The sequence below is a fragment of the Lichenostomus cassidix genome, chromosome 2 (assembly GCF_008360975.1).
Source record: "Lichenostomus cassidix isolate B80296 chromosome 2, HeHo_3.0, whole genome shotgun sequence".
Taxonomy (NCBI): domain Eukaryota; kingdom Metazoa; phylum Chordata; class Aves; order Passeriformes; family Meliphagidae; genus Lichenostomus; species Lichenostomus cassidix.
The window spans coordinates 117155115-117226689 of record NC_139482.1 but is presented as its reverse complement, the minus strand read 5'-3'; the positions used below and the strand labels follow the sequence as shown (position 1 = coordinate 117226689).

Here is a 71575-nt window from a genome sequence, read left to right as displayed (position 1 = left end):
AACCCCCACACTGGGCTAAAAAGCTACAGTTCAATAAGCTAAATTTTATTTTTAGGTAGAAAAAGACACAAATCTAAAATTAAAGTCTTCAGCAGACATATATCTACTGGAAGAAGCCTAGGAATTTCAACAGACCTCTACTGAACTTGTGTGACTTTTTTTTTTTAATTAAAAAAGGAGATTATCACACTGAGATTTGTGACAAGGAGTGTTTTACTCACTCCTGATAAGGCATCACTTTAGTCTTGTGTCCAGTTTTGTGTCCACCATCCTGTGAGAGATGTAGAGTCTAGAGGAGAATAATGTGGGAGTTGCAGTCCTAGGAAACAAAGTGTCTGTGGGTAGATGGAAGCAACCTAGAGGGGTTAATACAAAGAAGACTGAGTGAAGCACAGTCACAGTCTGCAAGTAATGTTTTGATAGGATGAAAACTCATGGGCTATGTTGATATTGTGGTTAGGTCTTAGGAAACCTTGGCGATGGTAAGGAAAGATTAATGTGAGAGGCTGCGGAGTCTCTGTGATCCTACCTTGATGCAAGACAATGGTCTGGTGTTTCTCAGGCAGGACCATCAGACAGGTGAGGCTGTGTGGATGCACAGCTGCCAGCAGCATAGGTGTTCTACCCACCTTCTGCTCCACCAAAGTCAACAAGGAATAATTTGTGGTGTATTTCGTATATCCTACCCTCCATTCTCACTTGGGTTCAGCTTCCTGTATCCAAGGTGTTGAGCTTTCCATCTCACACTTCCACTGCTTGCCTCTATTTTAACTGCTAATAATCAGTTTTAGAACACTTTCGGTACAAATTATTTATGGTTTCATACCAAACAGGAGTTTTAAACTCAGTTTCTAAGGCTGAATTAACAGAAGCAGCAAGGAAAACAAAATTCTCTCTTTCACTGCGTGGTTTAGAAAGCACAGAAGGAGAAGGCCTCTACCATTCAGATGTCAGAGAGCATAGTAAGCATTACTGACAGAACTGAGGTTCACAGTGCCTGTAAAGCAGATCAGGCTCCTGAGTATGTAGGAATCAACAGTGGAGCCAAGTTGTACTACAGAGAAAGTGGCAGCTAAGAGTGGTCCCTTGAGGTAAGAACATTTATGGTGGTGTAAGCCATGTCTGGCTGAGGGAAAAAACAGGCCCAAAGAAACTTGACTCAGATTATCATAACATCAGCTTCAGCCCCAATGGTCTTCAGCTTCTCACACTGATATTGATTAAATTCTTGTCACATGAAATATTGATTTCAACTGAATTATTTCTGTTCAGACAACATGATGGAGGTGGTCTGTCCCTATGAGTGTAGAAGGTCAGTGTGTCCTCAGAAAATATATAGAAGTAGCCTGCCCTTCCAGCATGGATTATTGTTTCAATACATGCAGGAACAGGAAAGCATTATGCATGTGCATTTCCCAATGGCTAGTTTCAGCACTAAAGGGAGAAGTAACATTTGCATTCCTTAAAGAACTGATTGAGATTCTAAAAACAGATTGGAAACTTAATGGTAAGAAAGGCACAGCTTGAAAGTCTTTACTTTTTGGCATGAAAGTGTGGACCAGATTGACACAATCTGTGACGTAGTTTCTAATGAAGCATTTGTAATGAGACATTTAAAGCAACTCAAGAGGCCTCTCTATCCTGTTAGGGAAAGAACACAAGGAGCACATATTTGAAATTCATTCAGCAGTGAATACATAAGCTGATCTTGACATGAATTTAGAGTAGGATTCAATTGTAGATAGGTGCTTGGGGAAGAAGTTGCTTGTAGAAAAAAAAAGAGAGAAGAAAAGAGAGAGAGAGATATAAATTAAGAGCTAAAACAGTTGGAGGAAACTCTTGGGAAAATTACCAAGAAGAGAGAGAGAGGTTTCTGCTTATTGAACTGTTGAATCATGGAACTGATTTCAGTTGGAAAACTTTGTGCTGAAATTTCATACAGAGACAAATTTGGTTTTCTCAGTAGGTAGGTGGGAAGGGTGAGACCTTCTGATTTCTGTTTGTCATTCACATCTTGTTTACCCCAGGCAGGGAGGTGTCTTTGATGCTCACTAGCACACTGTAACAAGCCCTTTTTAAACTTCTGATGTAGCTGGTATGATCTACAGATTTCTTTTTCCTTGGTGTTTAAATATTTATTAATTAGGCAACTCAAAGCATCACCCTAGGTCTGACCTTGACCCACTAACATCTGTTAAAATAATAGTTTACCTTATTTCCCCGCTGAAAAACACTTGTTTCCCTACAGAACATCACAACAAATGAATGGCTGTGCTCTAGTGATCTGACCTTGATTCTGTAGCTCTGTTTTCTGATCCTAAAATATTGTTATTGCTTGCTTCCTTTGCTAATTAGTTAGGGATTAATTTTCTACCTAATCTGCTTCTCTAGCTTTTTGAATATAAAGTGTTTATAAGTGCCAAATATTGCTGTTACTGCTGATTAGGTTATTAGGTAATAATCAGTAGCTGAAATAGGACTTCCCAGAATGAGAAGCAAGCATGGCACTCTTCCATCTTCTTTCCCATCTGTGGAACTGCTGACTTGCTCTGAAGCAGCACTCTGTGAACACCTTGCTCAGGTGTTTATGGCTGAGTGAGACAGACGAATTCACAGGTGCATTTTAATACCCCACCACAAAATCAACTTTTGGATGCAGTGGCAGCTATGTCTTTCAGTGACATGAGTCGCATGTGCCATTCTACAGCTGTCCTTTAGGACCGTCACCCAGACATGTGAGAACCCAAAAAGACTAAATCTTTGATTCACATGGCCTGACTTTTGACCCAGTTTCTGTGCCTAGTATTTCCTCCTGGGTGGCTTGAGGCCTTCAGAGGTGCTAATTGAAAACTCCAGGCAGGGGGAATTAGGTGGAAGCTGAGCTGAGTGATCCTGAGCATGGACTGTCTCCTGTTGCGTGTGAACGTCAGAGAAATGTCTAATTACAAAAGCTGTCATCTTCCTCGGTAGTCATGGGCTGACAACTAGCATTGGCATCAGGGAAATTCTTGTTCTGGGTACACTTTTGGATTGATTTTGCTGTCAGGATCTAAGTCAGGATGGAATTCCCAGCTCTACCCTTCAAGATTCAGTCTGCAGCGTCTTTTATGTCTGTGCTGATGTTACTATACTGAGCTGTGTGAGGGAAGGAGTTGGCTTTATGTTAAGTGTAATAAACCCAAATGTTAGTATGAATTTGCTAACAAATGAAGGTAATTGGGCTCTTTAGGAGGGAATGAGATGACAGCTTTTACTGTACTTCAAATATCAGTCCCAATTACTGTAAATACGATCATGATGCAAAACATTAATTAGGAAAATCTGAACTGTTTGAAAAGTAGAGTCCCATATGAATGATTAACTGCATGCAAAATATTGTGCCTGATTAGAGGCATTCTACTGAGACACCCATCTGTGAGCTCATAAAAACCTGGTAGAAAGCAAGGAGAGATCATAGTGCTGAGGGACTGGCACGGGTGAGATGACCATGGGCCATGTGTATCTCACGTAGGGTTGTAGGGTTTCTGGGACAGGAAAACCTTTGTACCCTGTATTCTTCACTGTAAGCATCATCAGAAAGAATATTTCAGATGTAAATAAGTCAGGCACTGCAACAGTACATGGTTTATTCACAGTCACTTAGGACAACAGGACCAGAGAGGGAATGAGCATCTTTTCCAGCATAAGAAATTAGGGTCTTCTAAGCCTTAGTCTGAACCTCAGTCTTATTCCTTACACAAGAATGGAAGTGGTTGCCCACAAAAACGTGGGAAATAAAACTTCTCAAAAAACCCAGTGGTGAGCAGAAAGCCCAGGAACTACAAAATTTCTCCTAAATCACCTCAAGTGCTCTTTCTGGAGCTAGTGGTTCTTGTGATCCTGCATTAGCAAGCATGCGTCAATTGCTAATTTAAAGAACTCACCTGGAAATGATAGAATAAACACATCCACCAGTTGTCTCCACTCAGTCATGGGCAAACCTCAAATGGTGAAGGACATTCTGCTGTAATAATGCCTATATTATATGTATATGTATATATATTTTTTAAGGCCTTAAGGCCTTTCGAACATAGCTCAGTAACATAATTCATTTGGGGGAAAAAAGGAAAGGAATAATCTCCTAATCTTGTGACTTAGTTTTATTCATGTGTTATTTGGCAGATAGAGGGACCATAAGAGCTCAAAACACTTTATCTGTTGTTTTGTATCTTATTTGAAATGCATTGGTATTCTCAGTTAATTAAAAATACTAAATAACTAAGCTATTGCTGTTTTATTATGAAACTTGGGTATATGTTGCCAAATGGGCTATTTTAAGCAGAATATTCAGTTGTAGTCTAAATGTACTATTGTTCCCCGTTTGGACATGAGTCCATAGCCAATGAAAAATAAAAGCTGACAAAATGGTGTTTCTTTGTCAAAACCTTGGTGAAAGAATAAAACAACAAAGGATAATTGTTTGTACTTTGGACTCCTTTTTCAGGCAGTTCTAGGCCTGAAAGTCCCCTCTCTTTTTATGGTGGTGGTGCCACATTCATTGCTGGTAGAACTGCTCACCACCAGATCACCCACTGATCCAGCTGGAGCATGAATATTCGCTCCCATTTCTGTCAAATTACTCACATCACGTGCTGTGGTATTTATACTGCCTCCATCTTCTGTGCCAGCTTTTGGGGGAACAGATGATACCCAGAGCAGCACAAATCCCGCTGGTACAAAATTAACTTGCTTTTGAAGAATTTTGATCCAGCAGCACTTTGCACCAGGTGGCTGCAGCACTTTTGATCCAATACTGGCAGGCGCCAGGTCAGATTTGCAGTACTTGGAGCTGTGTGCCCAGAGCTTGCTCTGATCATGGCATGAGCTTTTCTGCTTTTCTTTCTGAGCAGCTTTAGTCTTGTCAGCCTCTTTCAGATGGATAGCCTTCCAAAACCAAGGTCCAATAAACTTCCCCTGCTTGTTATATCGATACATGGCATTATTGGTGAGCATTTTGGGGACAGAAAATAGTATTGCTTATTGTCTGATTCCCTAGGGTACCATAATTGACACTAACATTTATCCCAAAATGGAAGATGGCCATTTGTCCCAAAGAAAATGGGTCTAGTGCATAACAATGCAATATTATACAAATGATATAAGACTATAATAATGACAAACTATCTCATGTCCTAGAAGCTGAATTTGTTATCTCAGTGGGCTCTTTTTATGACACAATGAAGCCAGGCCTATTCATGAGCAGCTTATGAAAATTTCACTTCAAGTGTTCTATCAGCTAATTGTTTAGGAGCTCTTCAAGAAATTCCCTAACCATTGACCATGATGCTACATTTTATTAGCTCCCTCTTGTTGATTCAGAAGTAACAGTCTTTCACGGTCTATTTTCATAGATTAAAGTTGATGAAGGAGGTGTAATTGCCTAGATTTTAATGGTGTTAAATGCAGAAAACACACAGCAAGCTGTAAGAGGAGGGTTCTTTTGGGGGCCTTTTAAAATCAGTTGCTAAAGAATGGTGCAGGTAACATTTGATTCATGCATATTTGGTAATGTGTGGCTCTAGTACTCAGCTTAGGGACAATGAGATGAGATTAACTCATGAATAGTTGCATTTGAGGTAGTTGTTCTCATTACATTGACAATGAGTGCTTCTGGATGTACAGTTACAAGAACTTCAAGAAATGAGCAGGAAGAATTGAGGGTGATTGCTTTCCAGAATAGCTAGTCCCTAAAACTACAAAACAGGTTATAGTCCTCCTAAAAGCACAGACAGCTAAGAGAGACTAAAGGACAAGGAGTCCAGCCATCTTTTACCTGAAAACCAAATGGAATAAATGTTTGCTGGGTACAAGATAGCTGAGTTCTAGCACCACCTCTTGGCTCCCACCTGTAGGTATGGGATGATTCCAGCTAAATAAATGAAATGGGAAATCACGAAGCTTAGCCTTTTTTTGGATGAAAATCATTCCATTCTTCTCTTTTTGGAGAGATGTTATTTCCTCAGCTAGAGGCAAATAGCAGGTAACCTACCAGTCTTACAAAGCACTGCTGGAATTTCTGGCATTTCCACTGGAAATCTGAGCTGTGGATGATTGTCTGTATTGTTTTTGTTGTGGAAGAATCAGGGCTTCTACAATCAATTACAAAATCAATTCCTTCCTTTTTTAGAGTAAGGGCAGCAGTGTCAGATGCAAAGGTATCTTTCCTAGGAAAAGAAGGGTCTTGCAAGTTTTACAGATGGGTTGTAGAGCTGCAGTTCTCTTTTTCCTTTCACAGTCATGTACATGTTAGGATCTGTTATGGGGCTTGTTTATTTTTAATGCAGATGTCATTCACAGACACAGCATTTCTCAATCAATCTTTGTTCAGATAGGTTCACAAAATAAAATTCTATACCATCCTATTGAAATTCTATTGTATTAAGCACAAAACCTGTCTCTGGGTCGCCAAGTCCCTAAGCCACAGACTGCTTCCCATCAGAGCCCCTGAGCACAGAGCTGCATGATCAGGCCAGAGGACATGGAGTAGAAGGCAGAGAGAGATGTTTGACTGAAGGCTCTGGCAAGTGAATGACAGCCCGTGCTGTATTTGTGAAATATGGCAAGCACTGTAATAGTTGTTACTTCTGCTGCACTCACAAGCATGGTACAGTTGAAGACACAACTAGTTTATGGCTAGTAAGTGAAGCATCTGTTATTTCCTGAGGGAAAATGCAATTGGGACTTACAGCCTGAGACTGGCATCCTGGGTAGTGAGTGGCATGATACTGATGCTGTGCTTGGCAAATTGGAGAAGGCCAGGTTATTTAGAGTGTAAAATCTGTATGTGCCCCATCTGAAACTGTGCTATCAAAATATTTCTTTTTTTCTCCAAAACCACAAGGAATTATACATGTCATGATATCACAGCATTTACTGTCAGAAGAGAGAAGCCACTATGAGACTTACTTCAGTTTAGATTCTTGAACATCTTAGTCTGTCTGAAGCTACACCCTAGCCATAAGTGGAGGCTGAAGGATAAGTAGATAATTTGTTGTTGTTATTGAACAGAGACAGGTTATCAGTAGGTGTCAATGAACATGAAGAGATTCACCAGACTGTTGTCTGCAAATCCTCTGCAGTTGGCATCATTCATGTCCAAATCTTGGAAGACTGAAGTCAAACTGAACAGGACCTCTGGGATGCTGTGGTGGAAGTATATGCAGATGGAAGACTTATTTCTTGTGGCTTCAGTCACAATGACAGATAGTGTAAAGATATTTAAACTATGGCATTCGTTCTTTGGATCATGAGGCAGCTCTGCCTCAAGCTCCATGTGTTATCTCAGGCAAAGTCATGCAGAGAGATAGGCTTGCACTTCAGGATAATGTTGAAGATTTAAAATCTGGCCTTGATCCCAAACTGGGACTTCATTTTCATCATTTACAAAAGAAGAGTCAGGTAACGCCTTGTTTTCCATCAGCAGATTTGACCCTGCTTGGTTTTGACTTTCATAGATCTGTAATGGGATTATCAAGTAGCTCATTTGTTGAAATAAAGACCTGTTATGAGGGCACAAAACTGGGATATCTACCCCTTAGCTAGGTATGTAGCACATGTTTTTTGTTAGAAGTTTGTCCTCAAGTGTCGCTAAACCGCTGAAGGAGGAAGGATAGTCCCGTGTCTGCAGTAAGAGACATAGTAGCCAGCTACAACAGAAAACCCCACCATGTGGCACAATTCCTAATGTCTCAGAGAGGATAAATACCTCCTTTCTTGGCTCCCTGGAGGACCTGCTCAAGTATTTCCTGGGTCTAAACAGCTATACTGGAAATGTCGGTTGGCTGTGAATCTCACAATATTTCTTCTCGTTCATTTCTTTAATTTGAGATTTATTCATTAAGAGAAATAGCAAAAAGACCCAGAGAGAAATCCTGCCTTTTAGGCACAGGCACTGTAGTGGTGAAATTGGAGAGTACCTTGAGTCACAGATATGTGCCAACTGCATTATTCTTGCTGACATGGTAAAGACATGATGATGCAGTTCAATCACCTGTTGCCATTTAGAAGGCAGTTCATTTACTGCTGCCCTTATTTTCCAGTTCACCAGTTCCTTCTTATTGGCATCTCCTTCCCATTCCTATTCTGCAACAGTCAGCCAGCCTCCATCACACAGCTCTGCCAAAAGCTCTGCCAAGACAAATAGGAGGAGAGTGTGTGCTTTTCACTTTGAGGCCAAAAACGTTTAATTACAGTCAGTGTCAAACCCCTAGATTTCAGGATGCAAAATTTCATCCCATCTGAGTCAAAACCAGTACCTTTTCCCCTTCAGGATCATTAATACAGATAGGACAAACAAGGAACTGAGATGTACTCCCTACACTATACCCAGAGATCTTGTTCCTTCACTTACCAGCAAAGAAAGAGACCTTTCTCACTCTCAAGCCCAAGAGCAATCCTGACTAAGCTCTAAGTGCTTTTGTGTCAACACTTTTATTAGATGTGTTTCAAGGTTCCTCAGAATCCAAATCTAATGGCAGAGGCATTGCTGAGTCCCCATCCTAGGGTGGCATCCCTTGGAGGTTCAGATGAGCTGTCTGGTTGAGCCATAATTTTTTTAAATCTTCCCTGGGGACGAGATACTCAGAAAACTGAAAAGAGACAACGTTAGGGAGTTTATTATTATTCACGTTGTTGTCTTACAGCAACACCCAAAGGTCAGTGGCACTCACTGTTAACACCTTAAATTTGGCTCCTCTAAAATTATTTTTCACGCAGTTTTCACTAAGGGAACTGAAAAAGCCTTATAGGGACACTCCCAACCTTTGTATGCCCATATATGTGGCTGACTCAAAAGACACACTATCAACTCAAGTATTGCCTAAAATTAGACTTTATTTACTGATTACAGTTCTGATGTTATTTTTTAAGTTTAAAAAAATCTTTGGCCCCTCTGGTAGCAGCTATCTTCTCCTGTTTGAAAGCATCCTAGGGGGAGCCATGAACTTATACCTACTACTGTGTTTGAGGCCAACCTGTTAATCTCCGCTTCAGTACCTAACTCAAAGATTTCATCCTTTCTCTGTCCTTTAGGATGAGCTACGTTATGTCAGAGTTGGGTGTTGAAGAGCTCTTGGCATTTACCCAGATAGTTTTAGCCAAGTTTCTGTTTAAGCAGCCTCGGTGATCCCAGGGCATGTAGAGCAGCACATAGTGAGAGAGTGCTGAGTTTCTGCTCCTCCAAATGCAGGTACTTGCTCTTGCACAGGAAAGTGAGGAGCCTTCAGCAAGATTCTTAAATGAGGTGCTGCACTGCATTGCCAGAACACTGTGAAACAAACTAGGACAGTCCAAGTATCTCTGTGCTCATTACCTGGGATAGGCTTGCCTGTAACACCCCCATCCTGCAGCCTTGCTTGGAAGCAGCATTCATGTGTCCTGGTGCTAGTTTTAGCCCAGTCTGGGAGTCTTGATTCTGGGTAGTCTTGGACTATCTCAGTGCAGAAGGCATTTCAGTGCTAAACAAAATTAGCTGTATATGGCTATTCATTAACTTCAGTGGTAGTATTTGCAAAGCGGTTCGAGATCTGCTTCTTATCCTAAGAGTAAAGTGTAGTTTTGCATTAGCATTGTCTTCTCATAAAAATGAAGTGTTTTCAAATAAAACTCCGTTGGCCTCTGGCTTAGAGAAAAGTTTGGTGATCCTGTACACCAGAGATGCTGATGAAAACCAGCTTCATGTTCCCTGCTAATTTAATGCTACTATTTACTATAATGTACTGCTTGAATTGCAGTAGCACTTAGGATTCCTAGTCACAGACTAGGGCGCTGCTGTGCTAAACACCAGGCAGGCATGGAAGAAAAAAGAAAGTCCCTTCCCTAAAGAATTTGCAGTCTCTGGCATGAGTATGGTCATTATAAAGACAACAATCTTTTTTTCCAAGAAACGCCTCATCTTGTTCATTATCCCTTGCAATTAGTCTCATGGGGCTCCACTTCCAGCAACATGCACCTGTTAAGTGCAGCCTAGTCGGAGCTGAGAGAGATTTTGATTCTTCCATTTTTTAATGAACAACAAATGGTGCATTAGAGATGTTTGCTACTTCAAATATTCAGACATCTGAATTTCTAATTGTTTAGCATTAGTCATAACTTAAGTAGGACAGAGCAGGTTCTATATATAGCTCGTTGCCCAGCCATTCAAGATAGATAGTGTGTTTGTATTTCTTCCCATATTTCCTCACTTGAAAGGAGTGAGAAGGCAGTTGCAACAACTCAAGCAACTCCAAAATTGTTCTGCCCTCTTCTCCTCTCCCCCATGATATTGTGATTGTTTTCAGAATCATAAGATTTTTAAAGAAGATTAATTTTAGATCCTTCTGGTGGTTTTTTGGGGACTCTCAGCCCTGATGGTATAGCTGGATGTTGTCTTTAAGCTTGAAAACTAAAAAACTAAATTTTCCTTTTTTTTTTTTTTTTTTTTAAGCCACAACTGAAGTCGAACAAGATTCCAAGAGCAGGAGTTGCCCTTGGTATCACAAAAGTCCTTTAATTTCACTGGTCACTTTCCCCCTCTACTCAGTTTTCATTTTTCAGTCTCATTCCCATATTGTATGTACTCTTACAGGTGAATAAATCATGTGTCTCACATTACTGCATCCAGCTCTGGGGTCCTTAGCACAGGAAAGACATGGACCTGTTGGAGGGAGTCCAGAGGAGCGACAGAGAGATGATCAGGGAGCTGGAACACCCTTCCTGTGAGGAAAGGCTGAAAGAGTTGGGGTTGTTCAGCCTGGAGAAGAGAAGGCTCTGGGGGAACCTTGGTGCACCTTCCAGTACCTATGAGGGGCTGATGAGAAAGACAGGGAAAAACTTCCTAGCAGAGCCTGTTACAATAGGACAAGGGATAATGGTTCTGGACTAAAGGAGGGTTGATTTAGTTTAGATATAAGGAAGAATTTTTTACGATGAGGGTGGTAAAACTGGAACAGGTTTCCCAGAGAGGCAATAGATGCCCTCTCCCTAAAATCTTCAAGATCAGTTCGGATAGGGCTCTGATTGAGTTGAAGGAGTCCCTGCTTATTGCAAGGGGGTTGGACTATATGACCTTTAAAGGTCCCCTCCAAACAAAACTCTCCAGTGATTCTATGATTATGAAGGAAATCCTGGCTCACAACAAGCACATATGGTGGGTGTTTTGCAATTGAATGGGGGTTTTACTTCCTGCAAATTCAAACTTCAGCATTTATTCCATTACCCTCTCCAACAGGAGAACAGTGGGTTGGCCATTGAAAATAACACAATACAGAAATTTACTCAACTTTCTTCTGCCTGGATGCTGGAAAATGCCATACCAGCCCAGTTGTGCTCAAATGTTTCTCTTGAATTTTCTAGTAGTGCTCTGATCTATTACCCTGGCTGCCTGGTTCCCCCATGCTTGTGGCATGGCTACAATTTCTGAGCAAAATGCACTGAATCTTGCTGCTGACACTGATGGCTGATGGCAGGCCTGCTGCTGCAAATGATGAGAGCAAGGCAGGGTCCCTGGTGTCAGCAGCATATTGAAGGCTGAAGACGTCACTGGCCCAGTGGTCTTTCCCATAGGGACATCCTAGCTGGGCAGACAGGGTCTCATCTGCTCCTGGCCTTTTGTGGACTTTTCCTCACAGACTCCCTGGAACAAGCCTGACCACAGCCATCCATAACACAATTACAGCCCTGTAAGCTCCCCTCTGTGCCCCTCTCCCAGCCCCAAGTTAAGGGTCAATTCTGGGACAGAGATGTTCCTGGGGAGAGACACTGTGGAATTCCCCACCCCCCCACCCTTCCCTGAAGGTCCACCCTGGTCTCCTCTACTTCCCCTTGGCCAGTGGTTTGGCCTGTGAGCCTGGTGCCTGCCCTCTCCTGGCTCAACATTCCCTGTTTTGCTCACTGGAGCCATACCCTCCTGTCCATATTGTCTGCCTGTGTCCACATCTCTGCCACTCTGAACTAGGGTGAACCTGGCTATTTCAGGGGCTTGCTCCAGATGCATGCCAGATGCAAATGCAAATCCTTGTCCTTGCCTCAGTCTGTGCCAAGGACAGACAGACAAATTGGATACTCAGCTAACCAGCAAAATTTCTTTCATGGCTAAATGTGCCCAGACACCAAGACAAGCAGGAATACCAATTGCTCGGCACTCCTGTTTGATGGATTTCCTTGTTGCTACCAATAACTGTGAGATTAGTTCCTGCAGCATTATCATTACCAGCACAGAAGGCTCATGCACATGCCTGAGCAGCCTTCTCCAGCCCTTATTCGAGAGCAAGAATAGCAGCTGACAAGTCTTGTGAGGTAAATATAAAGGTCAGCTGTTGCCTCCCTGGATGAGGGCTGTCAGGAGGAGAGAGGCGCGGCACTCTGCTGCCTGCACGCTTCTCCCAGCTTCTGCAAGTCCCTTCTCTGCTCAGAAGAAGAGAGCAATGCTGTGAGGCCTCCAGAAGTGCTGTTTGGTGCTGTCCAAGTGGGTATGGGAGCAGCTCCTCCCCGTGTTGCACTGGCTGGTGGGAATATCCCCCTGAACAGGCGGGGCTTTTGGCAAAGGGAAGGCTCTGGCTGGGGCAGTAGGTCCATGCTTGGGATTCCTGAGCAGTGCACGCTGGCCCCTGCTCAACTGGGGGTCAGGCTTTGGGATGAAAACTGTCCCTGCAAATCCACCCGTGTGTGAGCTGCTGGGAACGGCTGTGTTCTTCCCAGACACGGCGGAACCGAGAGGATATTCCAGAAGAATTTTTCCTTCTGCTGGGACCCCCAAAACCATAAAATTATGTCTTGTGGGCAGATGTCTGGGATTGAGAGCATGAACATAAAATTGTAAATGAAAATAGTCCTCTGGTTGAGCTAATGAACTTGGTCTCAGTTAATGCATATTCACTTGTTCTTCTTACACAATTCCTGGAGGGATACCTGATAAATTTTTTCACCGTCTCGTGAGTTTTCCCCACTGGAAAATTTGGGAAATTAAGATGCTTTCCTGTCTCTCTCACAGGACTGTAGGAAAATCTGTTACAAATTACAGGTGGAGCTCTGCTATAAGATTGAGGTGTACCACAGAAAATCTCTGTGACAGGAGCACATGACTTTCATCCTGGAGGAAGGTGATTGAAAAATGAAAGAGAAATTAAAAGTGAATGAGAGAATTTTGAAGACTTCTGGGGTCAGAAGAAAAGGGCAGATAGCTGAACCCCTTATCAGTTTCATTCTTCATCCTGACCTACAAAATACTTTTTTTGTATTTAATTGATTTATTTTGATTGATTTTTATAATTCACTTTAATTGAAGTTCTCTATGATTATTCTAGCAAATTCAGTCTGCTCTGCTGAGGAATAATAGGCAAATGCATTTTGGTTTTAAAATTACTTATCACCTTCAGGCATAGTAAGATACCCTGAATTTGTCTTTTCTTTTTCCCTTAGTTGCCCTAGAATCCATAATATTTATGACTATCAAATATATATTTCTTTGTATCAGGACTACCAAAAGGTGAAATGGAAGTGTGATGTATACATGTGTCAGTGCATGATTGCTGGCATCTCAGACTGGGTGAGATGAGCTGAATTCACCTGAAATAGTCACAGACTGTAGGATCACGTTAGAGAGCTGATATCACAGGGATCAAGAATGATGGGGATCACATGGAGGGGTATTGTGAGATGATGTGGAAATGTTTGCTGAGTACAACAGTGCAAAAAATCCTTACTGCCTACTGAAAAAGGCTGGAGTGGGAATGAAATACTGCACTGTGGTAGAAAGTTGATCTACATCTAGTGTGTGTCCTTCCATGTTTGTAGTTGGACATCTTCAAAAATACCTGGGGTAAGAGCCATGCCCTCAGTTTAACACCATCCTCTCTGTATTACTATACTTAGAACTGTGTGATCTCTCTGCTATGGTCAGTTGGTGAGGAGGGGATTCTTCTCGCCTCACATTGCTGTCTAAGAATTCAGCGACCAAGCAAAGGTGGTTGTCTGCACTCCCTTTATAGACAAGGGAACAAGGTGAACTTCTCCAGAAACCTGAAGATGCTCTCTTGCTGTGGGATGCATCATGCTCTGGGCATGCTTTTGCTTTCCCTTAGCTACCTCAGAGTAGCTGTAATTGCTTTTCAGTAGGTGCCTGAGTTTGAGGTCACCAAGGCTAAAGGGCAGGAGCACTCAACCCAAGTCAGAGGAGAGGAAATGGGCCTTGATAGTGCTTTAATTTTCTAGACAATCTTATTTTGTGATTCACTGTAAAAATTCTGTTTGCTTCCAATGTTTGCAGAGTGAGTCAAATATGAACATTTTCCTTTTGAGGGTTATGCTAATCTCAAACTATATCACTAAACAAAAATCTCTAATCCAGATGTACCTGATGTCCTCCTTGTCTTTCTTTTTCACCCCTCTGGTGAGAAGTCAAGATTTCATCTGTTGTAATCTCCTTCAGGACTGACAGCTGAGATTTCACTCAAAAACTAGTGACTCTGGAGAAAGGACTTTTATATTCCTAGGCAGTCAGTTCTGCATTTGAAGTGCTGAGGGAAGTACCTTTTGGTTTATGTATCTGTGATACTTTATATTTCTCATTATCAAGACATCCAACAGTCTCACAGTCTTCCCTGCATTGCTGCAAGTCCTCTCACACATCACTCAGGAGCTATGAGGAAAGTGGGGTAATAAGACCATTGTTGGCTTAGAAACAAGCTTGTGTGAGATGCTGCAGACCTTGCTCAGAGCCAAGGGTGAGGAAAAAGGGGAGAAGAAACTGGCAGGTTGTACAGCTCTTGTGAAAACTTGAGGATCCTAGCCTGCTTCTTTGTTGTGCTTGCTATACTTGAATTTCTTCAAGGGAAAAAACTGTCTGCTGAAAGAGACCAAAATAATATCGTAAATGATTAAAAATATAACATAACCTGAGCCAGTTCTCACTGGGATCAATCTCTTGGAGAAATGCAGCTCTGTCTTATCCAGACATCAAAACATCAAAAAAATATATTACTTGGATCAAAATTCTTCCTTCTTTACATTTATGGTTATACTATTTTAAAATATTTTTATGTCTTTAAAGGATATGTTAAACCTAAAAATGGAGACACTGTGATAAAACCCAGCCCAGAGCACATCTGAAGGGTTTGAGTTTAATAAGTGCCTCTTACATTTTCCATCAACTGATTGAACTTAGCTCCTGTTTCTTTGAACCTCTTGTTCTCCCTGAAAGCCGTGCTGACATGCTTTAAAAGCATACAAATAGCTGCTGCTGTGAGTAGCTACACAAAATATTCTGTTCTGTAATACGCATTTCAGTTCATGAATGCCTGAGCAAAAAGTGGTAATGAACAGCTAAATCTCTGGTATTGCTACTTGTTTTTCCATTTGTTTCTTCATGATGCACAAGATCTGATTCTTTGGCACTTTGCCAAAAGCATCTGAGGCTGGAGCTAGGTATAGCTAAAATTGAAATGTAAAGCATCCCTAAGAAGATGCTCAGAATTGGGTTGCGGCCAACCTCATACATTAAGTTGTTCTAACTTTGTAATTTTATTAAGGAAATGGGTTTCAGATTTATCACTTACTTTCTATCAATAGCATATGGCCACCTGTTCTGTCCCAACTCCTCACTCTGATAGAAGTCATGCAAATCCATGATCCCAGGAGTTTGCTGTCTAAGCAAGAAAAAACCAGGAGATTTTCTGTAAAGTTCTCCAATTTAAAGGGAAGGATATGACTGATCTTGCAACTGAGGCAGTGGAGAAGCAGGACTGAGAGGCATTGGCAGAGATGATGGGATGCAAAAATGGAAGAACACACATTACACATGGAACGGGTGTTGGGCAGAAGTTATTTCTGTAGGAAGCACTACCTCTTGAAGAGATCAGAGGGCAAGAAACCCAGGTGGAGACTTTGGTGTAGTATGGTCTGGAGCCTGAAGACATAATGGTCGCAGGAGAGCACTTCGAAGAAAGCTCCACGTGGGATTAGGAGAGGCTGGAAGGGAAGGCCTTAGCTGAGGAGGGCAAACAGGGGAAGCACACGGCCATGGCTTTGAAGAGGTGGGGAAGATCAGCTAGTGAAGTCGAGATGGGGATAAAAGAGCAGTTGTTTCCTCCGCGCAAACAGTGGGAAGACAATGGAGAGGGGCACGGGCCAGAGCGGGGAGCGGATGCCGGCAGCGCGGAGCCAGGGCCGGGACGGGCAGGCGGCGCTGCCAGCGCTGCCGGGGGAGAAGGAGCGGGCTGAACGCTGCCGGGGCGATGTCCCTGCCCCGGCAGATGCTCCCGGGCAGAGGTCCCGTCCTTGCCCGCCATTCCCGGGGCTTTCCGCCCCCTCTCCCCCTGGCTGGACCCGGGGCAGCCGCGGTGCCGGCACTGCCGCGGGTCTCTCCCGGCAATGGCAGCTGCTCTGCCTCTTCCCCCGGGCTGCCGCCCTGCCCGCCTTGCAGGGCGAGCGCTGCCCCGGCCCGGCCGGGGAGCAAAGACGGGACCCACGCAAAACGAGTGCCCCGCGGAGCCTCCTGCGCCGAGCCACCAGGGTCGCTCCGTGCCGGCGGGCTCGGAGGCGGCGGAGGGCGGGGGGCCGGGGAGGACCGGGGATGGAGAAGGAGACAGCCCGAGAGAGCAGCCCCGGCCCCGCTCGGGTCGGGTTCCTCCCCGCGGGCCGGCCCGTGAGTGGAAAGTTTCCCCGGAGTGACCTCTCATAGTACGCGCCCGCTAGGAAATCTCATTCAAGTATTTTTGTCAATGGGGTGGGGGGGGCATCCTGCTCCCCGGCCCCCGGCCCGGCTGACGTCACTGCAGAGGCGATAAATATCTGTTGATATAATTGGACGTGAGATTTGGGGTTGCGATAGCGAAACTCGGCCCATCGCCGCTCCGACGGGCCCCCATGATTTATTCAGCAGTAGATCGGGGCACGCAATCGGGCTGTCAGGAGAGCGTCAGCTTATTAGGCAAGTTCTGCGTGATTCCAGGAGAGGGTCTAAGCTATAAAAATCCCGCGCCCCGGCTCTGATTAGTACCAAATCTGATCCCAAGTTCGCCGGGAGCCGGCTCCGAGGGAGAGCGAGAGGAAGGGACGCCGGGCACCGCCGAGTCCCGCCGCCGCCCGCCCTGCCCTACCGCCGCCACCGCCGCCCCAGGTAGGTGCGGAGCCGCGCCCGGGCGCGCAGCGGGTGCGCTGCCCTGCGCTGAGCGGGGCTGAGCGCCGCGTCCCGCGGGATGCGGGGAACTGTCCTGGCCGGGCAGAGAGCGGGGCGGCGGGGAACGGGCGCTCTAACGCCGCAGCTCGTGGGGAAAGCCTCCCCACCGCAGGCACCCCACGCTCCCCCTGGCCCCGGGTGGGTGAAGAGGCGCGGGTCGCGGACACGCGTGGACTCTCCGCAGGGGCTCAGCCTTGCCTGGCCCTCGGGAGCCGCCGCCGGCGCAGCCCGGAGCCGCCCCGCGGAGCTGTTCCGCGGGGTTTCCGCGGGGTTGTTCCGCGGGGTTGTTCTGCGGGGAGCGGCCGCCTCGACGGCGCGGGTGGACTGGCCGCGGTGAGAGCGGTCGAGGGTGGTGTGCGGAGCGCGGAGAGGTGCGGAACGGCGCGGAGGAGTGCGGAGGGGCGCGGAGCGGCGTTTCAGCACCGGGACAGCGGCGGAGGGGACGACCCCTCCCCTGCCCCGCGCTGCCCTCCCCGCCGCCGCGGCTCGGCTGTGTAACCCAACCCCGTCCCCCGTCTGCCACCGCAGGTTTGGGCCCCGATCATGAAGATCCCGCTGCTGGTCTCCACGGGAATCCTGCTGGTCGCCCTCCTGCCCTGCCAGGAGTGCAGAGCTCTCAGCAAGAGCCCGGCATCCGTCCCCGGCGCTCTGCACCAGCCAGATTTCTTCCAGCAGCAGCAGCAACAGCACCAGCAGCACCAGCAAACTCTGCCCGTCCTGCTCCGCATGGGAGAAGAGTATTTCCTGCGCCTGGGCAACCTTCACAAGAGACCCGTTGGCTCTTTCTCCGCCTCCTCCAGCAGCACTAGCCACCTACAGCCCGAAGCCTCCGCCAGCAACTTTTTCCGGGCGGCAGTTCAACAGCTGCAGCAGCTGCCCGAGCGCTCGCCGGGGAGCCGAGAGGACGGCGAAGCCGAGGGTGAGGCCGTGGAGAGGGAGAAGCGATCCGAGGAGCCCCCTATTTCTCTGGATCTGACTTTCCACCTCCTGCGAGAAGTCTTGGAGATGGCCCGAGCCGAGCAGTTAGCGCAGCAAGCTCACAGCAACAGGAAACTGATGGAGATAATCGGGAAGTGAAACGGCCCCTCCCCGCCTTGCCAAAGAGATTCCGCAGTTAGCACAAGAATAATTACACCGTCCGATGTACCATAGTGCTGCTCTGATGTCATCTCTTTATTTTTATATAGCTTTAAACCTAGAAGGGTGTACTCCGAACAGCCTCTGTCCCTTGACTAGCATGCACAACCGTGTACCAAGTGCAGAAACACGAGTGTCGTTCGTAACCTCCCCTACCTTTATTTATTTCTCCATTTCCCAGTTATTCTAGTGCCATCGCTACGTAGGGATGTGTGAGCATTGGAAGAAATGGTGCCAAGAAGACAGAAAACTTTTCTGCTAGGGGCAGGGAGGTGGGAGGGGGAATCTCTGTAAGCTACTTTCAATCCACTTTTTTTCTTGTAAACATTTTCACAATAAAACATCTTTTCAGCGCTCGGTCGATTTGGTTGTGTAAGAGAATGTTTAATATTTATATTTTTAATAAAAGCCGCAAAGTAAAGATGACTTGATAGACTTTCTTGCCTGGACACCTGAGGGCTGCTCCGCCTCCCCCAACGTTTACCGGGGCGGGGGGAGTTGCCCGCCGCCGTGGACACCCAGAGCCGCGGGGAGCCCTGTATCTCCCCCGGGGATGTTTTCCCCTCCCCGCCCCGGGGAGCCCCATCTCCGCGGGCTCTCCCACAGATGCGCCCCGACGCCGCCGGCCCTGCACGGGGGCTGCCGCACGCCGCCGCCCTTGGCGCAGGCTGCTCCCGGGAACGGGGTGTCGAGGGCAAATCGCTGCCCCTCGGCGCTGCCGAATCCCACCTCAGCAGCCCCCCGAGGGCGCTCCCTGGCTCCTGCCGCTGTGGCCGGGACCGGGCAGCCTCCTCCCGCCGGGGAATAGCGATGGGAAAGCGGTGAGGCGCTCCGGCATCTGTTTTGCGTTTTCTTTCTGGCTCTGTGCATCCTCCCCGCGCCCCAAAGGGCAGGTTCCTCCCTGCTTCGGCTTCCCCCGTCCCGACGGCGGTGCCCAGATGGGGTGCCTCCCAGGGGCTCTAGGGAAGCAGCAGCGCATGTGGAGAAACTTCCCGGGAGGAGCTGGGGGAAATCTCCAGGACGACCGGGAGAAAATAGTAAATCTCTCACCCCGAACCAAATCCCAGGGAAAAGCTGCTCCAGCAGCCGGAGGCGATGCGGTGGCGGTGCTGGGCGGCGCTCATTCTGGGCTGTGCGAGTTCCAAAGCTTCGCGCGGAGCTCGCCTGTGCAAAACTCTCGCAGGAGAGCTCTCCAGGGAAAACAGATACCAGTGAGGGTTGGTGTCACTCGGGCCGGCAGGTGTCCAGGGCGACGGGTGTCCAGGACGGGGTCTGACCCGACACAGCCTGCTAACCAGTCTGCACTGCCAGCTCACCAGTCCTGCTGGGGCACAGCCCAGCCTCATGGCCCCTCACAGTCCCCTGCCAAAACAGTGCATCGAGGGCCTGGCTCGGGGATTTGGGAAAGATCCACATGTAACCCTAGTGCAGAGCTTGACACCTGGTCCCCGATGGCACCAAGCACTCCCGGCAGCCTGCCAATCTCTCTTAAACACTACTGAGTGTTGACACCCTGCTCCCAGTGACAAAAATCACAGAGTGTCGACTTCAGTACAACTTGTAGAGCCTCTTTTAAGACACAAATTTGATTTCATTAGAGAGCTCAACATCTGCAATGCACATGGAACAGGACAGTCAGCATCTGCCTTTTCTACAGCACAGCACAGAGACTTCAAATTAAGCCTTGAGTGAGTACCTGTGACCACCTCATTGCACTCAGGTTTAATGGAAGAACATGCCCCCTTTTGCAGATACACTGATAGCTGAGAAGACACAGACACAGGTTGCGGTTGGACAGACTGGGCAGCACTTCAGCAACTGCCCCACCTACTCAGAGCTGTGGGGGCGTCTTGGCCAGTGCTTTTGGCGTGTGCATCGTCCTCATTTCTGCCACTGGAAATCTTCCTCACAAATAACATGTTTCTGTGAGCGTCATCTGTTGTGGTTTCATAGAAAGAGTAAGTGCAAAGGAAGAAATGGCAGCTTCCTTCTTCCCTCCCGTGTTCAGCCTCCGCAGCCTGGGAGGCACCAGTACTGTTAGACACAACCCTGACTTGGGGCTGCCAAGGACATGATAGTGTCACTGAAGTCACCAGCACTGAGAAGCGGGTACGCAGGAGGATACTGAGGAGAAACACTGTTTTGGCAAAGGATGCTACTAGTGAATATCATACCAGCATTTTAGCTAAGAACATCGATGAAGTGTTTACACCTACATGGGGATGTGCCATCAAGTGAGTTACAAAACACTAGCAGTGCTCAGCCTAAAGCTGTAGTGATGCTTCTTTCCCCTTGGAAACAAGGAATTATTGGAAAACACTCTGACTACAATACATATAGCAATCTGTCCCCATGCTCCCCTCCCTCTCTGGTCTGTCATCTCAAGGGTACGATGTGGAGGTTAGCTGAGTTCCTAGGAATGAAACCTGCTCAGATGTCCCTTTCCAGGCCAGTTTCTTTGCTGACTGCAGCCAGGCTGCCTGTGCTCACAGTCCTTCCGAGGAGAGCACACCAGAAGCCAGCCAGAGTGAGTCATCATTCATTCAGTGAGTTCAACCAGGAGAAGGAGAAGACATGACGAGCCGGCTCGTCACCCCTCTCACTGCTCACGGGAGCTTCCTCCACTCGTCCTTGAGGGTATGGTTCAGAACCAGTCTGCAAAGGAAGGAAAGGTTGACAAATGGAAGAGGAAAAGATGAATTGCATTAAAATCTGTAAGATTTCACAACATGCAGGGAAAGAATGAAGTGGGAAAGAAGGGGAAAGGCAGGCAGCATGGAAATTTGGGAAGCTAAGACAGACTTCTAACACCAGAGAAGTCAGAAGGACTTTTGCCCTGACCAGTGGCTGAGGAAGGGTTATGCTGCATGAGTGTGTCACATCTGTGCGAAGGGCTTAGTCCTGATTTGGACCTCTGGAATATTCTTGCACTGAAGGTGATAAATGCCTGCTCAGAAGTGATCCTGAGCCAGTTTGGCTTGTGTAGCTGGGCCTCCAGATTGATGTGAACCAGAGCCAAATGTTATTGCCAGTGCATTGCCACTCAAAATGATACTTGTTCTGCTGTTATGAAATCTGCCTTGGATGTGTTTTCTTTTTTTTTTTCCTTTAATGTCTTCTAATATTTATTTCAATTCAATTTTTCAATTTAACTCAGACGAGGAACAGGAAATAAGTAATACAGAGTTATAAACTCCAGTTCATATCTGTCATTTGTTTGCATAGGTATCCTACACTTACAGTAGAAAAAGGAATCTGGACATGACACACTGTATTTGCTAATAAAAGGAATTTCTAAAATTAGTTGAATATTTAAAAGACCAGTGTAATAGGCAGAAATATTTTACTAGTTCCAGATCCCTTTGGCAGAGAATGAAGATTTCTTTGTGATAGTATCAGAAATTCTATTAAAGATAAAATATATAAAAATGTGTGTTTGCTAAGGAGAGCCTTATGTCTACATCATTAAAGCCATAATTTGGCTTGCAATATAGAGGGTTTTTTTGCCCTCTGTATTCCTAGATGCACACATACATTATTGTACATTCTTAAAATTAAACCAGCCATGCCGTCAGTCTTCTTTGTGCAGGGTTTCAGCTTACTTTGGAAGCTTCAGCATGAACTCAGGTGACCCATTTGATGTCAACATACTACTCAATAGAGGGAAAATGACAAAGCAGTATCTTCTGAATTTTAGCATCTCAATTATTTATGGAATTGTGCTGAAACAAAAAGTTATCCAAGCAGTGTTGCTAACAGACACATCCAGCAACAAACATTGATGCAGAGATGCCTGTGAGGAGCTGAAGCATGGGATGGATCCTTTTCCTGAGCATTTTTATAAGTACTTTGTGTTAAAGTGTATTACAAGAAAAAGTAAGAACTAGTGGTGTGTTAAGTATAAATTGGCTATTGGGCTTCATTCCAGTTACTACCTATGTGAGTGTCACCAACGAACAAGACAGCATGAAGGTATGAAAAGAAATAGGTACCTATTTCTTTATTTATATCTAGAACTCTATTAGAGTTCACAGAGCCATTTTTATCAAGATCCTTGATTGCTCTAAAGTGAAACAGCCCTATTTATTTCAATGAAATATTATCTGAGAAACTGCTTTACTGTTTGAAATGTGGACTTATCTTTGACTTCGATCCATACTTTCAAAGCAAGGCACTCATTGCTACTCACTGCAACATAAAGAACCCAAAGAGGATTTTTATGGACAGGGATCTTTCAGACAAAAATAGCTTTTGCTTGCTAACTTTATAATGTACTTCATTGAGAGCACAAGCATGAGGAAAACCATGGGAGAAACAGCTGCCTACTTGAATGCAAACTTCCATTTCCAGCAATGCTTATGAGAAGGGCTGTCTCCAAGGCTTATGCAAAAGTATGGTAAAGAATTGGGCCCAGGGGCCCAGATCTTCAGCTGAAAAGCAGGTAACTAATTGAGTCCTGATAATAGAAGATCTGCCTCTCAGCCCTGGAAAGTGCTGATTGCAAATCTTTCAACCTGATTACAAAAGTCAGGTATCAGCAGTAAACACACAGCTAGATTTTCTGTGATATAAGGCATTTGGCACTCTCTTGATCTTGGTAGATGCAGGAGCGTAGGAGGTTTGTTAGTCTTCCGTGATACTGAAAATTTTGCCTTCATTTTTGGAAGGGCAGTCAGAGTGCCTGGACTAGCTAGGAGTAATTTTGAAACTGATTGTGCAATTTTGTGCACCAAGCCTTCAGCGGTGTGTGTAAGCAGGCATGGGACAGTCCTCCTTTCTTCTCACCCTGTAAAGGAATAGGACTGGCAGGAGGTTTAAAACAGAATTCCTTTTTTTTTCCTCTTCCAAGAAAGACTGCAAGGCAGGCTTCTTTTAGCACTTCCACTTGCTAGTCCAACCAGCCACTATCCAAAAATTTACATTAAATCAAGATTAACTTTGAAGCAAATATTTATCTAAGAGTTTAAAGTTATGCTGAGTATTTCATAGGATTTGGACCCAATATATTAGAAGACAAAAAGCACAATGTAATATGTAAGCTGACTGCATTAGCTCGTTAACCAGTGCTGCTGCTACTGCATTTCAAGCAAAACAATCTTTGTCTGCATCACTGCCAAAACTATATTTCATAATGTGTTAACTCCTTCATATTTTGCTGTGATGACATCTTCCTGTGTCAGCAAAACCATGTTGGAACTCCAACACATTCCCACTGGGTTTGGCTGGATGAAGCATTTGCTACTGCACCTTGCTGGACTCAGCAGGCTGCCACTCTGCAATACCTCGATGTGCCTTTCCAAGACCAATCATTTTCCATCACACCCAGCAAGGAGTGAAGCAAGCACAAAACTGACAGTACGGCCATTACCTGGCTTTTAGGCTTGTGTTTTCACACCTGTGACACTTTAGTGCTTGCCTCTGAATCATACAGTGACTGAAGTAGGGTCTCTTCATGTACGACAAGAAACCATTGAAGGTTCCAGCAGCAAATTTATTCATGTTATTAAGTCCATCCTTACCTTCCAGCAGCAGCCGACACAACTCAGGGTTATACAGCGTGCTGGAATTGTCTAAGACAGATTTCAGCTATAGATTTTACAGAAAAAACCTGTTTTGAACCTGTGATTGGGAAAGACAGAATGCAGGAGCAGGTCTACTCAGTGTCACTGGGATTCAGGCATCTGACTGCTCTGAATCTCATCCTGGATTATCTTGCTCTCCCTGTTACTACAACCCTATTCTGCTGCCAGAGGAAAGCTCCGAGCTGAGCATGGCACAGCCCTTGCCACATGCCTTTAAGACAGTCCAGATTCAACACTTCATTGTGTCTGTCCATTTCTATTAGGTAACTGTTGTCAAGCTTCTACCTGAGCTTTATCCTAGCCTTGGAGATCTCATGGGTAGGGCTTGTTTTTCACATTACCTAGAATAACAAGTCCCAACCCTTTGGGTCCCTAAAAGTAATAAGGAATAACTAAAGTGTTTACCTCAGATTACATTAATCACATTAGGCCAATGCTGAGAGAGTGCTGAATACTTACACTTTGATTTATATTTTCCCTTGTGGTGTTGAGTGACATCAGATGGTGCTTTCAAAAAGAACCAGGAATTTTCACCAGGCCAGCTCATGAAGTGGGGAGGGAAGTACACTGTGCATGACTGATGGTTGGTTTTATTTTTCCCATAAGCAAAGTCCAGGCTGGAGTTTACATGCCAATTCTTTGGAGGTGCTGAACAACCACAACTCCCACTGAGCAGCCATTCAGCACTCCTCAGCATCTGGCACGCTAGAATTTGTATGAATAAAGTGTAAGGATCTCAGAGTTGAGCCTGATGAGTCGTTTTAAAGTTGAAGGTATTCAGCATCTTTCAGTATTTGCTTCCTTAAGCAGGGCTCTACTTAAATCTATATAAGGTTCTTGTAAAAGGGTGTGGAGGCAAGGAAAGAGATGAGTGGGATGGTTTGTCATAACATTTTCATTTATCAGGACCCAGCAGTTATCCTATTTATGCTGGGGAAAAATATGCAGTCTAGGCCTTTTAGATATTTGAAATACAACAAAGTCTGCACATTGTTTTCTGCTTTGCTAGCACAAATCTCTGTAGCCTTTAGGTACAAAGGCTGGGATCTATATTACCAATATGTTAGTCTATATTAGTCTTCCAGAAACAAGATACCCACTCAAGCAAACTCTACTCATGCACTCTAATGGGAGTGATGAGAAAAAGGCACAACCAGAGGGTCATTTGTCCCATCCTCAAAGAAGTGGATTGCCTTCTGGAGGTACCTGTTTCTTTCTACTGGCTCTAGAGACACTCTGGGTGATTGGATTGGACTAGATCCGGCTTTTAAGCAATTATATGAGAAATATTCCAGCCGCGTATTTCAGGATAACAGAAAAGTCCTTGATAGGAATTGAGCAGTTTGACTGCACTATTACTTTTACAAGATCACAAACTCTTAAACTTAGGAAGTGGGGAGGAAAGGTGAAGAGATGAATGGTTTCATAATCTACTTTAATGCAGATGGATGAGATGGTTGATTTCAACCTACTTGGATGTTTTCTGGAGCAACAAAGCTAACCAAAGCAGGTTCTGCCCCTTGGGTCCCCATTCACCTCTTCCTGCTTTGGTTCCATGGTTCACTGCTCATTTGCATTGCTGCAGCTCTTCGAAGGGCTGTGCTAAGAATGGGAATGTCACTGGAATGACATCAATTTTTTGGTTGGTTTTTTTGAGGTGAAGGAAGATATTTTTAAACCTGGATCATTTGAATGATTTTATTTCAGCACATCTCAACAAACAGCTGCCTCAGGACAAATGCCCTGTGAGTGGTGGCATCTGGTCAGCAAGAAGAAGCAGGGCCATTTGGCAAGAAACTCCTGAATCACCTTTGCTGCTAGAGGAAAAAATAGATCCACACTAAGGGCACATGAACTACCCAGTGTCTTTGCTGCCTCCTCTTGATCCAGCAGCAGAGCAAGGGTGTGAATTTGTTAGAAAGTGTGGGTCTTGGAGAGAGAAGCAGTGAAAATACAGGTTGCTTGCTTTTGGGGTTTCTGTGTCTTCAGAAAATGAGCAAGAAATTCAATTTAATTCCCATTTTTAGCTGGCTTGTTTAGAAACAACCCCCAGTGTTGACAAGAACAGGCATGATTAAAAAATGCTAGCTGGTTGCAAAGCAATCACAGAATCTGTAGGCTATGTTTGTCTGCCTCAAATGTCAAGTGTTACACTTCTGGCACTCAACACTTCCAGGCAGCGGAAACAAAGGAAACACAACAGGTTATTTTTAAATGGGTTAAACTTTAGTTCAAGCATTTTGTTTTCATATTTTTATGCAGTCTAGCTCCTTCAGCATAACACCTGGCAGCTGTCACCTATATCACAACAATATTGTTTCAAAGCTAAGGGGCTGCTTATTTTGTATGGATCTTTTTTATCAGCAGGAATCAACAGAGTATTCTTCAAAATAATTGCTACAATTACTGCCACAGAAACACATAAGGTAGCAGACAAAATTATATGCACAGACAAGCTCCATCACCCACAGAATTATATGTAACATTCTCTTAATAGTGGTCAGTAATGAATTTAAAAGTCCATGGGGAGGAAATGCCTTTCTTCAATAGATTATCACTATATTACAATGATGTGGATAATGTCTAATGCAGAGTCTCTTACATAATGAACTCAAAGAGATCAAATATATTTCAGAGGAAAACAGCCTGAGTAGCTTATTTTAGTGTAGATTCCTTTTATCTCCCATGGGACATGAAGGTCCAGACACTTGAACCTGTGGTGGAAACAGCATTAGACTATGGTATGGGAGGGCAGCTTTCTTCTCAGCATTACTTGGGACAAATGAAATACAGTTCTCTTATATAAGTCACCTATTTTTTTCATGACTCAAAGAAGAAAAGGCAGAAATAACATACTTGTGTAATATTTGACCCATTGCTGCACCTCATTAGTCCAACTATTTATTGAGAGTAATTGACTACAGATTTGCATAAAACCTAGTCTTGCCACTGTCCAGGAAAATGAAGGAAACACAAGAGGATAGTCTTAAAAACATGTGAATGTTAAAACTGCATGATCAGAACAGTCTGTCCTGCACCTATCCATATAACTTTTGGTTCCTCTTGGAGTGAAGGTTTTTCAGGACCCCAGCTTTCTACCATTTCTGCTTGCTTCCAGCCCTGCTGGAGAACTGTCTAGCAAATGAAGGATCATATTGAGAGGCTGCAGGAGTAAGTGCTGGTCACGTGCTACATGCTGGTCACCAGTGCCAGGAAGCTACTCATGACTACCAGTTGTTGCCTCTTCCTCCTACTGCTGCTTTGTCAGACAAATAGATATGACTTCAGATTAACAAGTTAAATGTGAAGTAAAGACCTTCCAAGAACTTCTCCATGGCAATGGAGAAGTTCTAATCCACGCTGTAGAAACTGTGCTATTAGCTTTCAGGGAGAAGCAGAAAACATAGTAATGGTTAATGTCCTGTCTGTCTCTGTCAGGTAGTCTTTCCTTTGACTAATACACACTTCTGTGCATCAAAGCCTTTTCTTCCTCTGCAAATGGCACTTTTGTAAATAAAATGAATGATACAGAGTGATGGTTCAGACTGTGATCTACCCTGGAGCTCCATTCATGGGATCAGATAACACAGCCAGCATAGCTTCGAGGTGTGAAGACATACACATCCCATGCTTGGAGGCTCATCCCATGCTGCTCACATTGTGAGTGACAGACTGACTTGGGCTCTTTTAAGTGTGCAGGGGGTGACAGTGGTGTATGTGAGCTGTGGACACAGCACAGCTTCTCTGAGAGACAAAACCAGTGGAGATGCAGGACAAAAACCTGGATTGTCAGCTAAAGCAACCTGTTGCCATTCCTAAAAGCCACCATGTAAAGGAAGAAGAAAATCTTGGCCACAGTTACAACAACATTTTTCCATGTCTCCAGTTGCCTGAACCTTCTCCTTACTGCAACCACAGCAACTGAAGCTGTTATCCAAACTATGACTATGCTCCAAAACTCCAAAATTGCTCAGTGAGTAGTGCCATGACTTCCCAGATCTATGTCTGTCACGTCAAATCTCACATGCTAATCTCTGCTTGCCCATTAGCAATGTTGGCCTGCTTGCACAGCACTCAGCCAAGCCAAGAGCAAGGTATTAAAACAAGCTTCCTTCTGTCCATCTCACACTATTCCCAGGTGAAGTCCAAGGAAGCTGTGATAAATACTGCTCTTAGAGCTTTGGATTCAATTACAGTTATTTACCACTTATTGCCAGGGTATACAGCACAGATTGCAGTCATTGTCACCAGAGGCAAGCTTGGAACTGACCTGCATCTAGGCAGGCACCAGCTCGATTTTTAAAAAAAGGAATTTATTTCTTTCATAAAATTAAGTTTTGAAATTGGGCATAAATATAAAAATGAATGTATTCTAAAAACAAATCTGGTGCCAGATGTTGAAGAGGCTCATCAGCACTGATGGGGGAAATGACAGCTATATTTTCTCGGCAAGGCATTTTGTAATATTTTGTAATAGAAAAAGTCTTACAGCAAGTGTTTCATCATGAACAAAAACCACTTCTGTGTACAGAAGTGCTGAGCCAGGAGTGCTCTGAGTGACTGATCTGTATTTCGATCACCACCTTCAGTGGTTGAGATAGACTCAGGCAGATTTTATAGGGTGCTCTCTAAATTGAAAAGAGCAATGAGAAATTCAGATCACTGATCCTCCAGGATTGTGAGATCCTCATTCTCTGCTCAGTCAAAGGCATGATGTCTGTGTTGGACATCTGTAGGATGGTTTGAACATCACAGCACCTATTGGCTGCCAGCCAGTGATAACAGGTTTTTTTAATTAGTCACCGGTCTCTTACTTAATGACCTGAAGATTATTGCAAAGATGCCAGGAATATATATCACCTGAAAAGAGACATAAGACTGAATCATCACTGTTTGGTATGTCAGTCTCCATTTTTTCCATTTAATTTTGGCTGCACATGCAGCCCCCCTGGTTTTTATCTCCATTTTATATGTGTGGTAGGTGGGCACTGCAAGGTGCTGCAGTCCAGCCCCTCACCTGCTCACAAGCCTGGAAAGCCTGCAAGTGGAATGATATACAAACATAGGGACTCAGGCTCTGTTAACTAATTACCACCACTGGGACTTTCAATCAGATAGGCTGTCATTTAAATATTGATCCATCTCTAATGGTTACAGGACTATGAGTGCTGCTTTCCAGAGGTGAGTGAATGGCTACACTGAAAGCCTGGGCTGTCTCAAGGCTGTAGGATAACTAACCAAATATTCCACAAACAGATGGCTTGTGTAGTTGGGACATACATCTATTGTAACGTGATGTAAACCAGCAACATCTGTGATTAAGAAATATTTTTTGTTTACACTCTACTTTCCTTTCCAAACACCGTAACTATGAGCAGAACAAGTGATGCTTGGAGAAGGAGGTTGAATGGAGGTAGAATTCAGTATTTAAATGAGCTAGTCACAGAAAGACAATGTCTAGGTGAGCTTGGTCTCATATTAATTGCAACAGGAGAAATAATTTTGTCCAAACTCATTGTAGAGATCCTTTCACTAGGAATAGATTGAAAAAAATGAACTATACATAAATCAGATGGTATCTATGACTCACCAGACAAACAGCAGAGCAGACTATTTGAGGTAAAACTTCAGGTGAAGTATTTGCCACTCATATTAATTATGAGAAACTGTTGTCTGAAAGCTGGTCTTAATGCATTGCCCTCACGACTCATCACTGCTGCCTCTGAATCACTCAGATAATTCTCAAAATTAAGAGAGAGGGAGGTGTTAAAAGAGGAACAATCAAGACTTTCCTGATTTTCTCTGCAAGTATTGCCAAACTGAGGGGGAAAAATTTCACCTGAAGCACAAAGTCAAGATACAAAATGGAAATTTACAGGCAAAATTTGCCACCAACTGAACATCGGCCAGAGTGGCCTCAGACATAGCTGCTGTCACTGAGTCCCAGCTCACTGAGTGAAACTACAGAGAAGAAAAGGCAGAACTTCTTGACTGTTGAGTTTCTTGTATCTAGTGTTTGCCCTATACTTCAGCTACAGGCTGAATGCTTCCCCCCCTCCCCCCTTCCCCCAGCTAAATTTAAGAGATGTTTAGGAAGAAGATTAAAACAGAGTTTTATTTGGGCTTCTATACCAGCTGATTCAAGGATCTCCTACAAAAGGCTCAACTTCATGGAGGATAGACGACCTATTTTCATTCAGTCAAGCCTTGCAGATTTTTTAATGGTACAGAAATAAACCCATCCAGTTTTCTACCTAAGAAAAGGTAAAATACAGGGATATCAAGACCTAGATTGCAAATATCAAGTTGATTTTTGCTGTCTGCATTCCCGGATCCTTCATTAGCACTAAACACACTTGTTGCAGAGCCAGAGAGCTTTTGGAGCAGCAGCTGGTGTCTTGGAAGAGAGCTACCTGTGCTATGCCTGTGGCTGATGATAACAAACCTCTTGTTCTGTTCTGGGGGAAACTGTGGGAAGGCTGTGTCGGATAGGCCAGAGGGAACTGAGACCCTTTCTTAGCACCATTCCTGCAAGATCCAGCTTTGCAAGACTGCCTTCTCTTGAGCAATAAATCTCTCTTGGAACAGCTGGCTTGAAGTGAGTACTTATCTTCCTTACCTGAGCAGATTGGCAAGAGTGAATTTCCAATTTGGTGAAGAGAAAATTAATTATTTGTGTTCTGCTGCCATGCTTGTGCAAACACTCCAGAGCAGTGCTGTGCTACAATGTGGGACTATGCCTTTTATACCCTGATGGAAAAGTGGAGCTATGTAGGCAAAGAGCACAGCGCAATCTCTTGGCCTTATTTTGGTTTTCAATGATCTTATTTTGTCCATGTTGTCTGCATATTGACATGACAACCAATCAGCTAAAACTTAGCTAAATACTGACCTCTCTGACATGATTTAAAGCTGTCTTGTGGAAAAAGAAATTGAAGGATCACCAGCTGAAATTGAAGTATTCAGCAGCAGGGCAAAGAGAACTACAGTACATGAATACAGAGAGGACTGTCCTTATGGTAATTCTGGCAGATGGCATAAGGTTGCGAGCAAGTAATAGAAAATTTTAAAAGTAATGATACAAGATTAGCATAGGCCATTCTATTAGTATTTCTCCTCCCAAACAGTTCTGCCCTGATTATATTTTATATCCTCATGGAATTAAAGCACTGTACTTACCGGCTGCTAAGGGAAATTAGATCAGGTTACTGTTTGTGGATTATTAACTTGCATTTCCTTTGGACTACATGTATGCACTGGAGTCCTTTGGAGCCACGGATAGACCCTTTTCTTATAGGGAACTTGAACAATGGAATACAGGCTCCAGTACTTCATCTTAGGTGAAATAAATCAGGTAACCACGGACACAGACAAACCAAGACTTTCATGAACTCTCACAAATTTTTAGGGTTTCACTGCATGAGAGATGTTGCTGACAAAATATGATTAGGCAAAGTTGTGGGACTTCAAGATCTGTTTCTCCCACGCACTGAAAAGGGCTGCTGCTTTGTCTATGTCACCCTCCACTAATACACCCCTCCCCATGGTGGCTGAGGTAATTCATTGATGCTATTCCTGCTCCCCATGTTTTAATCATTTGCTGCTGGTTGCCATCTCCAGAGGCTCAGATCCCCCCAGCTCTAGACACGGAACAGAGGCAGCTGGGTTGGGAGCAATGTCACCTCACGCTCAGCAGGCAGGTGGAAGAGGTGCCAAGTGAGAAGCAGCAGCAGCTGCTGAACTCTCTCTTACAGGAGATGCCTCTCATTCTCCGTCAGAGGCAGAAGCAGCCCGTGGTGACCACACTTCTGACTTAGGCACTCCCTGAAGAAATATGAGGCTCTCTAATGCAGAGTTATATATTTTGTTCATGCTGAATCATTTTCTGTCCCTTCTTACACCAAGCAATCTGTACACCTGTGGGCTGCATCTCCTGTTGCCTTATCCCTGCTGCTACACCCTCCTGCATTCTGGAGGAAATTTATAGATGTAATAATATAATTTCTTAGAGTGAAATGACCCTTAAATAAAAGAAATGTTGGGAATTAATAGGGGAACTGATCTCTTTTCGCTGCTGAAAAACAAGGAAATCCCTATTGGGGCATTCTATTAAAATAGCTTGAAAATAAATTATATGCTGCTCTTATGATGACAGTCATGCAGATTTATATTATTATAAATTATTATACAGCTATTCAAAGTAATTTTGTTATTTGACTTTCAGTGGCTTACCATACAAAGGAACAAGGGCAGTGACCTGATCTCTCACATGAAAGATAAAGACACATAAACTGTCTAACCAGCCACTTCACTATGCATGGAGAATAAAATCATTTTAATGCAAATAGAATCTGAGACCAAAATGCCTTTTTCCTTCACCTCCTTTCTACTTCATTATTAAATAAATCATAAAGATGTCACTGGAGACCACACAGAGTGAGGTCTCAAAGGGTAGAAATAAGAGCTTTCTGCATTTGTCTATTTTTAATTTCAAAAGGTATTCTGAATTAAAAAAATATAGAGGGGGAAAAAAAAACATAGTGTTCTTCACATGTCTGATTTCCCAGGAGTACAAACAACCTCTATGTCCTCTTGTAACAATACGGCAAATTTTCAAAACCAAACACAAATAAATGAAAATTAAACTATGATCCATGTACCTAATTGGGATTCACAGTGTCCCAAGCTTTTCAAATTCAAATTACTCCCAGGCAGTAAATCTTTTTGCCTAATTTAAGCAACTAAAGTGTAGATGATAACTTCTGTTAAACTTCCCTTTTTATTTTATTAATGGAGATATCTTCTCTGTCATAGTACTGGAAGTTCTGCACATAAAAGCTGAATAATAATATGGCATTTTTCATAGATGCTTCATATCCTGTACCGTGCTGACAGCATAGTGCAGAAAGTGAGCAAGGAAAACCAAGCATTTTTGTGTTGAAGAATAGATCAAAATTGAATTTGTCTGTCATTTGAGCAAATCCCTAAAGGTGACCACAGCTCTTTTGTGTCAGAGGCTTTTGCTCTTCAGTAAATAACATTAAATATCCCAGTCATGATACAGAATTGTCTGCATATCAATCATATCACACTGCAAATTGAGCACACATGTATGTCTTACCTAAGAGGGGTGTGAATTTGGAGCTGGAAGAAATAAATAATGGATATTGTCTACCAAAAAAGGGATTACCCCAGAAGAGATGTTATGGAGCAGTTATCATTTAAATTACAGAGTTTGTGTTTGGGACAACTTCACTTGGTAGTGAAGTTCTTAGTCCTTGATCTTGTGGATATTTCAGCTCTTAATGTGACCCACGGGAAAAAAGCCCTTGTCTAAATTGGTTGAGCTTCCTGCAGATGCTGCATTTCAAGGCCATTACTGGTGCTCCATTCTCACTGGGAATGTGGGAGAGATAGCTTTGAATGCCTGTGGTGGGACCTGAAGGGGATGTGGGATGTGAAGGGACACTTTCTGTCTTCATGGGGACCTCTGGAGAGTGGGGCTCAAGTCTCAAGCCATCCACCCAAAGGAGCACTGGTGATTTGCTTGCACTAGTAATCCTGGCAGCAGGATTATTCAGTGGATTTGTTTTCCTGACCTTTACCCTTTTGATGGCAAGCATTGCCCTCCAGCTCTTCCTCCCCTACTTTTTGGACTGAACAAGTTTGGTGTTCTTCACATCTGTCAACCAATAGGTTCTCCATCCTGCTGGTCATCTGAACAGCAACTGAAATATAAGCCCATGTATCTGAAAGAGTAAATGTCTCTTTTCATTTTGAACAAGGGAGATGCAATGTTTAACCATGCAGGAGTAAGCTGAAGGGTGGCATTTGTGAGGAGGAAGAAATGTTTTAGGCAGCTTGTATTGTGAACTAGCATGATGTTTTTGGATGGGAAGAAAGGGAAAAAATCCTTTAAAGCTATGTAGGAACATCACCAGATACACAATTTGAACTGTTAGTTAATGGTAAAATGAAATATTTCCTACCCATGAAAGTACAAATCATGTATTGAATCAGTTTCCAAAGATGATGTAGTATGATAAGAAATGCCAAAAGTGTTATGCAGAATGCTAACTCCTGTGAGAAAATAAGAAGAGTGCTTCACCAGTGTTGTCATTACATGAACTAGTCATTATCACTATGGTCCATGAAAAAGCTCTGCTTCCACAGCACTTTTCCATCATATAGTTTAATTAGAGAAAAGGAGTAAATACAGTGGTGTGAAGAACATCAGCTGGAGGTTTAAAAAAAATAAAGGAATATAGCACTTCAGAGTGGGTTGTGTAAAACCACATGCATGAAAAATACAGTTGAAGTTCACATACTTGAAAATGATCACTGCCACACAACAGCAGCCATTTTCTTTTTGACATAGACACATCTCAGCTCAGATCCATAAATCTGACCACAGCATCATCTCACAGCATCACTGTCTCTTGGTAATTCTGCTTTTTCTATTCTTCTGCACTTTTCTGCTTCTTGAGCTTTCCTATCCCTTGCTCTGTCTCCAGCCCAGTGGCAATCCCATCCTCAGCTGTTTCCCTGCTCCTTCCTCCCATATCACCAGAACCATGCGCTATTCTTCTCGACATCCTCCTCATCCCAAAATATCAGTGTCACCTGTAACCTGGGAAAATATCAGGACACAGCACCCCCACACTCACACACCAAAAGGAACTGACATCTTTCCTATGTGCCTGTTTTTACTCCTGGTACTCAATGAAGAAAGCTGGGTACCAGACTGCTGTTGTTTTTCAGCCAGCTGCCCACATCAAATGCAAGTTTTGTTCCTTTGCTTGTTGTTGGTAAATTAGGGCTGAGGAAAGCAGACTTCACTTAGGTAAGCTCTGAGGAAATTAACCAAGTACAGAATTTACCTGCCTATGCTGAATTTAGGCTGCCTGATCATTGCTGTAACTGATAAGAAAGAACAGCAGCAATAAATTTCACTGTGATGTTACTTTTTGCCAGCTCATTTGGAATACACTTAAGAAGAAAATATCATAGCAGATTTGATAATTTTAAAGCACTTTTGTTTTTCATTCCACTCAAATATTCTCAAATAATACCCTGACTTGAAAAATACTTATTGAAATGTGGTGGTCAAATGTTGCTTTTAACAAAGTCAGTGAAGTCAGCCACCACATCCAAGTGTCACTGACTGAAACCTCTAGCAGAAGATAAGTGCCCCTTTTATCATATCTCTTAACTTTTTGCTTGGCACAAGGTTGGCTATCACCCCTACAGCTGCTCATCTATGCTATATAGTCATCTAAATGACCCAAAGAAAATAGCATTAAATACTTACTACCCATTTGTGCTTTCTCTCTCTCTCACATACACACACATAACCTCCTCTCATCACACACATATAGGTAATTGCTTTGTTAAAACATGCAGCTGGAACCTGTAAATTGTGATGGTTCAATTTAGAGAGTGCTGCTCATGGGCTGGTCACCAGACACTGGAGCAGGAGCTGGTGTAGTGTGCAAATCCTTGCACAGCTCCCTCAACTCTGTTCCTTGTATCTTTAGCCCATGTGGAGTTAGTATTCATATGCAGAAGGAGGATTACTCAAATTCAGGTTATGCCAACTCTAATATTGTACTTTCAAGGAAAACATCCTCCTGTACTCAACACATCAGTATCTGTTATCCCATCATTCTACTGAGTGTCTAACACTGAACTGGAATGTATTATCTTCATGCTCTCTTTTAATCAAGTCTCAAGAATCCTTGTAACAAGCCATCTGCCACAGGTCTGAACCCAGGAAATCACACTGCTTACTGAGAGGCAATCAAACACAAACGAAGGCTTTAGGTGTGTGCAGAATTTCATGTTCACATGGAGAAGCACTCCAAGTGCAGCCACAGAGCTGCTGAATGCAAAGCCAAGCCATAGCTGCTCAACCAGCCATGGTAGGACAGCACATACACAAGACTTTCAGCAGGTGATGAGAGTAATCTCATGCACAGGATTTTTCTGCCACTAACACATGCAAATATCTGATGTGCAGAGACACTGCCAGCCCCTCCAACAGCTCCTGTGTATGAGTAACTCGGGTAACAGCTGGCACAAGCAAGGTGCATTGGCAGGTAAGCACAAGCAACCATCAGCATGCTGCTCTGAAGCTATAGAGCCAGCCTGTCACATATTGAAACCATCTAGAAATCCAGTGGATATGCTTAAATGACAGTTTGTTCTGCTCTTGTATTTTTGAAATTATTCTTATTCTTTAGCATGCAGAGGAAAATGCAGTCACATTTTCCTTAGAACTGCTGTTCCCGCCTTGCTGCATGTCACAGCCTTCTGGGGTGACTTCAGAAGCACTGACCTTGGATGTCGCTGCAGTGGCATTACTTTCCTTACCACTCCCTGGTGCACTCTCCTCGATTGTTGCTGCTGTTGGGGCTTCTGCCTTCTTTGCACTTGTTTCCAGAGAAACAGGAGTCCCTACTTTCCCCGGCCCACTCACTGGGGTTGAGCTTGGACTGCTTGGTTGCCGTGACTGGGACTTATACCAACTAGGGTAAAGCAAAGGATCGACGGTTTCTGCTGTGGCCGGCACTTGAGTGGCAGACTCGGGGGTCTGTTGAGAACCACTTGGTGTAACAACCACATCCTTAATCAGGACAGATAAAGAGAAGAACAAGTAGAGTGCACCACGTTACCTTCCTGCTGTAGTCACATCGTTCTGCATGTTGTGTTTGTTATATATCACTGCAAGGCATAGATTTGTCCTACTACATGATCTGAAAGAGTTGCAATCAAAATGCGAAGCAAAAGAAACTATAGTTTGAATAACACCGACAGGAGAAAGAAAATAAATTATAGCAAAAATTGAACAGTAGAGGGTAGAACAAGCTGGGAAGGGGGTGCTGACTGAGAAAGGAGTGAGCAAGGGGTTCCTTAATTCAGTTAAACCCTCAATTAAATTCTAAAAATGTACGAAATTCTGCATAAGAGCCTCATGAACCCATACCAGCCATGAATGATAGGTTTAGGTACCTTCAAATGGCTTGTTGGGTATTATGTTAAGAACAACATGTTTGCTAATGAGTCTGTTGATATGAGCAGTCAGAATAAGGGGAATACTGGAGAGAAGCATTTGCCCACCAGCTTTGCCATCAATGCTATAAACCAAGCACTGTTGCTCTGCCAGGAAGAGGAGCAGCCAGATGAACTGCACCTCTCTACGTGCATCCAACTCTCAGGGTTCCTACACACACAGCCTGCTGTCACCACAGCGTTTCTGCTTTGCCTTTTTACACCAGAAGGCAAAAACCAAAATACAGGTATCCCTTGAACCACAACACCCACATGCCGTGTCTGACTCCATGCCTGATTATTTCCTAATGGCATTTTGTAATTGCTAGAGCAGCATGCTGTACTTTTCTCACTTTAGTCTTAGAAAATAGAGAATTCATGTTAGTGGGCAGAATTGCTTGTGTCTAGCTCTTGTTTGCACAAAACCCTACATCAGTTAAGGAATACAAGTTTAGTTAAGTCAGTGCAAATCTTCAAAATATAAATTTTGATTAAATCAATAAAGCCTGATTTAAGAGCATCTTCACATGACTGGTGAAAACTCACACATGTTTTTAGATCAAAGCAAGAATGAATCCGTAGTATTTATTTTCACTTGTTTTATGTGGGGAGCTTGTTACAATCAAAGATGCTTTCTTGTTTTCACATAAGTCTCCTCAAATATATTCACAGCAGCCTTTACCCTCTCAGCAACTTCACTGAGTAAATTGTGGAAGGGGAAAATTTGCTAAGTTAATGATATGCAAGGCAAACTAAAGTAGCACATGAAGCATATTTTTTAATGTATGTCTTTTAAAATACGCAGCAATTATGGAGTCATTCTAATCACATTCCCTAAGAAAAGTGTTGGCCTAAAATATTCACAAGATTCACACCATGAACCTGTTTGCTGTTAGGCTGTAAGAGGCAATATCCTCTCCTGTTTGGTGTATGATATTCCTGCATCTACCCTAGACATATCCCAAAGACGATCAGAGCAGAAGGCAGCAGGCACCATTCGCAGAAAACAGATTAGAAGTATAATCTAAAAATTGGTGGTGGAAAACTCACTAAAACCAGAGAGAATGCCAAATTCTCTTAGTATAAATATTTTAACAATCATCTCTTTTATAACAGTTAGTCTTAGTTAAATCACAGCAGGCAGAACATTTACTGTAATGCGCTTAACTCCCAAACAGAGTCTCTTTTATTTATAACTTATGCATCCCATATATATCTTAATTTATCTAGCAGCTAATTTTTTGCTTATCAAGTGATACATGCACAGGTTGAGAAGCCAGGGTGAAGTTCCATATATGTGTACAAGGGCAATAAATAATTCTGCTCTCCAGTGCATCGACTCCTTTAGCCCTGCTCCTTATTTATGGCACCCACAGGACACAGGGGAGCATTCTGTGGCTCTGCCAGGTGCACTCAGCATAGCTGGCAGGGCAGTGGGACAGCAGAGACATTTACCTGAGCAGCTGGGGCAGCCAGCACTGGCACTGGAGTGGGTTCAGCCAGGGGCTCTCTCCCTGCACTCTGCGGTTCAGGGTCCTGCTGAGGTGGCTGTGCTGCTCTCTCTGGCCCTTCCTCTTCCACCTCTTCTTCCTCTTCCTCCTCTGCTGATGACTCTGTGTGGACTTCACCCAAAGCTTCACCATCATCTGTCTCCTCATCTCCTTCTTCTCCCTCCTCCTCTGGAAGGACACGTGTAAAAGGACAAGGTTGAGCACCACGTGCAGATGGCTTCAGTCTTTATGCAATTAAAAAGCCATTTGCAATTGCATGGCAAAGTCACTGATAATCTGCTGGCTGGTGGAGAGGGTATTGGTGAGGAGCCTGCTCCCACCAGCCTGGACTGGGCACTGCCATGGAGCTGCCAGCAGGAGCTTTCGGGCAGGGAAGACACACATGGTGGTTAAAGTCTTAAAGCTGGCCCTTTCCATGGGAAGGAGGACAGAAAGTCCTGTCAATGCAGTTATCCTCGTGAGGGATGTGCAGCACAGCCCTGCACGTTTTGGGGAGAGGATACCTGGGATCTGGTACAATCTGTCATGGAAAAAAGTCTTTCTTCCAATTCTAGGTATATGCTTGCTTTAATGCTATTGAAGCCGTCATCATAATTATTTACCAGATCAGGGCTTTGCAATGCATGACTGGAAGTTTGAGATACCACCACCCCTAAATCAGACTGTCAGACTTGTTCAAACCATTGCTTTTGTGCCATCTGACACATCCTGTGGTCTGCAGTTGTGGCTCAGGTTTTTCTCCAGAGGGAAGCTTTTAGCACAGGACTTTCTTTTGTATAATCATACTAGTTCCCTTAAAAAATGTTAGATGTTATTCAGAGCCATCCTAGCGCTTCAGAGAAATAAACTTAGATTTGCTTATAATTGATACATAATGCTCTGGTTACATTTTAGGATAGAGAGAAATATCTGATTCAAGGTTTCCTACTCAGTGTCATGTAAATCACACATAGCTGCTATATGAGAAAGAAATTTTGTGAAATAAAATACATACCTCTGTCAAAATCAATTTCTCGTATTATTTTTTCTTCTCTACTGAGGTTCACTGTGAATTGGTTCATCATTTCATACCCATCCTCTATTTTTTCCATTTGAAATCCTTTAGACGCTTCAGTAATTCTAAAATATTGATTGGTTATTGGCATTTGGATTTGAAGAAAAATTTATAAATTGTAAGTGATTATAAAGAACAAGAGTCTCAAGTTTAAATACTTACTTTTGTAGCAATGTTTTGGCATTCTGTGGAAATAAAAAAGGAATAAGTGACTTCTTAATGATTCAATTGTTTTAGGGATTTTATGCATAGAGAAACAATTTTTACACTGGCAGCTTCTAAAAGCATTAATAAGGATTTCATAAGTGACAGCCATGACATCTATTAATGAGATGAAATTTGGATGGTAATTAGTATAGAGATGAGCAAACCTTTCAGTTCATTGAAAATGTTTTAATTAGAATGCAAACATGATGGGAAATACGCACAGTTGATAAAAAAACCCAAATGGAAATATTTTTCCTCTTTTTTTTGGTTGTATTTGTGGTGAAAAGCATTTGGTCTGTTACCCTCTTTAGTCACAGTGTAATTACATCTTTGACTATCCTTAAGGGCATTCTTTTGGAGAGACAGAATTCTATTTGTCTCAGAAGAATATTGTACTCTTCAAAGGCAATTCTTTGATGAAAGTAAGTGGGAGTTGTTTTATTTTGTTTTTATTTGTTAGTGTTTTGTTTTGCTTTTGTTTTGTTGGGGTTTTTCTGTAGAAAATGCCCTTCCAGCCTTTATTATAGAGGAATTGTAAACTCGCAAGACAGAAATTCTACACCAATGAATTCATTGGACAGGCTGTTAATGGTTCCCCACTCATCTCTCTTAAGTTTATAGAAGAAAAAAATTAAGTAAAGGCATAAATGTGTAACTCAGCACAAAAATTAATGGAAAGTTAATAGTTTGGTCAACATGTAAAATGAAACCTATAAATCTCAGAAGTTCACGTGCACATGAACATATAGTCCCACCATGATATTGGTAGGAAAAGATTAGCTGGAAAATGTTTAAATTCCTGTTTCTTCTATGGGGACCAGAAGTTCATACACATGATAGTATAGATTTTGGGCAAATACTCATGTTCTGGTTTTGGATACTATTCACAAGAAGAGTGGTGTTTTAAAAATGAGTTTAAATAAATGTTCACTTGAATATAACCAAACTCTGTATAAGCTTGCAATTGAGAAATGCTTACATAATATCAATAAACCCATCTTTTTTTTCTATCTCTATTTATAGACTTTATACCTGCAAAAACACAGCCATTTCTGGTTCTTCCATGAACTGGATTCCTGATTCAACCAGTTTTGACACAGCTTCCAAGTGATCCGCATACTTCTTTATCAGGGAGCGGACGTGTTCCAGTTTCTCCTCTTGGGTTCTAGTGATTATTTGTGTCATCTCATTTTTTCTTTCTTCCAGTACAGAATAGAGATAATCAAATTTTTCACACAACTGTTCTTTCTGTCGTTTGCAGCATTCCTGTGAATCATTTGGTTTATGTTAAACATGTTATGTTCTTAAAAGGGTTTCTATTTTTACAGTTACTTGGAAGCATTTTCATCAAAGAAATTCCTCTTTCTGAACAGCGCAAAGGATTCTGAATGACCCCAGAGACTTTTATAATTTTCAAAGTCCAAGCTGTTGGAACAAAAGTTTAAACACTCTTCTCAAACTCTGAGTTTCAAGGCACTGAAAGCCCCCAAACAGGTTATTGTATAACTTGTGAGTCTGCTAAAAAAAGTAAAAAGGTATTTATGATGTCTGTAGTGATACATCAAAGTCTGCAGAAAAAGTAAAAGCCCCCACCGTATTAGCAGCTGGGTTCATTTGCGTGAACAGAATGGTTTTAAAAGAAGTGAGCATCTCAAACAGCTCTGGAGAATTTTCTTTTTCTACCAGAGTACCTGGAACAATCCTGGCTGGGCTTGATTTTCACATACGCCCTCTTAGACTCTATTTGGACAAGAGGCGTCCATTATGTTCCATTTACTGCACACTGAATGAGGTACAGGTTCTGCAAAGAAAATGGTGTGTGACAGAAGAACAAAGATAAGAAGGAGGAATCAGATTCCAACCATATGTTCAGGCACTGATTTTCACATCATTTTTTGAGACACTTCTATTGTCCTTCCACCCAGAGAACAGCATCTTGCCCTGAGTAAGGAGGATGGGTTTGATGACTGCTGCATTGAGCGCTCTCTAAAAAGAACAAACTGCACTTGTAAAGGAGAGTTTATGGGGAGGAAATGGGAGACAGATTATATATAATGTCTGAGGTCTACCAAATAGAAGTACTTGAGTCATCTGTGTGCCCCAGGGCATAACCTTATTGTGGTTAGACCTGGTTGTGGATGGTGGTGATTATTTAAATCTCTTTCCAAGGAGCTGAGGCTGGATCGATTTCTCATCTTTGTCCCTTGAGGCATAATGATGAGATCCTGGCAGCACAGGATTATTAACAGTCCCACAGTACTTTTGGAAGGGATAGGACTGATTATTCACAGCACTTGGCCAGAGGGCACCCCACTTTTCACTTGCCTTTCAGCCAGAGCTCATTCCTATGAGTGGTGATAGTCTGCTCTGTGTCGTTCAAAGGAGAAAGCATTTTAAGGATGTACACATTTGGCTAAGAATCACTGTCCACATGGGTTTGGAGAGGGGATTAAATGCACATCTTCATGCATTGACCCCAGTATCCACCTCTGCTTCCCAATGAGGAAGGCTAGGATAAACTGGCACTCCTAATTTAAATCCCCTTGCAAGGGGTGCAGGCTTGTCCTGCCTTCTGGGAGTCCTTGTAACTTTGCAGAAATTCCTGATCAGTGCAATTACACAGGGTGGGGTTAAGGAAGTTTTCAAACCAAGTGAGTCATGGTTTCTGGGTAACCTTCTATATTCTGACCTCAAATAATCTTCTCTTCTTCCACTCTTCTCCTAGCTTTCTCCCCATTAAGTGCCATTCAGATCACTTATAAAACACCCTTAATTTCTAGACAGGTGCATGCTATCTTTGTCATTTGACACAGGACAAGTGTTAGGGAAAGAAGAGCAAGCAAGTGATAGCAGGGTGCCCTGAGAGATCCTTCTCTATCTTTAAGCACTAATATATATTTCCTGCCAGCAGATATTGCAGAGTTGTAAATCTCAAGAGTGAGAGTACAAAACAGGTTTCTAACTGCAAATGCTGAAATATTTCTGAAATGCTCTCTTTCTGCATAAAATGTTCCCATATGAAGTCTCTGCCTGATGGAATTACCCTAATCAGATTCTGTGTAATGAGAAAGGTTAACAAATACATGACTCCATTCTAAAAAGTTCTCAGTCTTTTTGTTTTTTAAAGCACAACTACATCAAAAAGAAAGGAGTCCTTGCTACTGAGCATGAGTCTCACTGCTTGTTTCAAAGGACCAGTATTGACTGGCCTATGATATTAGCATTTGAAAGAAACACCGCAATTTTTCCTTTGTTATTAGACTTGTTTACAGGGCTAAATAGAACTTAATTATTTATTATAGTTTTCTGGTATTTAGCATTTTATATTTTCTCAATTTTTAGTATTCTATGTGAATTAGGTCTACCTTTCAATCAGTTAAAAGCTATACAAGTACTGATTTTTTTTTCTTTTCTGGTTTTTAGGGTTGGAGAGGATCAGTAGCTACACGTAGAACTGTAGGCTATTTCTTTTTCCAGCTAAAAGGAAAATGATAACGTATTTTCTGCTAAAGCAGATATTTATTGCTCTCTGCTAAGTGTTAAGCAGAAAGAAGACACAATCCTGGATTGTAAAGGTTATTTCCATGTGTGAACATTACTGAGTTCCAGCTGTAGCTTCGCATCTTCAAGGACAAACTGATGTCAGTTCAGACAAAGCTCTTGCATAGTAGGAAATGTGATTTGCTTGAAATGTAACATGGAAGTGCCAAGGTAAACTCTAAGATCTATTTTCTGCAATCTTTGACTTTAAAGGTGAAAAGCCTGATAAAACATCTGAAGGTAAAATGGCTGCACTTGCTTTGGGCTTTGACTTTTAAGGTTAGATTTTAAACTGAGTGGATGACTCTGAGGAAGCTAGTTTCAGAAACTTGTATTTTAAAGATATTTTTAGCACAGTGTTTTCATACTTCAGACTAGGTGTTTGAAGATTTGTTTCTGGTTCAGGTAGTTCAGCTTAAATGAGTGTAAGCTTTTGCTTTTGTATAATTCAAATTTCTGCAGTTAACCCACTTGAAAGGCTTCTGTCTGCAAAGTCCTGATAGCAGCCAACTTCATCCTTGTGGTGTGAAGTCTTCCTGACTACAAAGTTCTGACTGCCATTAATGTGCTCTGTCATTTACTTGGGCCAATGGTTTCCTGTTCTTTGAAACAAACACAGACATTTTCTGCTCCTTCTTGCTCAGAATTGGGTACATAGATTGTGTAACTGTTTTTTCTTACTAATTAGAATCTATAAATCTTGGATTAACTTCTTTTTCTTCCATACACCTTGGATTAACTTCTTTATCTCTACCATTTCTCTGTTCTGCTCCAGCTCTGAAGGGTCAATATAATTCTAATTGGGCTGAGAGGGATGCAACTCCTTCACTAGATGCTTCATCAAACTCTGATCACAAAATCAATTCCTATGAGCTCCTTTCAGTCTATTGCTCTGTGATACTCAGATTGGTCAAAGCTGATGTTTATATTTGCTTTGCTGATGCAAAGTTCTCAGAGGAAATGAAAACCACTTCTGCTATTGAATAACACAAAATTAATTCCAACTCTTTCAGAGTGAGGCCTTTACCAGGAAGTCCAGTAAGAACCCAAACTCTTTCCTCCCATTAACAACAAAACAAGACTCCTTAAAGGACAATGTAAGTATATTAAAATACTGCTGTGCAGAAGACAAAACAATCAAATACAGAGAAAATACTGCCGTACCTGTGAACCATACTGTGCCTACCCTGTGGCTGAGACTAGGGCTCTGTTCACCAGACCTGTCAGACCTCAGACAAATACTAGTCTTTTACAGCTCTAAAATCTGATCTTAGGTGTTAAATGAGCTGAGAGTTGATGGCATTTTGGTGGATCTGCATTTAACTTCAGTGAGATCCTATTCCACTAAGAATATTGAGCAAGACTTGCTGATATGGATTATCCTTATTCGTTATCCTCCACCATATAGCAAATGTCAGAGGTGCTGAGCAGGATGTACCCTTTGGTTGAGGCAGTACATCTTGATAATGTACAAAGCCATGAGGAATAGTTTAGTGAAACAATGTGGGAATGCATTTGGCTAAAGTGAGGTCTGTTAAAGAATGAGCATTACTAGATATTTAAAAGATGCAATGTCACACTGAAATAACTGCATTTAAAAAGGTGATACCTACCTCAACCGTCTTGCAGGTCTCCTCCAGCTGCGTGACAATCCCTTGCATTCTGTCATTGCTACCCACCAGGACTGCAATGCCATCACTCAGCTCAGACTAGGCAGTAAGGGGAGAGCAAGTAGAATGGTGTTAGGTGCTGTTACACTTCAGGGTGACATACTAAACAGTGGGCAACAGAAGACAAATAAGCCATACTCAGGATATTACTTCGTCCTTCCACCAGAACTGGGGAAAAATTGGAGTTTTCTGTGCCCACGAGATACCTGATTGTACTTTTGACATTTGTTTCCTCTTGCAACACACTATGAAAACACTGATATTTTGGAACTTTTAATGGAGAAGAAGCTGTGGTTTGGAAAGAAGGAAGCACTTTGCTCTAGGAGATTCTTCTACATGCTTTTGTCTGAAGTGCTGTTTCAACAGGTCTAAAATATTTCCTTTGGGTTTGTTGAGAGAAAAGACTTTGTCTCTTGAGGGGTTGTTTTTTCAGTGTCTGTGTCTAGCCACACCACTCTGGTATTTCCCTGAGGACTGTAGATCTTGGCTTCAGAATGGAGAAGAGGTGGCCCATGGACCTGGGGGGACCAAGGTGTTACAGAGTCCCTGGCATGTAGGCAGTGGGGTTGGGGTTGTGGTGAGAGGGGACAGGAGAAAAGGAGAAGAAGGTGGAGCCTGAGCCACTCTTCAGGCATGAGGGAAATGAGTGGAGGAAGAAAATAACCTGAGTGTGGGGATGGACATGATTGTGAGGTATCCCTAGGAGAAACAAAGCAGTCATTCCTAGGGAACTTGGGAAGGGTCCTGGGGAGTGCAAGGGGCCCTTGGCAAACTGCTGTAGTAACAGAGACAACTGTGTTCATGGACTCCACAGCTCTGTAAAGGATCCTTTGAAGCCTTCACAGCTCTGTAAAGGATCCTTTGAAGCATGCATTCTGCAGCCTCCAGGTTACACCTCCCATCTAGGGCATGACAGCCCCTTTCCACGGGCACTCTGGGAAGGAAAACACAGCTTGCAAATCTCCCTGCAAAGTGAGTGACTGGGGGCATGGATTCAGTCCAAGAAACTTCTCCTCCTTCTCCCACCTTTTTTTGATTGAAGAGGGTGTTTGTAACTACTTTCCTAAAGCGACTCCTCATTTGTAGTTTACGCACACAAGCATCTGTGTGACAAAGTTGGAGGCTGGGATTACAAACTTGGCCTGTCTGATTGCTTGCCCCATTGGGGCCCTCCAGAAAAATGAGCTGTTTATCTCAGGAGGATAACCCAGTGAGTCAGGTTTTAAATTAATACTGTATTAAAAATAAACAAGTCTTCTACTGGTGACAGCAAGGGCAGAAGATGTTAGGTACATCCTGTGCTGCCAACTATTGAATATTCCTTCGTTCACTTGCAGGAGGAGGTTTTTCACTTAACTTTTCTTAAAAAAGGGATGCTTAAATGTAAAATGCCTGAAAGATAACTATTTGATTTGAAATGGTCTGTTCTCTTTCCAGGTCCTAGTGTTGGAAGTCTCATTTGTTTGTCTGATCTAAAAGCACTGAAAAAAAGGGATTAGGAACTCAAAAGAGAGATCCTCAGATCCACATCAAAATTGGGACAGTGTAATATCTTTCTGTGTGATCGCTCATAAATTTATTTTCCTGTGCTTCTAAACAGTTCCTACAGATTTATAAGAGCCTTTCAGTCACACACAGGAGTGGCAAAGGCACCCCCAGAGCCTTTTGAAAACTTGCAGGAGACCCATGGGAATACTTTCTTGTAGATGGTCATGTCAGTCTCTTCTGGGACTATGAGAAACAAGAAGATATTTACCTTCTGTTGCTGGTAAACATTTGTGAGAGGAGCAACCTGACAGTCTTTGTGGGCTCCAAAGATTTTGCACAAGGAGCAGGTGGGCATTTCACAGTTCAAACAATAGATATTAATTTTCTCGTCTTCGTGCTCTTCGCACATTGGCTGGTCACACTTCCTTTCAGGTCTGCAAAAGAAAACAAGTTTAAAACAAACACAGTGCTTGTGAGTTTTGATAACACTGAGGGTATTAGCATGAAACATGGTACATTTGTATAGCAGCATACAAGGTTGACTGAATACACAGCAGAGATGTAAACCTGCCACATGGGATGACTAAAGAGACAGCGGTACAGCTTAAAGCACTGGCACAATATGATGTGATGACAATATAGCAACATGACTTCATATGGGGATTCCCATACCAATGAGGAATGTGACTGAGAGTGTGACAGAACCCTTGCTCATATGAAAAAATTTAAATAACCTCACTAAGCCTGGACTCAGACTACTCATGTATTTTAATTAGCATGTTATCTAACATCTGTCAGAAATATGAAACATATGTAATTTCTTTCTGGCTCTTCATGCAAATTGTTTTCCACTCAGCTTAATGCAGCAAACCTCTTATGGAGGGGACTGATTTTAAGCAAGAGTTGTAGATACTGATGAACCCTTAGGCCCGTAACTCGAGATCTCTGCTGACGAGCTTTTTGAGGTCCTGGTCAGGATTGTCAATATCCAACAGCACTGAGTCCTTACGGCCTTCGCATTAGGCCAGTGTCTTGGTTTGAAAACAAACCAGTGGGAGATCACAAGTCAAGTTTGAAATTAAAAATAAGTGAAATAATACAAGGAAAAACACTGACAAAGTCAGATACAACCTAACACCCTGTTAGGGTGGTAGTAGCAGTCCGACTGAAGTAGTCCAGTTGAAGCAGTGATCCTGTGAAGGTCTAGTCTCCAGCTGAAGATCCAGTAGTAGCTCTGGTCCTCTGGGAACCCAGTAAACAGGGCTAGCTCAGGCAGTTCCAAGGCCAGGTTATATCTAGGTGGGAACACCTTGCTCCTCCCTCCTCGGCAGAGCATCTCACAATGGGATGAGATAAGTCCATGAGTCACACGGTGGGTCCCTGATGGCCCATTGCCTGTCATGCGGGGTGGGTCATTAGCAATGATAAAGCTAACGATGGCCCATTGCCTGTCATCCGAGTGGGTGATAGCAGCTAAGGCCCACAGCTGGTGGTAATAGAATACTTAACTACATCAATATTGCAACCTAGGAAACCACCCCACAACCACACAACCACAAAAACCCACACAACACCCCACCCCACACCCACCAAAAACCACCCAAAAACCACCCACACCCCACAACCAAACACCCAAAAAACCCACACCACAACACCCACCACCAAAACCCACCCCAAAAACCCCAACCACCACCCAACACCCAAAACCCCCCCAACCCAAACAAACCCACCCAACCCCACACCAAAAACCACAACCCCACCCACAACCACAAACCACAACCACCCAACCACCCACAACCCCAACCCAAACCCAACAACACAACCAACCACCCCCCACCACAACACACCCCCAAAACAACCCAACCCCCAACAACCACCCACACACAAAAACCCCCCAACACCACCCCACACCACCAAAAACCCACACCCACCACCCCAACCCAAACCCAAACCAACCCCAACACCCAAACACACCCCCCCACACCCCCAAACCCAACAACCACCCCCCAAAAACACACACCCCCCCCCCCACACCCAACACCACAACCCCACCCCAAAACCCCAAAAAACTCACGATCTGGCTGTACTCAGGGATGTGCATTCTCCAAAAGCCTATGGCGCCTAGGAAAGCTTGCGTCTCTTCTTGTTGGTTGGTGGAGACATCGCGATGATCTTATGATGACCTCAGAAGGAATCTGACGCCGTCCTCTTGCCACACCCCAAACACCCCCACCCCACAAACCCCCAAAAAACCCCCCCAAAACCCCCCCCACACAAACACAAAACCAACACCCACCCCACACCCCACCCCCCAAACAAACCCCCCAACAAACACCACACCCACCACAACCCCACAACCACCCCCCCCCCACCCCCCAAAACAAAAACACCACAAACACCCAAAAAAACAAACACAAAAACCACCACACAAACCAAACAAACCCCACCAAAAAAACCCCCCCCACCCAAACAACCCAACACCCAACCACAAAAAAAAAACACCCACAACCACAACAAAAAACCAAAACAACACCACCCCCAACAACAAAACACAAACCCAAAAAAAAAAACAAACAACCAAAAAACACACAAACCCCCACCCCCACCCCAAAAAAAAACAAACCAAAACAACAAAAAAAAAAAAAAAAAACAAAAAACACACAAACAAACAACCAACACCCAAACACCACAAACAAAAACCACAAACCAACCCCAACCCAAACAACCACACCAACAAACAAACACCCCCCCCCCAACACCACAAAAAAACCAACACACCCCACCCACCCACCAAACACAACCCACACAAAAAACAACACACAAACAACCAACAGCCAGCAACCAAAACAAGGTGTCACACAAATTAATTTCAGCCAGGTGACACATGCTTAACTTTTACAGAGTCAAACATTTTAGCAGTAGTTTACTCAGCTGTACCCAGCAGAAAGGGCCTGGGCTACACAGGTGTTCCTCTCCTGTGCTAAGCCAGGAACTGTAGCCACGTTATAGCTCAGTCTGATCTTCTCTTCACCAAAACAATTTAGCTGTATACACACAAGTCTACACAACCTCCTATTTTAGGAACTAATTTAGTTGTAGCTTCCTTCAAATGAGCCACTTAACTGACATTGTCAGTGCAAGTGACAGCTCCGGTCTGGTGTGTGTGGGCAGGGTGGCACTTTCCTGAGCCCACACTTCAGGCTTAACACCCTGAGCACATCTGTGGCAGACACGTGAGTGTGTGAGGATGTGGTCCAGAAGACAAGGGCCAGTAGACTGACGGAAATAGTGTGTCTGGGGTTCAAGCCTTCAAAGGCCACCACTTCTACTGTGGCAATGTTAAATATTTTCAGCATAAACCACTATCCCCTTCTGCTAGTGTTTGGAAAGAGAACTATGACTTATTTGTAGCAAGTGAACAATGGCATCATATAAATACATTTTTTCATTATTAGAAACAATAGAATTTAATGGAATAACATGGGAACATTCTTAAAGCCATTCTACAGAGCTCTGTAGCAAAGGGGCAACCAGTCATTCTATTAAAGCTTAAAATGTATGGAAAAAAAAAATTATATTATATTACAGTATCGTTTCTCCATACAATTTGGTAGAGTGAATACGGCATTTATTTTTCAATGACAAAGCACAGAATTTCTCTTCTGAAGGAAATGGAATATGATCAGTTAGATGCATTTAAAAATCTATGAAGAAACAAAATGTCTCACACATTCATGTCTTTTTTAATCTAAGAGTGCCCTGGGATTTAAAGGGTTCATAAGGAAAATCTGTAATCTGCCACATAACATGATACACCAGAATAAAACAAGACTAACACTTCTGTAGAAAGTCTGTGTTATTTGGGTCAGATTTCCAGCATTCATTAACATAAGGCACTTCATCAAATCCAGTATTGTTTCAATGCTAGTCAAAAGAGGTGTGTCTCCTCCATAAAAAATATTTTACATTGTTTGCAGATTACTGCAAACACCCCTAATATATTCATGTTATAGTGTACCAGTGGGAGGGCCCGTGTGTGAGGGCAATACAATGAATTTCAAAGTGATTAATTAAGCTTGAGATAGCAGCTCTTCATGCAAATATTTACAAGACCAGAGCCAGAAACTACTAGAATTTTATTGGACGCTGGATCTGTGCCACTTACATGAAAGACACATTGCATAGAGCAAAAAGGTGACGGTGTCAAGCAAGTTCAGCCAGAAGCAGCCAACCTTCAAAGGTGCCGCAAAGAGCTGGAAGAAACCTGGCAGAACTCCCTGAACTAGTGGGGCCCTGAAGATAGTGTCAGAAGCCTAGAAATAAACAGATTTACAGTCTCCTCCCCAGGCTGTGCAAAAGGAGAGATTTTTAGCACAGCATTCCCTGACTTCAGAAGGGATCCTCTAGATCTGTGTTGGGGTAGCAAAGGCCAAAACACAATCTCTAAGGTTAAAATGGAGACTGCTTCTGAAACAGATTAAAGAGTAGCTGATAGGAAAATGACTGCATGCCTTTAGTAACAGAAAAGATTCACCACAGCTGTGCTTGTGGCTAGAGAAATGTCAGGTTGCTGAAATGTCCTGATAACTTCATGGTCTCCTTCTTGGACTCCTCTCTTTGAGATGCTAAGCCTGTGTTTGACTGCTAGAGGCTTATTCTTTCCCATTGAAATTGTGTTTGGACCACACCTGAAGTACTGACTGGGTCCCGTTCTGGGTCCCCAGTTTGTGAGAGACATTGACAAACTGGAGAGCGTCCAGCAAAGGGGGCTGAAAATGATTAAGGGTCTTCAGCAGCTCTTCTGTGAGGAAAGGGTGAGAGCTGGAACTTTCAGCCTGGATCAGAGAAGGTTAAAGGGAATCTTAACAATGACCTTGATCTTATCAATACCTTCGGGTATCTAAATACCTGAATGGAGGGTGTAATGAGGATGGCGTCAGGCACTTTTCAATGCCAGGACCAGAGGCAATGGGCACAAACTGAAACATGGGAGGTACCCTCTGAACATCAGGAAACACTTTTTTACTGTGAGAGTGACTGAGCACTTGGCACAGGTTTCCCAGGATGGTTGTGGAGTTTCCATCCTTGAAGACACTCATAAGCCATCTGGACATGGTACTGGGCAACTGGCTCCAGGTGATCCTGCTTGAGCAGTGGGTGGTTGGACCCCATGACTCCCAGGGATTCCTTTCAATCTCAACCATTCTGTGACTGTGATATGGTGAGGAAATGCAAAGCTGCTGGGCACATAAAGAAGCATACCTTAACTAAGAACATAGTAAGACCTTAGGAAAACAGCTGTTAGAAAGCATGTTTTCTGTAGGATTTTTTCAAATCCAAAAAGGTCTCTTCTTGAAATCCTGAATCCAATTTTGATTGGGTTTTTACTGAGGATCCTAAGACAGCTGTAGCCCCTCCTGTGCCATCACATCACCTCATGTCTGCACCTGGTCAGGGGATGGAGAGGATCTGCATGACTATGAGGCACAGTCAGGTCATTAGTGAAGATATGAAACTGCATTTGCCACAGTATCAATGTTGGGCATACAGCACTAATGACTGGCCTCCACTTGACTTCATACTGCTCACCATGACTCTTTGAGTCTGGTTGTACAGCTAGTTTTTGGTCCAGTTCACTTTCCACTGTCCACTCTAGACCTTATTTCGACAGCTTATCAATAAAGATGTCACAGGAGAGAGTGTCTAAAGTCTAGACAAACAGTATCTGCTGCTTTCCTCTCATGCATTGAGTTAGTCATCTCACTGTAAAAAGCTATCAGGTTGATCACGCTGATTTCCTCTCCATAAATCCATGATGACTATTTCTAATCACCTTCTTGTCATTTATATATTTGGAAATTGTTTCCAGGGGAGTTTGAATTAAATACTTTTTAGGGACCAGTGTGCATGACCTGTCTGTGGTTCCCTAGATTCTCTTCCTTACATTCCTTGAAGATCGGAGGAACATTTGCTTTCTTTCAGTCCAGTCCACAGGAAACTGTTCCCATTACCACAGCCTTCCAAAGATTATTGAGAGTGACCTTGCAATAATATCCGTCAGTTCCCTCACCATTTATGGGTGCCTCCCATCAGGATGTCCAATTTTTTTTTTAATATTCTCTAACCTGATCCCCCTCCATCAAAGGTGAGTCTTCGTTGCTCTAGACTTTCCCACTGGTCTCAGGGTACTTCCTTAAAACTGAGCTTACTAGTAAAGTCTGAGGTGAAGGTGGCATTGAGTACATTGGCCTTTTCTACATCCTGTGTTACATGAGGCCCTGCTCTCTTTATCTGTGAACTCACACTTTCCCTAATCTTCCTTCTGCTGCTGATGCAGCTGTAGAAGCTCTCATTAGCCTTCATGTCTCCCATCAGGTTCAGTTAACGGTTGACTTTGGCTTTTCTAACTTCATTGGTATGTGCTTGGAGTGTCTCAAAATCTTCTGAATAACCAGACCGTCTTCTTTTTGCTTCTTTTTAAAGGTTTTTTTTTTACCAGGAGCCCCCTCCTAATCAACAAAGGTATTCTGTCACCATTGCTTGAGTTCCTGTGTATGGGGATAGACCATTTTTGACCTTGGAGGAGGTGGTCTTTGAAAACCTGCCAGAATGATGGACTCCCTCAAAAACAGTGAAAAGCCCACCAATACCCAGGGTAGAAATGTTCCTTGAAAAATGAGAAGGCTATAGAAGTTCATATGGACATAAGGATTCCTGTCATGAATGCCCAGCCCAAAAATCCATTGGCACAGGTGAGCTTGGGGCTTTATCTCGTGGGGAGCTGGAGAAAATCCAGGTGATCTCGCTCCTCAAAACTGCTCAGCCTGTGGGGCTCCTCCTCGCTTGGTGATCTGTGGTCAGGGAGCACATTTCCCAGGCCTAGCATATCTGAGATGCCCAGACACCCCTGCAGCCTGGCCTAGAGAGATATGTCCTGCCTCGAGAGTTTGGGCTAAGACCTCGAACATGTCAGGGACAGAGGCTTCTGGCAGTGCTGGCTACGGGGACCTGCAGCATGTCAGCACCATCACAGAGCCCATTCAGGCTGCTCTCAGCACAGCCTGGTCCCTGCTGCACACTCTGCTCCATGCGTGCTCGGGACTGCAGGGACAGCCTGTTCCTCAGGCTCTCCCTGGTAGGTGCAAGGTAGAAAGAATGCTTGACCCTCCCTGATCAGGATTCAGCTGCTAACAAAGCGCAAAGCACCTTTTGATCTGGAATAGCCAGCCGAGCTCATTAGAACTTGCCAGATCTTACAAAAAGCCTCAGCCTCCTGTTGCTATCCTTTCCTGGTGACAGCAGGCATCCTGATGCTCCTCAAATAGTTTAGGTGATCAGCGGCCTACAGATTTTTGAAGACTGATTTAATTTTTAGCCAGCTCAATTTCCACTGTTTTCATTCCTTTGCTGTCTTTTAAAGCTTTGTATGAGCCATCTCCTGCTTGAAGAATTCTTCGCTTGTGTTGCTCACTTTCTAAATTGGGCAACAGGCTATGCTGCCATCAGCTGGAATTTGATGAGCAATGGGATAAAAGACCATATGATGTGATACTTACTAATAGGAGGGGCTGCATATGAGGGCTCAGGCAGATTCTCCCAGCCTCATTGTCCAGCTCCTGCCCCAGTTTTTATTTTAAAAAAACCCAATTCCTTAATTCAAATAGAAAATCCAATTACAAAAAAAAATACTACTTTAAAAATAAGCTATTTTTACCTAAGCAGGAGCCAAAGCTTGCTGCCTTTACTCTCCCTTTACTCTAAGTTCATGTGAAATGCAGATGGGAGCTGGCATCATTCTGGCACATGCAGTTATAGTGAGTTATACCCACAGGAGAGCTCAAGGGGAAGAGGCTCCTATCTGGAAATCACATGTGCTGCCAGTTTGAAGGGTTGTCTTGGGAAGAACAAGGAGGCAAAGATCACATCTCACCCTTCTTCCTACATATCTCTGCCAGACTCCAGTTGTCAGTATAGAAGAGACTAGTACAAAATAAAGAAGTGGGGAAGTCTTGATTTCCTTTGACTTTTTGCTTTCAGTGGGGCAGCACAGGAAAAGCCATGAAAGATCTGCTCACACTCTCAGGGGAGCCCAAGGAATGTTAGGTGGAGGGAGATAAGCAGCTGAGGCCCATAAAGGGCCAAATAGCTTAGATAATGCTGCTATGCATTGTTGCTACTACATAACCCTGACAATAATTGTCATTGTAAGGACATACATGAAGGTTAAATAAGCACCTTAACATATTAAATAAACTAATCTTTTTGAGAAATACATAAGCAAATATATGTTCCTTTTTTCCCCCCCTATTCTCCTGTTTTATTCATCAAGTGTTTTACTTCTGTGGAACTTAAAAAAAAACAAAATCTACTAAATCTATTCTTACATTCCTGTTTATCTGTATTTTGTTCCATTTGCCCATGAATGACATGGGAAAAAGGAGCTGCTTTTTTTTTTTTTTTTTTTTTTTTTTTGAGTTATATACTCATGTGAGCTGAAAAAAAGCAAAACCAAGGAAGATATGAGGCCACACATGTCCAGCTTATTCGGCCAAAAGCAAAGTCCACTTTGTTGATTCATTTCCTCTGAGATTTTCCTGACTAAAATAATATTTGAGTATCAATGACACACACGGGGGTACTGACCTTTACTTGGCACTGAGTGCAAAGGGCAGCAGAAAGGACAATTTTAAGCCAACTTTGTGCTCTCCAATGCTTTGGAGCACCAGCCTATGCCCAGCTGCAACAGTCCTCAGATTCAAACAGCTGAGAATAGCCAAAGCCACTGTCAGGCTCCAAAACATTCTCTATTCTGGTGACTGTCCACCTCTGCTGGATGAGGTCTCCTCATCCATCCTGGGGACTGGCTGCTGATGTTTGTGTCTATCTGCACCAGTGATGTTACGTGACTGTGCCTGGGAAACCCAGCTCCTTGTTGCAATGGGATCAGAAGACTGTCAGAGAGCACGGCCTGGATTATACCTTTCAGGTGAACAAAACACCTTGCCATACAAAACCAACCCTAAGGATCCATGCTGGTGACAAAAACCAGCTTCCCTAGGGGAAAGCTCCTTGCTTGGTGGCCTGGAGCCAGGTTAACTTCATCATAGAATCATAGAATTATAGAATGGTTTGGGTTGGAAAGGACTTGAGAGATCATCTAGTTCCAACATCCCTACCTTGGGCAGAGACACCTTCCACTAGCCCCGGTTGTGTGAAGCCCCATCCATCCTGGCCTTGAGCACTGCCAGGGATGGAGCATCCACAACCTCTCTGGGCAAGCTGTGCCAGTGCCTCACCACCCTCATAGTGAAGAATTTCTTTCTATATCCAGTTTAAACCTACTCTCTTTCAGTTTAAAGCCATTCCCCCTTGTCCTATCACTACATGCCCTTGTCAAAAGTCCCTCTCCAGCCCTCCTGTAGGCCCCCTTTAGGTACTGAAAGGTGCTCTAAGGTCTCTTCAGGCCCTTCTCTTCTCCAGGCTGAACAACCCTAACTCTTTCAGAGGAGAGACGCTCCAGCCCTCTGAGCATCTTTGCGTCCCTCCTCTGGACTTGCTCCAGCAGGTCTATGTCTTTCTAAGGACCCCAGAGCTGGAGGCACTACTCCAGGTGGGGTCTCATAAGAGCAGAGTAGAGGGAGATTACCTCCTTCACCTTCCCCACTACTAAGTTCTCCACAGTGGTACCATGCATTCAACCCATCTCAGGGAAATAGAGATGAGAAAATATTTGTCTGTTTCTGGATCCATTACACATCAAATGCAAGAAATTACCATCCAGGAGTGATCTTACTTTTTAGGATTAACCCATTCCTCTGCCCTGAGGTCTTGATTCTTGTGCATAAGCACACAGCTCTGATGCGTATTGTTTCTGACTATTCCTTCTCTTTTATGGACTCCAAATAATACTTGATTTCATGAATTCACATCCCAGGCTGATAGGAATGGAGATATTTTTAATGGAATTTTCATTTGATATTGTGATGCAGGGTACCTTCTGTGTTAAATTCAGTTTTCTTCTTGTTTGCACTGTTTGTACCTCAGGATTTTCTAACAAGATCTGAAATCCTTTCCCTTCTTTATCATGAGAATGCACAGGTTAAAGATAAATAAGAATTGTCTGAACTGTTTTTGCAACAAATGATGTTAACCAAGATGCTTTTCTCTTAATCATGTGAGTAGCTGTGCTGACCTCAAGGGTTTTGCTTGCACAGGTAAGTGTGGGCTCATGTGAATAAGCATGGCCCAATCCTCTGCTGCAAGTGGAAACAGGGAAGCTCAGCATCTATTTGAATAAAATTTTCTGCGCTCAGTGAGAGCTCACTTCATTGTGCAGCAGACAGTCGGGCAGGGCAGCATGATCCCTTTCTGTTTTTCCAAGAGACAAAACAACTAAATCAACCTCACATGTGCCAAGTGGAAAGACCAAAGGGTCAGTCCCCTAAGCTGTGTCTGCTTTTTGGCAAACACCCTCTGAAGGACACATATTCCCTTGTTACCTTGTGGACTCCTGCTTGTAGATGTCGATGATGTTCTCCACCAGCAGGTTCCTCTGCAGCCCATAGACACCATGTCTGTCCAAGACCACCTCGTGCCTGCAGGAGGGACAGCGGAATCGGCCTCCCGACGCCACAGTTGTACCTCCCCTAGTCGGCAGGTAGGGGTTGGAGGCCTGTTCTTGCCAAACAGCACAAGGAGAGGGGGGTACAGCCATGAAACACCATGAAAGCTTCTTCCAAAAGCACCAAATGGTAGGAAACAATTTGTCACTATGCCCAATGAGAGGGTAATTGCGACATGTCACTCCTGGGAAAGCACCTGGTGACTGCTGGGCAAGGGGCCAGTCCCTCAGCTCACACTTGGCCATGTCACCATAGCCAACAGGTGGCACTTTCACCTGTTGTGAGCTCAGCCCTGGCACCCAGATACATCAACTTTGGCCTTAAATCACTCCCCCCACCCTGCCTCACCAACTCTTAAAATTAATCTACAAAAACATGTAAAAAACCTACTTTCCCATTCATTCCAACCAGTGCTGCTTGGGAGGCAGAGCTCTGTACTGGAAGAAACCTACCTGGAAGATGTCACTGGCGCACTTCCGACAGAGGTTGTGCTGGCAGGGCAGGATGACCACTGGCTTGGTGAACATCTCCAAGCAGATGGGGCAGATCAGCTGTTTCTCCAGGTTATCCATAGTTTGCTGCTCTTTGGAGAATGACTGGTAGCTCAGGGAGGTGCTCATCCCTAGCTTTTCCTGGGGCATATGATCAGGGCCACGGCCTTGTGGAGAGGTTTTGGGGTTAATTTCTTTTGAAATAAGTCCAAGTTTGTGCTGCAGTCAGAGGCTCTCTGGGTTGCTCGGGCTGGAGGACATTGTTTGAATGAGGGGCCGAGTGGAGCCAGGGCTGTTTTTAGCAGCTCTGCGTCACGAGCTGCCGTCCTGCCTTGCCCATATATGCGTGTGAGAGCAGGACAGGCTGGGACAGGTGACAGCTGCCGGGGGAGGGGGGAGGCCAGAGAGGCCCTGGCTCTCCTCACTCACACATGGCAGCCTTCACCCCTTGAGGAGTTGGGGGACTGATAAGCAAAGGCCCTTTCCTTATCTTTGCAGGTCAATGGAGAGCGCAGGGCTGCCCCAGCCTGCGCAGCCACATCCTGCAGCCTAATAAACGCTCTGCTGTGAGCGAGCAGCCGTGGCCATGAGAGGCTGGATGTAATTTTGCCCATGTGTTTTGGCAGGCTCCAGGATCCTACCTTTCCAAGGTGTGAAGTACACGTGGTTACTGGAGAAGACAATAGGAGTGATGGCTACTCTGGGCTTGAACATTTCAGGGTGTAAACATCTCACCACCTTGAAAACCAGACAAACAAAATTGCCTGCCTCTAACTGCACTTAAGTTTCTTCTGGTAGGATTTTGGTCTTAGGAGCTGTAACATAAAAATCTGACATGACTATTCATGCCATTAACTCCATGGGCAGGTTAAATATGCATTAAAAACATAATTTGAATTTCCTGATGAGAAAAAAAATAGAAGAAATACAGTGTGAAAGGCTTTCATTTGTGCTGCCAGAGAATAGGTACTAATTGTATATGCTCTCTCTCTCTGGATAGTTTAAATCAAATACATTTTACTTTTGGGCACTGCTGTGTTTATATCTATTTATTAGACACTGATATCCCTTTCAGCTTGGCACTTGTTCCAGAGTTATTTTTAAAATGACAATTTCCCAGATAATTTGTGACATGTGATGCCTGATCTTAAGGGAAAGCCATCTGTGCTTCTACTTGCCAATAATTTATCACACAACTGTACAAGCAATAAATACTTCATCCTTAAATTTAAGCCAAAGACCCTGCATTACTGTATAAAATCACATTGCCACCATACTGTACATATAACCAGAATATTTTCTTCTCTTTTAATCAATAACTGCAATACTTTCTCAGCTAAGTGTCTTGAAGGAACCTCTAATGTTTATTCTGCCTTATGACAGTATAGGGCTTGCATCTGAAAAATGCAGTGGAGCAGCTGTGAGTGCCCTATGCATCCAGGGGTAGACCCCAGTTCTAAAGCAGGGCCCTCAGTCTGCATGCAGCACCAGTCTGGAAACTTCAGGAAAATTTAGAAGTGAAGGTTTTCATTGATTGCTGCATGAAATGAATACCATCCTCTGCAAGCAATTGTAATAAATAACATTAAATTAAATGTACTATTGGCTATTTTATTTTCAGTGCCTCACATGCTTCTTAAATGTTTGAGTGAACTCCTGTACTCATTTGCAGCCAACTGAGCTGGAAATTCCCCTGGGTAAACTTACACACATTTGTCAGCAGTCCCATAAAAACAAATCGATTTTTCTAAGTCTTGTATTCATGGGAAATTAGCGACAGCTTAGTTAAAAACATTTGAAATCACACCTTTGCTTCCCCTGCCTGGTGTGGACAAGAGCCTGGAGTCCAGTGGGAGAAGCTGCTCTGGCAGCTGAGCTGTGGACAGCTGGGGCTTTGGCAGGGCTGGCAGGGAGCCTGCTCTGGCAGCAACAAGAAGATATTTCTCTTCTTTCCCTCCCCTCCATGGCTGGGTCAGAGGTGACTTTTGCATCTGGAGGAATCTGAATGCCTCATTCTTGCTCTCCTAACTTTGAGTCAGCTGCCCCTTGCACAGCAAAACCTGCTTCAATAAGGGGCTCTGAGTTAGATGAGGGAAGCTGTCCTCACCTGGCAGGGCAGGAGCTTCCACCTCACTGCACAGGCAGAAACTGAAATTCTGGAGGGAAAAGCTGAAGGCTAGAAATGTCAGCACACAGTAACACCTGCATATGCTGATGTAGGGAAGGGGGTGTTCACAGCATGAAAAAAAGCTATGCTGGCCCTTTGGAGAACGAACTGAGGCACCTCTCAGGGTGTAACATGTCTCTGGGATGTGGCTCTGGTGAATTTATACCTACCCGTGGTAGCCCCCAGAAGCCTTCTGTTAACTGGCTGAGCAGGACATCGGGTGCATCTGCAGAGGACATCTGGTGGCAACAAGGTGAGGGACAGTGTGCGGCTGGCTTTTGCCTTTCTGTATGCTGAAGCATGCTGCCAAGGAACAGGTAATAAACAGCAAAACCAAAAAGAGGAGTCAACAATACAAAGATATACTCACCTTTTGCAACCAGGCCTGAGCTGAAATATTTTTCTGGCAGTAATATATAGTCCAGACATGTGAAAAATTAGTACAGGTTTTTCTGACAAGGTGTTATGAACCACAGCAATAAATTATAGGTAAGAAAATGCAGAGGCTTGACCACATTTGCAAAGGCAGGATGAGAAGTGCCAGGAAAGCCACACATTGTATGACCACTCTGCAACAAAGAGGAAGAGAACAGCAAATTCCAAGACACTGAGGAGAAACAGGAAGATCCTGCTGCTGGTCTTCAGCAGTGACTACTTAGGATAAGTTTCAAAGAACTCATACTGAGAAAGAGCCTGGCACCCTCCTGTCTTTCCCTGGCAGCCCTGTCCCCCTCCTCTTCCTCCCCTTCCACTTCTGCAGGGGAAGACCCCCAGCACACACAGCTATCCACCTCTGAAGAGTCACCAAGTCAAACCATCTCTCAAGAGACAAACAAAGGGTGAGAGGACTTGCTTCTACCCCCCTGCTGGACAAAAACTGAATCTCTGCCAGCCATCACCAAGAGGAAGTCTACTTTTTTTCTTTTTTTTCAGTATTGCTTGCCTGGGAGTGTTACCTGGCTTTGTTGACACAAGCAGAACACTAATTCCTAAAGGCAGGCTTGCTTTTACAGACATTACTTCTAACTCCTCTATTTTGCGGCCAAATAACAGCTTGCAGCCCATGGAGTGATGGCCTGGAACCTGGAAAGCTGGCTGCAAAGCACTGGGTTTAGGAGAGGGATTTGGAGGAGGAAGGAGAGGTTGAGTGATGTCCAGGTTCAGGTTTCAATGCCATAATGACATCTCTGGGGTTTGCATTCACAGAATTCCCCTCTGCAACCTCTTATCTTGTACCAGAGCTGTGAAGCTCTTGTGTGTCACTCAGAAAATCAGCCCTGTGGCTCTCTGGCATGACTGGAAAACAAAGAGAAAAATCATATTTTGGCCAGAGGATGCTGTCAAAAATATGCTCCCACATGACTTGCTTCCCCAACAAGCCTGCAGAAAAATGTCCACTCTGCAAGGAGCAGGCTCCTTGCCAGGCATCCTGTCCTGGACATGGTGGGTGGTGAGAAGCATCCTGGTCCATGGGGTGACAGTGCCTTGGCCTGCTGCCAGCCCACCTTCTGCCTGTCCTGGGGGATGAGCAAGCACCCTGCCACCCAGCCCAGGTGTGGGCAGATCTCTACACTGGCAGCTGCCTAAAGCAGATGGGCACTACCCCCTCATTCCCTGGGCAGGGATCAACACCCACCCCCACCCCGCTGCCTCCAGCAGCTCCCCACACTCCCGAGACTGGTGAGACTCACTGCAGGCTTTCCACAACAGCCCAGCTGCTGGAAGAGGACAGGCCTGGTGGATACCTGAGCAATACAACATCCTAACAAAAATGAGGTTGCTGTCTCAAATTCTGCTCACCCAAATGTGAGATTTACGGCAAAATGATGATGGATCCTTCCCCTCTTCCCATACTGCTAACTCTGCTCGTTGTTCTGGCTGAAAAGATTTGCATTTTTAGCCAAGCATCCCTCGGGGAGGCTAGGGGAGGCCCTCCATCCATCTCACCTTTTGTCTGTGCCCATTTACCCTGCCGTGAACAGTCCCTCAGGATTGGGTGGCAAGCACCGGCATTCCCACCTACAGCCAGCATGTTGCAGAGACTCAAATTTCACTTACCTTGGCAACAACTTACTGAGCCGACAAGCCAGCTATAAAATGAAGCCCTCCTACCTATACAAGTGCAAACTGCAAATGATACTTTGCATTTCATGCTTTTATTGTGATCAATATACACTCCATGATAAATACTGAGACTATCCCTTGTGTGTGACTCAATTTAAGCAGCCAAAGAGAGCCTTTGGAACAGAGACAACTGCTTTCAAAAACAGTTGCCTTTTAAGACTGACATTTTTTCCACTCAACACATATATGTATATATATATATTTGTCTTTGTGTACCTCATATGTGATGACAGGCCATATGCGGTCAGTATTTAGAGACCTAAAAACAGTCTGAGGGTTGGTTTCAGATCTCCAGGAAAACAAAGACCAGCACAGGAGATAATGACATCTTTCGAAAGTTCCTTTTGCACATACAAAATCACAGCAGAAGAGGAAAGCTCAAAGCATTTCCAAGGGTGAGTCACTGGGAGCACATCAAATGTACAGGACATGAGATTTCAGGGACAAGCTACAAAGACCAGACAGAGGGATGATATCTGCACTTTTCTTCTGAATAGAGGATGGACACTGCCCTGAGCTGAACTGTACTCAAAAGCAGCCTTCTCCGGGCTTATCCATGCTCAAGGACCTTCCACACTTTGCAGCAAACTGGGAGAAACATGGGATAAAATGGCACATGATAATAACTTCTGTTCCAAATTTATTAGTGGTACCAACATAAATTACAACAGACAAACCTCAGAGATTTGGATTAAAAGACCTTGAAACAGTGAGAGTCTGTGGACAAACTGCATCAAGGACTCATTCCTGCATGCTGTGGTATTGCCATCATTGTGACACCAAGACATGGGGTCATTGCCCCAGCTCTCTACCTGAGAGAAAGAGGATCCTTTGGCATCCTTCTGCCCTCCAGCAGTGCCAGCAAGCCAGCATGAACCTGTCACTCAGCTTTAGGGGACACAGGGAAACAACACTCTCCCAAAAGAAAGCCCTGGTTTCCTCAGAGTCCTAAAGATGAGGATGAGAAATGGTGCTCAGGCCATACTCTTCAGGCAGGCAGTGTGACCCTGCAAGATGATTAACATGAGGTACTTATCATCTTCCTTGTAATTATCTGTGTCTAACATCTCAAAATCAGTGAGCCTGAAAAGACCAGCTGTAGGAAAACAAGCATGAGATGAGCAGATCTGCATCTCCCCAAACCACATGCAACTTTACAAACCCAAAGATTCCCAAACCCTCATCCCCACCACACATTACTGCTAGAAAGAGATCCCTATTTCACAGCCAAGGCACAAAAATATGTCCAAAGGACTGGAGGAAGTATTGCACGTGGAAAAGGAATAGCACTGTATTACTGCCTACCTAAAAATAGGTCCTTTCCAGGGCTAGGGACAAGTTTCACAGATAACAGGAGCAAGCTTGCTTTTCCACACCCCTAAATATACCCTGCAGTGAAAATGAGACATGTAGGAAGAAAGGATATAAGTAAAACAAAAGCAGTTAGATAAAGGGGAGTGCACACCAGTTAGAGAAGTGGGAAAATCCCACTTCCTTTTAAAGAGTAAGAAAACAAGTACTTTATTATTTTAACACAATCCTCTGCTTTTCAAATGCACCCCTGACCTTGTGATTGCTCTACTTAGCTATCACAGCATTCAATGAGAGCCTGTTTATAAATCATGTCTAGATGTCTCCCTCACTAGCAGAAAGGTAGGAATGATGGATCCTCCCAAGTACCTGTATTTTGTGGAATAACAGGGATGTTTGGTTCTGGGTTAGCAGTGGAGGAGTTGGTGCTGTGGCAGTGGGGATGAACAGAGGTGGCACAGCAGGGGTAGTGCTAGGGGGCCTCCTAAGCCTACCAGAATTTAAGGAGAAGAGTATTGCAGAGCTTTAACAACAGTAATTTTGACTGGGTGACAGATTTGATTACTGCTCTGGACTTGACAGGCCATAGGATTCCACTTCAAGCCCTACTGCTGCAACCCCAGCTCTGTCAGTAGGAAAGGAACTTGTTCAGTAGAGAGGGACTTGTGTTTCACAGCACAGATCCAGCTCAGGCTTCCCAGCTGGCATCAGCTCATCACTTCACAGGGATACAGCTCTGTCCAGTGTCAGGTTTCTCCCCAGCCTTGGTCTGCTTGACATAAGCCACTCTTGATGCTATTTCAGTATGCCCTCCACTGCTCAGCTGGCAGAGCAGAGCACTGCGGATTTTTTTCCAGGACAATGCTTAGGTCCATAGTTCAAAGGAGAGACTGATTTTAAGTTTATACTCAGCACAAACTTTATACCACATCAGAGACCTGCTGAGACTCCATTCCAGCTCCCTAGGATAGTCTAGATTATGTTTTCATCCACCCCCATCTTGAGGGTCATTCCTTCAGGACAGAATAGAGATTCAGTGCTTGAAGATAAAGTGTCAAATATTTCCATATTACAGCTAAACAAAAATACTGTGTGTAGGGGCAGGAAGGTTTTCACACAGTAAGTTGCTACCAGAACCAGTGAAGTACCTATTTATCAAGTGACTGGTGTCAGAGTCAACAAATGTTCTTTGGTTCGTTTTTTTTTCCAAATTCTTCTGTTTTCTTTCTATGTGTTCCTTTGCCCTGCAAATGCTCTCAAAGGATATAGCAAAACCAGCATGACTCTTCATTCCTGAGTACCAATGCCTTTTTTTCCTTTTGAAAGTCAGATAAGAAGAGCAAGTTTCCCTTTTGGCCATTTTCCAGCCAAGTTCTTTCACTCACTCCTTCACGGGAGATTTTTGTGAGCATAGGGGAGCACAACTCTTGAGAGAGAGATGCAGGCATTCGCAAGGAAAACAACTGGAAAAGCCTTCAAGCCCACCACTTTTAGCTATGATCAGGAATGCCATCCACTGTGGCATTGTGTTCATTGTAGCAAGCAGCAGTTTATTACATTAACGTCCTTTTGAATTATCACTTCAGGAAGCATCTCAAGCACGCCGGCCCATGTCCACACATGTGGTGTTGCATCACCCTCTCCCCACACCGGCTGTTCCCTAGGATTCAGCCCTTCTCATTCTGGCAGAGTTTAGGGAATGCAAGGGAAGAAAGGGTGCACAGCAAGTCCTTTCACCATAGAATAACTCAGATTTTGTGTGTCTTAAAAGGCTTTGACCTTGCCATGGAGGGGGCAGCTTTGCAGTAAGATTTGTGTTTTGCCTGTGCTGAATGAGGATGCACATCTCTCACTATGCAGTTCTACCCTCTGCAGTCAGGATTGGGCAATATGAACCAATAGTTCATGGCAATAGAGTGCCATCATATCATCTGATACCATGATCTGTGTGGAAGACAAAGAGTTGGGGCTGTCTGTCTTCTTCCAAAATTCTCCCCCTGCCTCACCTTGATGCAGCCAACACAGCCTGTCATCAACCCAGAGGGTGACCCCCTGTTACCCCAGCCACCAGCACTGAGGAAGGCTGCTCCAGCGTTGGATCGAAGGGAAGGTGTGCTGCAGTGAGCTGAATGTGCTCCTTTGTCCCATCTCTGTGGTCAAGCAGCTGGGAAAACGGGGCACTGCTGACCCCACGTCCCCTGTCACTGCCAGCCTTTGGATCAGGAGAAGACAATTCGGGCAGAGAACAGGCAAGTGCAGGACACAGGAGGGCTGGGATGCAGTGGCAAAGCAGAGAATAAGATCAGTGCCAGAGCTGCTGTGCATTTTCATTGGCACAGCATTTAGAGCTGCACTGCTAATGAAGCCTACAAGCAAGAAGAGGTGCTGTAAAGCCAAAGCCTCTGATGGACCTGCTTATTGAAAGTTTTGCTTCCTCATGTCACTTGTGATGCTCTTTTTATAATGCCATGGGGTCAGCTCCCCCTCATCTCTATCCTGTTGCAGGTGTGCAGACAATCTTACTTCAGGGAATCCTTAGGTGAGAGGTGACAAGCTGGAGCAGTACATGGTGTGTTTCTACTGCTTCTGATAATCCCAAAGCCTGTAATGCAAACATGAGAGGGCGTAACAATAGATTTATGTAAGAGTAGACTACAAATCACATCTCTTCCAGTCACCCACGCAGTATGGCCTTGGTGCTATTTCCATCACTAATCAGTGCTGTGAAGCACTTCACAGCAAGCCAACAGCTTTACAGCAGCATTGTTTTGTGCAGAAATTTGTATTCAAGGCGGCTTTTAGGCCTTGGTTCCTCATATCCCACAGTGATGCATCTGCTACTTGCCATCATGCTGCTGGGACTGGGGCTGTTGTGGGATCCTGCTGGGAGTTTCTCTCAGGACTGCATCTCTCATATTTTGATAGCTCAGCTCCCAGGGTAGAGGTCTGCAAGTGCTTTCAGAGTAATTCTTAGTCACTGGTTTTAATTCCAGATCAAAAGAGAAGAGATTCTCACATGGGGAGGAAGATTTCTGCACATCACTAAACTTCGTATTGGATCCCTGACAGACATACTGAGGAACCTCAAGCCCAGAGCATTTCTCCCATTCTCCACCAGTGTCCACAGCTGCTTTTGCCAGCAGGTCATGCAGCTGCCATCCCTGACCTCCATCAGAGGTACTCACCAGGGACCTCATTCCTGCAGCCAAACTGGGGCAGGCATGGCTATCACTAACCTTTAGCGCTCCAGAGAACATGGCAAGGAACCTGACATGAGCTAGGTGGCCACAGGGTAACAGCTCATTGTCACCTTCAGCTAGCAATGTCAGTCAGCAATCAGCAACACTGAAATCCCACTTAATCCAGAAAAGATGAAGTAAGAATGGAAATTAAAAAAATCATCCATGACAAATCCATTAATATCCATCCAAAATAGATTATATTTATGGAATACTTTAAACAACTATACAGCTGCTATCCTTGCTGATCTAATTGGCAAGACCTCTCACCTATCATCAGGTGTGCATGTGATTGCCCTGAGAAGGGGAGATGCTTCCTTAGAAGCTTCCTCTGCATGTCATGTCTCAGGTTGAATTCACTGAGGTGCTCCTGATATGTCAGATCTCATAGCCAGTTCCTTGGGCTCCTGGAATGTGTCCAGACAGGATGCTCATTCCCAGAACTGAAGTCATCCATCGTTCCGTTTCAGGGAAGTATGTCTCTTTAAGCCAGGTGTCATCCAGTCAGGCAGGAAGAAGGTGCCAACTCTCTCATCCTTTCTCTGGTGATTTGTTAACATGTTCCCATGTGAAATATTCTTCACATCTGACCTTACAAGATACACAGAGATGGAAATTTTAAAATAGAACATCTCAAGAAGCCAACGTGGAGAGCAGGAAGCTCCACCTTTGTTCCTCTTGGTGTTCTCATTTTCAGTCTTTCCTCATTTTGCAGCTCTCTAAACAAAGCATGTCCAGCATGTGGGATGCAGCAGTGCCTCTTGTCTCCAACCCCAGCCTGATGTTGTCCCCACTCCTCCCTCCACCCCAAATGCTGCAGGAGCCATACAGGAGGGCAGAAGGATTATTTCCTTCCTTAGGGAGGAAACTGTACTGCCAGCTGGTTAATGGGTATCTTTGTGTGGTCCTGTGTGAGGACCTTTGTTAGACTGGCAGGAGAATGCTTGCAGAGGGAAGTGGAAGATGTAAAAGGAAAAAGACACAACAACAGGGGAAGGAAGGAGACTGTGTGTGCATGCACAGTGGTAAGTCCCAGGATATCCTCTGCATTAAACAAGTCCTTTAAAAGTGATTCCTCAAGGCCAGCACAATACCTCCACCTCCTCTGCTACTTTGCAGCACCACAGCAACCTGCTTCTCATCCTTCCCACATCAACCTTAATCTCCTTTATCCTCTTCCATGAAGGGGTGGACTGTCTCGCCCTCTCCATGAAAAGACAAGTCACATCAACCAGGGAGCAGCCTCTGCTTGAGCAGGCAGGAACTGCTCCCCTCACTTCTATTCCCAGCATTAGCTTGAAGCAACACATCCCCTCCAAAGCAAGGCTGACTAGGCTCACACACTTCACTGTATGCCCACCAGTATGATGATAGCAGACAGGGCAAAGAAGAGATGTTCACATTATTACAGGAAAAAAAAGAAAGACAAAAAGAAAATGGTGGCATGGAGACATTGAGCCAGTGCCTTTCCCACAACAGCACTCAGGCTTAGCACTTGAGCCAAGGTATTGTTAGCCGGCCAGATAATGTTAAAGAAATGAAGTCATTCTTATTTTTGCCAAGAAGAAAGGCCATCCTGTCTCTTGAATGGCGAAGAAACAGGAGGAGCTCTATACTAAATTGATGAAACTTCTAGGATTAGAAGAATTTGGGGTTTTAGGACATGAGAAGTGCTTTTTTCCCTCACAAGGAAAAGCTTCTTGGTCAACACAGCCTGAGGTGTAAGGTGTGCAGAAAAATAGGCTCTCTGCTCCTCACTGTGTCAGGAGGGCCTGCAGCAAAATGCCTGGATATGAGGGAAGAGCCATGCTGATTTAATCTTCAAAGCCAGTAAGTGAAGTCTGGCTTTCTCTCATTTCCCCACCTACCGCTTTTATAAGTTTATCTGTCTTGGCAACTGTGAGTATATGTTTTTATTTTCTTTTTGTCTTAACCTGTCTTGCATTAAGTATGATTTCAGTGTAATTGGATACTAATGACTTGTTCCTTGCCAAAGGATGTGGTAAAACTACACGTAGACCTTGGGGCACCTTACCAGCACTCTGGGTTGCCACCTTGTTCTCCATGATATCCACAGCATTGTGTGCAAATATCCAAAGCAATGTACCTTCCTTCAGCTGAAGCCCTTTCCCCAGACAATAGTCAGGAAAGAAGTGTCTTCAAGAGACATATTACCCCTTCTCATTTCTAGCTCCTACCTGTATTCACTCCATTATTGGTCCACTAGCCTGATTTCCCATCTCTAGTTCTAGCTTTCTCCAGACATTAGGATTGTTTGCTACTTGACCAAGGCTTTGTCTCAAATCATTAGTCTTGGCTGCAGCCCTCTCCTTGGTTCAAGCAGGGCCCATCTCACTGGGTCCTGCTTTCTGAATTGCCAGATACCATGACACAGCTATTTTGGAATGCAGTATATGCGCCATTAGGCAAAATGGAGCAGCCTTGTTTGCTCAGAAAAATTCTGTTGGAAGTACACAGAAATCCAAGAGACTCTCCTTCTCTATCAACCTTTATCCCTTTGCTGCAGGAGGAATAATATCCCTGGGATCTCTGAGCTCATACATGGGAGCACTCCATCCTGCCTGGCCTGGGCATGCAGTGGATCATCCCTCTGGCTGCCAACTGGAGGAATAGGTGCAAGTCCAAGATGCCCAAACAGAAAAACCCACCACCTCCACCCCTGCAAACTCTTGTTTGCAATTACACCCTTCCTGTTGTTATACACCCACCAGCCATTTGGACATGCTCACGCCCTTTCATTCACTTCGTGGTTTTTCTCGTTAATTCAGGAGGGAAAAAAAACCCCAAAAACACATTTGCAAAAGAGGAGCTATTTGCAAGTCTTTGCTTATGAAGGATCTGCTCTGCTCAGTTTACCCCCCTACACCAGCCTGAGGCAGGCAGGAAGAATTTGGCCTCATCTTCACTACCCACCTTACTTGCACCCGCAAAAAGTAAAGTGAGCAAGGAGGAAAATGAAGAGAGAATGGAAATAACAGGTCTAAACTCAGCTGTCTGTGAAGACAGACAGTGGCTCTACCTCTCACCTACTGGACACATTCCCCACTTCTCATTCCTTGTTTCCACTCCATGTCTTTTGCTTCATTACCTCAGCACAACATTCCTCCTCCAGGCTACAGCTTGGCAAGAACCTGCAGGAGGCTGAGCTGCCCTGGCCAGAACGATGGGGCAGCCTGGACCTCTCACTTACCTTGTGCTGGGCCTGGGCCTCGTCCTCTTGTTAGCACCACCTGAGCTGATTCACTTCACTGACCATTGCAAAATTACCCACCTTGTTGGATTATCAAGTTGGCTTAGGTGCCTGGAGTGACCAGAGACCATCAGAGCAAGGATAAGGCAAGTTGTGTAGTTGAGGGCAGTGGAGAAGAGGGGAGTAGAAGTGGGATCTCTTTATTCTGGAGCAAGGAGCTGCCAAACTGCCTCATCTTCCTTTCAAGCTCCATCTTCAACTTCCTTTTTGTTATCCAGAATGTAATACCTTCAGTCCCCCACAAGACTGTCCATGACTTGAAGGAGCATTCACAAGCAAGCCATGACTTATCACAGTAGTCAGGCAAAATCACTGCTGCCAGGAAGGTACAGTAGCAACGCACGTTCAAATAGCATTGTGGTAATTACCATCTGCCTCTAAGAGCTCCCAGCATTTTCCATGACAACAGGTTGTATGAATCCCATCCTGCTCCTAAGGAATGGGAAAAAGAATCATTCATGTTCTTTACCAAGCTCCCTAATGTCCAACACTGGTTAACTGTTTTGGTTTGGTTTTCATTGGCCTAATGAAACGAGGGCTAAATATGCAGAGTTTTGGTCAGTATCCTGGTTCGCTCTGGTACAGACCTGTTTATGAAAGCCTGTATGGACAAGTGTCATACCAGAAATCAAGTAACAAACAAAGGCTACTATGGAAGAGCAGGTTGCCTTTGTGAAGCACCAGTGTGATGCTCTGTATGAATTCAGAGGCAAAGCCTGTTTTGACAGTGCAAAGAGCATCATCTCTGGCAGCTGAGCTGCAGGAAAAATTTACAGGGTAGAGACCAAGAGTAATTCAGAGGTCGGGGCAGGAACCAACGTGCAGATGTGAGTCAGGAGTGTTGTAACAGGAGAGGTATCGGTGTGACAGTGGCGTGGGGGTTGCCTGGAAGACGAGGTGGTGATGCTGACTGCCTTCAGAGATGCCCTTATCCCTCGGAGCAGATCAGCTCTGTGCCGATCCCAGCTCCACAGGCCCTGTCTGTCTGATCTGGGGTCCCTCCCGGAGGCAGGACCAAGCGTGGAGTGAAGGCTACCAGGGTCGTCTGCTACAGAACCCTGGAAGCAGCAGATCCCACCTCCTTCTCCCACCAGCTGGGATTCCTCCTCCAGACACTACGGGAGCAGGCAGGCTCTGCTGGCCCAAATGGCTGCTAGGGGCAGGGGGACAACAGGGTTTATGAGTGAAGTAGCATCACACAGCTGCCAGAATTTGGGAATTGGATTATATAATTATGTTTTTACTGTTTTCCTTTCAGCACAGATACTGCAGCCGGTGACACAATGGGATTTATTCTCAGCTTGGACTTGCACAGCTCTTCATCACAGTGGAGCAACATCAGATATGGAACTTGGACACAGATATTGAGATTTCCATCGTGCAACCTCTGTTTTTCGGTGGTGCTGAGCATTGGGGGAAGGGTGGGGGGGGAAGGGGTGTCCCTTGGGTCCCTATGGGAGGACTGAGGAGTATCCTCATTTGCAGCCCTAAACATCTGGGGGCCAGTGGTGCAATGGATAACGCATCTGAGTACGGATCAGAAGACTGTAGGTTCAACTCCTACCTGGCTCGCTGCTGTCAGTTTTACACTCATTCTCACCTTCCTAACCCTGGTCTTCCCTGAGATTCCCACCCATCCATCTGTGCATAGACAAAAGGAAAACTGAGGGGCTTGGATAAGAAGGACAGGTTGGAAAGCTGGAGATGCGAAGTTGTGTTCCTTTAGGTTAATACCCACACATCCTGCTCAGCATCCTTGGGAATTTTCAATTGGGTCAACTCCACCTCCAAACAGACTTATTTTTGAAAAGATATTATTACATGGATCTTTTCCAACCCCACTGGGAACCTCCAACATTCAAGTCTATTCCCAGCATCTTCCAGTTTTCCACTGTCACGCTCCAGCTTGGCTGACCCTGG

General features: G+C 44.1%; 2 protein-coding genes and 1 long non-coding RNA gene across 5 annotated transcripts in view; 1 reads left to right on the top strand and 2 right to left on the bottom strand.

The window, feature by feature from the left end:
* Positions 1–16821: 16821 nt before the first annotated feature.
* CRH (corticotropin releasing hormone) lies at positions 16822–18754 on the top strand. The gene is made up of 2 exons (XM_085052945.1): positions 16822–17131; positions 17720–18754. The coding sequence occupies exon 2, from the start codon at positions 17735–17737 to the stop codon at positions 18266–18268; it is 534 nt and encodes a 177-aa protein (XP_084909071.1). The 5' UTR covers positions 16822–17131; positions 17720–17734; the 3' UTR covers positions 18269–18754.
* Positions 18755–19898: 1144 nt separating this feature from the next.
* TRIM55 (tripartite motif containing 55) lies at positions 19899–57830 on the bottom strand. 3 transcript variants are annotated; one of them, XM_085052943.1, is made up of 11 exons: positions 57505–57830; positions 56930–57102; positions 46699–46864; positions 44886–44981; positions 40765–40998; positions 39688–39710; positions 39466–39590; positions 38416–38639; positions 36248–36535; positions 33900–33990; positions 19899–20983 (listed from the first exon to the last, which is right to left on the bottom strand). In XM_085052943.1, exons 1-11 carry the CDS (start codon positions 57691–57693, stop codon positions 20973–20975), a joined length of 1620 nt encoding a protein of 539 aa, XP_084909069.1. In that variant the 5' UTR covers positions 57694–57830; the 3' UTR covers positions 19899–20972. The 3 variants fall into 3 exon arrangements, with proteins under 3 accessions (XP_084909069.1, XP_084909067.1, XP_084909070.1); XM_085052941.1 differs by lacking the exon at positions 33900–33990 and having other exon boundaries at positions 57505–57827; XM_085052944.1 differs by lacking the exons at positions 33900–33990; positions 36248–36535 and having other exon boundaries at positions 57505–57827.
* Positions 57831–66596: 8766 nt separating this feature from the next.
* The window catches only part of LOC146442078 (uncharacterized), a 10296-nt gene continuing 5317 nt past the window's right edge, over positions 66597–71575 (bottom strand). The window contains exon 5 of the long non-coding RNA XR_014850136.1: positions 66597–67589. This is a non-coding gene — a long non-coding RNA (uncharacterized LOC146442078). The remainder of the gene's footprint in view (positions 67590–71575) is intronic.

What these genes read in the sequence shown, in the direction of transcription:
- CRH (XM_085052945.1), top strand. Translation starts at nt 17,735, where the DNA reads ATGAAGATCCCGCTGCTGGTCTCCACGGGAATCCTGCTGGTCGCCCTC.
- TRIM55 (XM_085052941.1), bottom strand. Translation starts at nt 57,693, where the DNA reads ATGCCCCAGGAAAAGCTAGGGATGAGCACCTCCCTGAGCTACCAGTCA. An exon ending in ATGTTTACCAGCAACAGAAG is followed by an intron (nt 44,982 to 46,698) that starts GTAAATATCTTC and finishes CTTACTGCCTAG; the next exon opens with TCTGAGCTGAGTGATGGCAT. An exon ending in AAATGGCTGTGTTTTTGCAG is followed by an intron (nt 39,711 to 40,764) that starts GTATAAAGTCTA and finishes TTATTTCCACAG; the next exon opens with AATGCCAAAACATTGCTACA.